This window comes from Microplitis mediator, chromosome 10 (genome assembly GCF_029852145.1).
Source record: "Microplitis mediator isolate UGA2020A chromosome 10, iyMicMedi2.1, whole genome shotgun sequence".
Classification (NCBI taxonomy): Eukaryota; Metazoa; Arthropoda; class Insecta; order Hymenoptera; family Braconidae; genus Microplitis; species Microplitis mediator.
Genome location: NC_079978.1, coordinates 16,847,614 through 16,919,702, shown reverse-complemented (window position 1 = coordinate 16,919,702; position 72,089 = coordinate 16,847,614). Strand labels below are relative to the sequence as shown.

Genomic DNA, 72,089 nt, shown 5'->3' with positions numbered 1-72,089 from the left:
TTTTGTTACAATTTTTTTTTTGGTGGTCCATTTTACCCCACATATCACATATTGACCTAAAATATGATAAAAACATTATAAGGTCATAACTTGAAGAAAAATGAAAAAAAAAAAAATTTTTTTTGTTACAATGTTTTTTTGAGTGGTTCATTTTACCCCACATATCACATATTGGCCTAAAATATGATAAAAACATTATAAGGTCATAGCTTGAAGGACAATGAAAAAAAAAAAACAATTTTTTCGTTACAATGTTTTTTTGAGTGGTTCATTTTACCCCACATATCATATATTGACCTGAAATATAGTAAAAACATTATAGAGGTCATAACTTGACGGAAAATAAAAAAAAACTTTTTTTTATAATTTTTTAGGGAGGAGGCCTTCGTACCCCAGAAAAAAAAAATTTTTTTTTCGATTTCTTGCGGAATTTCGATTGATTCTTCCGAAATAGATGGAAAATGAACGAATTTGATGGTTAAAAGCCACAAAAAAAAAATCAGCTTAAGGGGGCCTTCGTGCCTCCGGCTCCCCCATATCTTGAATAATGGGGATTTAATTAAAACCAGACTCTACTGCGGCAATAAATATGGTTGATAATTAAAAGTATTATCTATTAATTTAAATATTCTTCGTAATAAATCACACCATTGTCGAATGCTTCCTTACTTGTGTGAGTTCTTACGTGCAAAGTTACGTAACAAAAAAAAAACGAAGACAATTCTTCAGTGGCATTGAAATACTGATAAGAACAAAATTGGTAAGTGTTAAAATATTTTTTTTTACTTACATTTACTATACTCATATTACAGTTGTAGCTTAATTTATTCCGCAAAAAATTCAAAATTTTAAAGCATGTAAATATTATGAATGTATATACAAATATATATAGATATTAGGGTGCTTCGTTTGAAACTATTTTTTTTTTCTGGTCCATCGGCGGAATAATGTTCTAAATGTATAAAAAAAAAAATCTGGGCAACGGTGGGCCCTGCGGGCCAGCCCCAAAACTTCCAGCTGTTTTCGAGCTCCTTAGACGGTCCTAAAAAATCTAGTGATTACACTGAGAAAAAATTTTTCTTCGGACAATTCAATTGGTTTTGTTAAATTCTGTTAAACTAAAATTTATTTGGGTCAACTAAATATTATTACGTCAATATAATCTATTTTGTCATTCTTAACGAATGAATTAATAGACTTTATTTGGTTCACATTAATATTTCTCTCTCTAAGATAATAAAATCATTTAGTAAAGTTAAAAAAATATCTATTTAATGGACAACTAAACTATTTTATAGTGCCAACAAATCCAAATATTCAAGCAAAATATTATTGTATTAACTCTAATAAATATTACTTAGACACAAAAAAATATATTCATTTAAAATAAATATATAAATTTGTTCGAGGTTAATAAATATATATTTAAATCTAATGATTATTGATTTAAAAGTTATGGTGTTAGGCAGAAGCAGCTGGAGTAGTTCGGTGCTCGCCACTAGATCGCGCCCACCATTTGTGGTGTCTCTGGTAAGATACTTATTTCGGAGTTATTATATTCCGAGCTTGAAGCATTTACAAGACGGTATATCCGCTGGAAATTTTTGACAGTAATATGTGGGTTCACTGTATTACACTATGACCTTCATGTTTAATATTAATATTTTTCCTGAACAATTTTTGTCAGTACGAAAAGAAGTACTTGTGAAGGAAATAAATTATTTTTCTAAATATACATTTATTGAACTGTTGAATAAATATTCTGTCATTTCAAAATAATATTTAATTATTATCAATAACTCATTTTCTATAATGATCACTTATACATTTCATTATGACTACTTTATAAACACTACAGGTAATCAATTTGATTTTATGCTTGCTACTAAACGCGTAATTATCTTCACTAAATATTTCATAGTTTCTAATCACTCATTTTGTTGGTGGATTATAAAATATTCAGTTAAAACAACCAAATATATGATTGGCAATGGGCAATCAAATCATTTTCTTGTCATAACTAAAATTTAGTTGTCAGGAGAAAATTTTTTTCTCAGTGCATAATATGTTACATCCATTTTATTATTAACTGTAGCAGACGCGATAGAATTAAAAACGAATTTCAAATTATATACGAATAAAAACTTTTTATGGGTTTCGGACCAAATTAGGGATCATTATTCCTTCCACCATTTCTGGATAGCGGGTAGATGAGACTCTATACTCCGACGAAGTGATAATTTTTTGATGACTCCTTATATATGAAGTCACGCGTTGTTTTAAGATATTTGAATTGTGCGAATGAGCCTGTTCTAGCAATTCAACGGCATTATCCGCGTTTAACAAACTATCTAAATATTTTTCGCAAAGTGCGATAAGACTAGAGATTTCACAACGATTTGCTAAATTGAACAATTGAAGGCAGGCATTAAAATTCATTGACGAATTTTTTAATTTTCTTTCATAACAAAAGTTTATACTGAGAAAAAATTTCTCTTTGGACAATTAAATTGGTTTTGTTGAATTCTATTAAGCTAAAAATTATTTGGGACAACTAAATTTTATTACGTCAATATAATCTATTTTATCATTTTTAACAAATGATTTAATAGACTCTATTTGGTTGACATTAATATTTCTCTTTCTAAGATAATAAAATCATATGGTAGAGTTAAGAAAATATTTATTTAAAGGACAACTAAACTATTTTGTAGTGCCAACAAATCCAAATATTAGAGCAAAATATTATTATATTAACTCTAATAAATATTAATTAGACACAAAAAAATATATTCATTTAGAATAAATATATATATTTGTTCGAGGTTAATAAATATATATTTGAACCTAATGATTATTGATTTAAAAAGTTATGGTGTTAGGCAGCAGCAGCGGGAGTAGTTCGGTGCTCGCCACTAGATCGCGCCCACCATTTGTGGCGTCCCTGGTAAGATTCTTATTTCAGAGTTTTTATATTCGCCAGCTCGAAGCATTCATGGGACGGGTTATCCTCTGAAAATTATTGATCATAGTGTTATCCTGTATTACACTATGATGTTAATGTTTAATATTAACGTTTTTACCGTACGACTATTGTCATGGTGCTAAAAAAAGTACGTGGCAAGGAAATAAATTATTCTTCTAAATATTCATTTATTCAACTGTTAAAGAAATATTCTGTCATTTTAAAATAATATTCATTTATTATTAATAGATCATTCTCTAAAGAACACTCATATATTTCATTATGACTACTTTATAGACTCTAAAGGTAATCAATTTGATTTTATGCTTTCTACTAAACGTGTAACTATCTTTACTAAATATTTTATAGTTTCTAATAACTAGATTCGTTGGTGTATTATGAAATATTTAGTTAAAACAACCAAATATATGATTGGCAATGGGCAATCAAATCATTTTCTTGTCATAACTAACATTTAGTTGTCAGGAGAAAATTTTTTTCTCAGTGTACCTAAATATATTTCGCAAAGTGCGATAAGACTAGCGATTTCACAATCATTTGCTAAATTAAACAATTGAAGGCAGGCATTAAAATTCATTGACGAATTTTTTAATTTTCTTTCATAACAAAAGTTTATACTGAGAAAAAATTTCTCTTTGGACAATTAAATTGGTTTTGTTGAATTCTATTAAGCTAAAAATTATTTGGGACAACTAAATTTTATTACGTCAATATAATCTATTTTATCATTTTTAACAAATGATTTAATAGACTCTATTTGGTTGACATTAATATTTCTCTCTCTAAGATAATAAAATCATATGGTAGAGTTAAGAAAATATTTATTTAAAGGACAACTAAACTATTTTGTTGTGCCAACAGATCCAAATATTAGAGCAAAATATTATTATATTAACTCTAATAAATATTAATTAGACACAAAAAAATATATTCATTTAGAATAAATATATATATTTGTTCGAGGTTAATAAATATATATTTGAACCTAATGATTATTCATTTAAAAGTTATGGTGTTAGGCAGCAGTAGCTGGAGTAGTTCGGTGCTCGCCACTAGATCGCGCCCACCATTTGTGGTGTTTCTAGTAAGATACTTATTTCGGAGTTTTTATATTCCGAGCTTGAAGCATTTACAAGACGATATATCCGCTGGAAATTTTTGACAGTAATATGTGGGTACACTGTATTACACTATGACACTAATGTTTAATATTAATATTTTTCCTGAACAATATTTGTCAGTACGAAAAGAAGTACTTGTGAAGGAAATAAATTATTTTTCTAAATATACATTTATTGAACTGTTGAATAAATATTCTGTCATTTCAAAATAATATTTAATTATTATCAATAACTCATTTTCTATAATGATCACTTATACATTTCATTATGACTACTTTATAAACACTACAGGTAATCAATTTGATTTTATGCTTGCTACTAAACGCGTAATTATCTTCACTAAATATTTCATAGTTTCTAATCACTCATTTTGTTGGTGGATTATAAAAAATTTAGTTAGAACAACCAAATATATGATTGGCAATGGGTAATCAAATCATTTTCTTGTCATAACTAAAATTTAGTTGGCAGGAGAAAATTTTTTTCTCAGTGTAGATTTTTGTATCGATTGATGAAGTCGTTCCTGAGAAATTAAAAAAAATCTCTAAAAATAAATACTTTTTTTTTCCAGAACCATATTTAAGACGTAAAGAAAAAAAGTATCCGTGCAAACATTGCGGGAAGCGATATGCGCTTCAAGTAAATTGTTATCATCATGAAATTAAGTGCACTAACATACGGTGCAGGCTATGTGAATACACTACAATATTGGAGAAGCAGCTTGCCAATCATAAAGACCAGTACTGGTCTTGCCATTACGATAGCACCCACAGTTCTTATCGGATCTTAATGAAATTTTTTACACTTATTCTATAGCAGATTATCTTGATCAAATTCGAAGATGAGCTAAATCAGTCAATTAGTTTTGAAGTAATAGTTGTTTGAAATTTTCACGATATTTCGAAAAAATCAGTTTTTATTCACTGTTGAAGTTCATATAACATTAAAACTAAAATTGATAGACAATTTCAGTAAAAAGTATCATAAAGCTTGTTTAGTAAGCTTTAATATCTGACCTTGAACTTTATGTTTTGACCATTTCTTCCAATAATTTGATGGCCTTGAAAATTCTAATGGAATCAACAACTGTTGCAAATATGGTGTTCCTTCTACATAACTTATGCATTTCCCATTATATTACAATTTGGTCAGTTGAATTTTATTGTGAACAAAATAACCTGTAAATTTCCGAATATTTTATATTTTAAAAGTATTTCTTTAATTATTTAAGATGTATCAAATGTACCTCTAATCCCTATGATTATCACTAGTCTTGCCATCGTAATAGCGATTACAATTATGATCTCATCCCGGGAAAAACGGATTAGATCTATTCATATCTGGTTAGATATGGGATTTGAGATATAATCAGATCTAGTTATATCTGATCAGATCTAAACAGATATAACTATATCTGAATTGAAAAATACATCAGACCTGATCAGATCTAGTCATATCTGATCAGATCTAAACAGATATAACTATATCTGGGTTGAAAAATTCATCAGACATGAACAGATCTAGTCATATCTGATCAGATCTAAACTGATATAACTATATCTGGATTGCAAAATACATCAGACATGATCAGATCTAGTCATATCTATACAGATCTAAACAGATACAACTATATCTGGATTGCAAAATACATTAGACATGAAAAGGTCTTATCATATCTGGCCAGATCTAAACAGATATAACTATATCTAGATTGCAAAATACATTAGACATGAAAAGGTCTTATCATATCTGGCCAGATATAACTATATCGAAGTTGTCAACAGCATCAGATTCGATCAGATCTGATTAAGTATTAGTTATGCATATATTATAGTAAATCATATAAAGGATGAATAACAATGGGTCTTTAATTCTTTTACCATTTTATTTATTGACAAGTATATTCCATTACATATTTGTTAAAGATTATAATTGATACATGTAGATATTTCCAACTAGCTTCTATTTAATAATTTTTTTTTTTAGTAATTGATCAAGACAGATACGCAAAAAGTAAAAAAAAATAGTATTGACTGAATATTGTTCCATAAAAATGTAATTTTTATTGATTTGATTATTTATCTATCATTTTTTATTCCTTAATAAATTTTGTGTAAGTTATTTGGAGCTTGACATAAATAATTTTCAACTTTTATAAGAGTATTCATCGATTTAATATCTTTGAATTTAATCAAACAGAATTCGTTTTGTAGCTGAACTGGTATTATATGATTTATTTTTTCTCTGCAATTGTAATTAAAAAATATTTTTACATGTATAACGCGATAATACTGTAAAGACAAATATAAGTTGTTGTCAATAACAAAAAAAAATCGTATAGAACCATATTTCACTTTATTAATACTATTTAAGTTTAGGAATTTTTAATATAAGTGTATGCTTAAAAATTTTATCTCAAGCGTAGAATGAGAATAAAAGACATATCTAATTAACAATAATTATCTTTCCTATTCCATAATAGCATCTGGATTTTATACATAAACATTTAAAATTTATCTAGGATAATAATAAAAAAAATAGCAACTGAAAGATCTAGGTAGAGATCTGTTTGAATACATCTGTTCAGATCTTTTTATATATGGCCAGATCTAATCCGTTTTTCCCGGGATATTAATTAAATTTTCTATACTTTGTTTACGTGAAGGTTAGTTTAATACATTACCTATATAATGTTTTGTCAAATCAACTATCTGAAGTTCTCTATCGAAAATAATCGTTGTCTTTTTTTACCCTCACTCTAAGAAAACGAGCCGAATATCATATCATGTCTATACACTAACATCCCGGGAAAAACGGATTAGATCTGGCCATATATAAAAAGATCTGGCCAGATCTGCCTTAGCAGATCTGGCCAGATCTTTACATTGTCTCTATCTGACGAGATCTGGCCAGATATAATCAGATCTGACCAGATATAACTAAAAAATAATCTTTTCAGATCTGACCAGATAAAATGAACGCATTTAAAGTAAGTGGTGTTAAAAAAAATAAATTTTTGAATGAGTTTGAGATACAAACTTTCCTGACTATGGGTCTTGATTATAAAACCGTATCAATTTACACAAAAGCGAACATAAATAAAACAGTTTTTACCTCTCAAATTTTTCAAAAAACTAAAAATGACAGTTCTAATGTTATTATTACTACCAGTAATAATAAAGTGAAATATGGTTCTATACGATTTTTTTTTGTTATTGACAACAACTTATATTTATCTTTACAGTATTATCGCGTTATGCATGTAAAAATATTTTTTAATCACAATTGTAGAGAAAAAATAAATCTTATAATACCAGTTGAGCTACAAAACGAATTCTGTTTGATTAAATTCAAAGATATTAAATCGATGAATACTCTTATAAAAGTTGAAAATTATTTATGTCAAGCTCCAAATAACTTACACAAAATTTATTAAGGAATAAAAAATAATAGATAAATAATCACATCAATAAAAATTACATTTTTATGGAACAATATTCAGTCAATACTATTTTTTTTTTACTTTTTGCGTATCTGTTACTATTATAATCTTTAACATATATTGTTTAAAGTTATGACTGATTTTTATAATATTGTAGTTCAACATTTTATAATTTTTTATTTTATTCCAAATATTTTTTAAGACAACTATCGGCGTTGAGAGCATAGCCAATTTTAATTCCATTGTTTGATAATATTTTAGTTTTATGATTCAAGACCTTTTTTTTTATATATTGTAAAACTTCAAAATATGAGTTTCTCTGAATTTGAGTTTAGATAATTTACAACTTAATCCTAAAAGCCTTTTAAAATTTATTCCTTAAGTAAAATTTAAACTTATTTTCCCAGACGACGTCGTCCAGCTGAACTAAATTACTTTATTGCCTTTTTCCTTTAAATGTCTTCTGTCCGAAGCCTATGTCGATCATATGGTCTCCAGTTTTCTCTAAATAATTTCTAGCCTTTCTAATGTCTCGCTCTTTTCTCTTGTCTATCCTTTCTCGCAATACCTCCTCCTACTCCAAGGATTGTTACTCCTACAATTGCTGATTCCCAATCACAATGTCACTTTTCCCACCTTTTCTAAACACTTAGATTTTTGCATACAGTTCAAGGGTCCTGAGGTTAAAGGGTCTCTCAGATACAAGACAAAAATAATAAGACAGTTACCACCAAGAACCCAAACCGTTTAGTTGAGACTTGCCTAGTTCTCATCCTTACCAAAATTCAAAGCAAATTCCATTTTGAAGTTATTACCAAATTTGTTCATTTATTTATATTCACCATTTTTGTTCAATTAATTTATAGAAGCATTTTGTTCATTATTAAATTACATCAGTTACTATATTGAAATTCAAAATAAAGAAACATTAATAAGATATTAATTTAACTTATTAAATTATTACAATTGCATGAACATTAACATCCCATCCGCGATTGTGATAAAAAACATATATGTAATGGAATATATTTGTCAATAAATAAAATGGTAAAAGAATTAAAGACCCATTGTTATTCATCCTTTATATGATTTACTATAATATATGCATAACTACTTAATCAGATCTGATCGAATCTGATGCTGTTGACAACTTCGATATAGTTATATCTGGCCAGATATGATAAGACCTTTTCATGTCTAATGTAATTTGCAATCCAGATATAGTTATATCTGTTTAGATCTGGCCAGATATGATTAGATCCCAGTAAACACATTGACGTAAATTTGACGTCAGAGTGACGTTACGCTATGTCATCATTTACGTAAGATATAAGTCACGAATGAGTCAGGTGTGACTCATTATTTCCCACTTTTTTACGTAAGATTATGATGTAAAACTAATGACGTATGCATGATGTAAATGTGATGTCTGTGTGACCTTCTATGACGTCAATATGACATATGGGTGATGTCAAAATTATCAATTCGGAAAAAATATTTTGAAAAAGAAAAAAGTAAAATGAAATACCGAATTTTTGATTTGATTATTACCGCGCGAACGCATTGTGAATTCTGAAACAAGATTAGATAACGTTAAATGATGAAAAAATCCTGGGCGTCTGCTGGGTTCGAACACGGCTCCTCTTGGCTGGTAGTCCTGAACGTTGCTCACTGGTCCACATCACGAGAGTTCAAATCTCGTGCTTAATTGATGTATTTAGAGTGAAATGCCGGAAAAGACAGAGTTAATAAGTTTTCGTGATGGATTTTTACAAAATTTAAAAAACTCCATGAATTGATATGAAATTTTATAGAAGCAATATTTGTCGACCTCGATGATAATTGTATAAAATTTCATTAAGTTTCATCAAATTTTTTAATTTTTTGTTGTGATGTGAAATTTAAAAAATCTTAAATAAAATTTTGCGAAACATTAAATAATTTCACAAAATCGTATGAAATTCAATCGATTGAAAAATTGTGATACTAAACTTTAAAATCATAATAGCAAAAGAGTTCAAACTGTCGTTACATTTTCTTTGTCATCCTAAATGATATTTTCGATATATCATTTAAAAAAATAAAGTTAATTTTTTTATGCTCACGCTAATGTTTTAATCTAAAACGTCTGAATGATCTATTATCGAGTTTATCGATTACTTTGACCCCAAAAATGTTCGACGTTTAGTTGTTATTTTTACACATTTACACATGTTTGAAAACTCATTCTATGATTGTTTTATTTCAATGAATAGATGATAAAAAACTATGACTCGGACATTACATCAGCATTGCGTAAAATACTGACTTGTCACTGATGTAAAGATATTATTTAAGAGTGACATCCACATTACGTATAACCGTGACTTTGCTACTGACATAAATGTATGATTTTAAAATTACGTCATTATGATATACGGATAATGACTTTATTATTACATAACAATGTGATGTAGATTCTATGTCAAACGTACGTAATACATAAGTCATAACTGTGACATAGTACAAGAGTCATGCTTACATCAATATGATGTTACAAGCTTTACATCATATTAAAGTCATGTAGAACGTCAGATTGACATCAAATTTACATCAGATGTCGTGACATTGCTATGACCTACGTATGACGTCAAAATAAGGTCATGTGTTCACTGGGATCTGATCATGTCTGATGTATTTTTCAACTCAGATATAGTTATATCTGTTTAGATCTGATCAGATATAACTAGATCTGATTATATCTCAAATCCCATATCTAACCAGATATAAATAGATCTGATCAGATATAATTAGATCTGACCAGATATAATTATATCTGGTCAGATCTAATCCGTTTTTCCCGGGATGTATCATAAGATATGTATGTATGTTTTTTTTTATATAGATTAATTGGAAAATCTACTTTCCATTTCGGCTGCCGAATGGCCTTTTTTTTTACTTAAATTTTGATTTTAATTATCAACAATCACAATTATTATAAATATTGGTATCGTTATATCCGCCGCTTAATTGTAAATTATTTATCCGGGATTTCTCCCTTTGGTAGTGTTGCGTATAGTTATCAAATGTTCGCGCCAGAACATTTGGTAACTCCGCGCTCTACTCTATCAGAGTAGATAATTGTGACTTCATAATATTGTTTTATAATTATAAATAATTATTATTGTGAATAATTAATTGTCAATGATTTATACTCAAATTCTACGCTCTATATATATTAATTCATGTGTACAGTGATGCCGTGTAATTTATAATAAAACTTTACTCGACAAAACTTAACTGCAATTAAATTATGTTGTAAAATGTGCTCTATAAATCAGACTCGTGCTCAACTCATGTACTCAATGCTATTATCTGTGATTATTGCAATTTCCGGTTCCGAATGAAGATTAAAGACGATTCATTTTAAATTTTTAATCCTCATTAATCGTGTTTAATCGTAAAATAATTAATCATCATTTGAGGATTAGAGACGATTAAATGTGAAAAATCCATGAGGATTATGACGATTAAAAACGATTAATGATGATTAAATTTTTAATAGTTTTTAATCCCCATGAATCGTATTTTCTAATCAGAGGTATAACACGGAAAATGTGTTAAATATACCGTAGACATTTGTTAATCTTTTAAACATAAATTTTCAACATTATTTACCTCACTTCAATAGATTTAACGTTAATGATCATGAACTCTACGAGAATAATAATAATAAAAATTTTTTAAAAATTAAATTGATTTACTTGGCCGATTGCTGGCTGCAATTAATCGGCCGATAGTCAAGCACCATTAAAGGGCTGACGTTATCATTTGTACATTCAGCCGTTCAAGGGCCATTAAAAGTTGCTATTGACTGGCCGTAAATCATCATAATTCGCCCGGCGATTGGCCATCCAAGGGCCGGTTTCCAAACTTTGTATGGGATATGGCATTATTTAACTCAAATGATCAAATCGATACATCTTACAGTATAAATAATGCATAAAATAATGAATTTGGTTTTGTACATAAATTAAAATAGAATTCACTAGATATACATAATCTATAAACGTGCATGTATCCATATATGAATCGACATCGGATTACTTCATTTATAATAATACATAAAAAAACGATTTATTTAATTCAACTATCGATTGTGTTATTAATACAAAATTTAAAGTTAATTAAATTCATTTATCTATAATGACTCATATTTTTGAATTACAGCCAAAACCTTTGAACTATATCTTGAGTAATGGGGATTTAATTAAACCCAGACTCTACTGCGGCAATAATTATAGTTGATAATTAAAAGTATTATATATTAAATTAAATATTCTTGGTAATAAATTACACCATTGTCGAATGCTTCCTTACTTGTGTGAGTTCTCACGTTCAAAGTTATGTAACAAAAAAAAACGAAGACAATTTTTCAGTGGCATTGAAATACTGATAAGAACAAAATTGGTCAGTATTTAAATATTTTTTTTTACTTATATTTACTATACTCATGTTACAGTTGAAGCTTCATTTATTCCGCAAAAAATTCAAAATTTTAAAGCATGTAAATATTATGAATGTATATACAAATATATATACTAAGGTGATTCAAAAAACAAACAAATTTTTTTTTTTCTTACAAACAGGTTCAAAAGTTTCGTTTAGATAAAAAAAGACGCCTGTGAAAATTAGAGCTCTTAATATTCATATTAACATTGTCCGCATTGCACTTTTCTATTTCCCATAAGAATAACATGGAAAATTTTTTTTTTACGTCTTCTGATTTTTATAAGTAGCTAACAATGCGTCATAGGAATAATTGGCAGGCATATTTTTGTAGGAAATTGAATGCTCTATAAAAAAAGATTCCTATCATTTTTTGAGGAATCTATTTGTTCAAAAGTTATTTGAGGTTGAAGTTGAATTCATATTAAATTTTGAGATTTTCTTACTTTTCCGGTGAAACTATCAGACCTATTACAAAATATCATTGGACTTTTTTTGTAGACAATTTTATTCCCTACAAGTTATTTTCAATGAAGTTTTTTCGAATTCCGCATTGTTTTCTAGTTATTTTAATTTTAATGTCAAGCTCTTAAAATCGATCAGAAGACTATTTTTTTTATGAGCATAACATTAAAATAAAAATAACTAGAAAACAATGCGGAATTCGAAAAAACTTTATAAGAAAAACTTCTAGGGAATAAAATTGTCTACAAAAAAGGTCCAATGATATTTTGGAATAGGTCTGATAGTTTCGCCGGAAAAGTAAGAAAATCTCAAAATTTAATATGAATTCAACTTCAACCTCAAATAACTTTTGAACAAATAGATTCCTCAAAAAATGATAGGAATCTTTTTTTGTAGAGCATTCAATTCCCTACAAAAATATGCCTGTTAATTATTCCTATGACGCATTGTTAGCTACTTATAAAAATCAGAAGACGTAAAAAAAAAATTTTCCATGTTATTCTTATGGGAAATAGAAAAGTGCAATGCGGACAATGTTAATATTAATATTAAGAGCTCTAATTTTCACAGGAGTCTTTTTTTATCTAAACGAAACTTTTGAACCTGTTTGGAAGAAAAAAAAAATTAGATGTAATATATATTATGTAATATATATTATGTAATATATATTATGTAATATATATTAGATATTTAAATATTGCTTTTAAATATTTAAATAATTTTTTGTTATTTCTTATAAATTTTATTATATTTTTAAAGCAATATCCCGAGACGAAATATTGAACTTACATTTAACTTACGTTAACTTATAGAACTGACATTGAACTTGCATAAGCTTAATTTGAACTTACATCTAACTTAAATAACTTATTGGGCTTGATTATAACTTGAATTGACTTAAATAAAAATATTGACTTAATTATAACTTACCTGGAATAAAATAAACCCAAAGTGAACTTGAATCTACTCCCAAGTCGAAATTTTGAATCGCAAGTTGAAAGTATTGGACGTTAAAATCGGCATCTAGATATTCAATGTTAAAAAAGATGGACAAAATCAATTCCCTTCGGCTTTCCTGTGGGGGATTTTAGTGGGTTGAACAATAAAAATACTCCCGTTTTTGTATTATCCGGCTTACAGACTTGAACTTTGGCACAAATATTCCCAAAAATCCTACGAATCCCCCACCATCGGTATTTTTTCCGAAAACTAACTCCGAGGGGGGTTTCACCGGGGTGAAAGATTAAAATACTCCCGTTCTGACATTAGTTGATTTACAGGCGTAAACTTTGGCACAAATATTCCCAACAATCTCACAAATCGACCACTATCGAAGTTTTCAAAAAAAATACCGATCACTTTGGGTTAATTCCATTTCAGGTAAACCTGATAAGTTATAATTAAGTCAGTATTTTGATTTAAGTCGATTAAGTTATAATCAAGCCCAATAAGTTATTTAAGTAAGATGTAAGTTCATTAAGCTTATGTAAGTTCAATGTAAGTTCTATAAGTTAAATGTAAGTTCAATATTTCGACTCGGGAATAAACTTTTTTTCCATTATAAATAGTGTCAATAAAAATAATAAATTATTATAATTTATATTTTTACAGCCCAAGATTTACTTTACCACAAAATGTTTAACATCAAGTTGTTCTTATTGTTAATTTTGGCCGTGGCTCTGTTTGCTGCCAAAGCGTACGCTTGCATTGCAGACGGCGATCCTGTATGTACTAAATATTATTACACTGTAAAAAATTGCTGAGTGAAAGCGAATTCAATCTGGAGTGTATGCGGAGCGGATGACTGTTTTTCTTTATTTAATTCCCTCTGAGTATAATTTACTCCGATGGTAGTATATATTTCATATTATAACTCCGCATCGGAGTAAATGCGGATTTAAATGAAATCCAGAACACTCCGGAATCAATTAGCTGAAAAAAAATTTCTCTATTTACTCCGTAATTGGAGTGATTTTTTTTAAGCTCTGGAGTTGTAAGTGATGGAGCGAATTCAGATTTAAATGAAATCCGTAAACACTCCAATTTTACTCCCAATTTTTTACGGTTCATATAGTATCGGAGAACCTGAAGTAAAATGAGACATTTTCGAAACCAGAAAATTATCTTTTTTTCAATTCTTAGTTACAGTTTCCAAAAAATTTCGAGGCAAGTTGATCAGCCGAAGGGAGAGCAGATATAAAATTTCTATTTAAAATAAACTTTTTCTCCCAAAAAAAGTGTCTCATTTTGCCTCACGTTGCTCAATTACTTATGATTGTTTGAAATATAAATAATTTATTACTAAATTTAATATTTTTTATCAAAGTGCGAAGAAGACAAGTTATGTTGCAGCGAAGCTTGTTACAATGATGCTACTATGACAGTGCCGCATTTTTGTGGTAAAACTTTCAAATAGATTCCGATAATTATTTATTCTCCGATCATCATTTTAACACACATGGATAACGATAGTAAAAAAATGTTTCGAGTTCAGAAAAATTATTGTTATAAAATATTTGTCGTTGAATAAATAATCAAAATTCACTTTCAAATTACATTATTATTATTATTTCTTATTATTATTATTATTATTATTATTATTATTATTATTATTATTATTATTATTATTATTATTATTATTATTATTATTATTATTATTATTATTATTATTATTATTATTATTATTATTATTATTATTATTATTATTATTATTATTATTATTATTATTATTATTATTATTATTATTATTATTATTATTATTATTATTATTATTATTATTATTATTATTATTATTATTATTATTATTATTATTATTATTATTATTATTATTATTATTATTATTATTATTATTATTATTATTATTATTATTATTATTATTATTATTATTATTATTATTATTATTATTATTATTATTATTATTATTATTATTATTATTTCTTTTGTTGTTAAATGCTCAGGGGGTTATCCCTGGTAGTCCGACTCTACCGAGGGCCTCACCTGAGCGCCAAATCGTTACTGCTGCGATGCTCTATCAACAAGATAGTCAGCATGCGCAGCAGGCCAAGTTTCGTTGTCTAAATAAACGGAGGGACCCGAGGATAACAGCCTTTTGCATCCGCGATGCCAGAAACTCAACTTGTGCTGAACAAGTTGGTATTCTAGCTAATGCAGACACAAACGACTGTTTTATCCCTCCTAGGACGCCAACAATGAGGACGACAAGCTTGACACGGTAGCCTGGGTGAAGTTTGCCAATTTCAAACAGGAGATCCTGATATATCTCGTGTTTGTGCTCTTCTTTAACCGTGATGTTATACTCAGCAGGTGCTGAGAACTCGATGACATAAATATCTCGAGTGGTTTTATCGAAGAGCACAACATCAGGTTTGTTGTGATCTATTTTCCGAGTTGTTGTGAATGGCACGTTTCAATAAATACGGCAACGGTCATTCTCAACAACTTGCGGAATATCTCCTGGCAGATAAGGCAGGACTGGTGTTTTGTCGATACCGAGCTTATGTCTAAGGTGGTAATAAAGTACTCGCAGAGCAGCATTATGACGCTGGGTGTATGCACTTCTTGCCAGCACAGGACATGCTGACAAGAGATGCATAAGCGTCTCAGGATGTTGTTTACACACCCTACACAGTGTGTCTGGTAGCTGCATCTGGAGTACTTTCGCACGGTATTCGAGGGTATTGATTACACCATCTTGACAGGCAAAAATATACCCTTCGGTCTCGGACATCAGGCCAGCTGACTTAAGGAAGGAAAACGTCAGCTGGGTGGACAAGCCATGGTCACGCACGTGTTTAAAGAACACGCTGTGCATGGACTTGTCCATGTGTGTACTGAGCAGTTTTTGCTGCTCAGCATTCCTGACGACACTCTTAAATTCCTCCTTAGGGAGTTCAATAAGACGGTTTACTCTTCCGAGACCGAGGGATTTCGCCGCGTACCTTGCTGCCTTATATAAGAATGGTATAATCTGGTGACTGCGGACTTAGGGTGCATGCTCCGATTGATGTTCATGACTTTGCGTGTCTTGATATCGAGATCTCTAAGCTCTTTTCGGGTCCATTTAAAGACACCGAAAGAGTAGAGTAGTACTGGGACAGCAAGCATGTTTGTTGCAGAGACTTTGTTTTTTCCGGAAAGTTCTGATGACCAGATTTTCCGGAGTCTCCGCCCATACTCGCTGCAGAGAGTCGTTTTGATTTCCGAGACGTCCTGAATAGGACTCCCGACAATCCCTAGATATTTGTACAACTCTCCGGCGTCAAGATGGTCAATGACGCTCCCATTTACTAACTCGATATCTTCGCGCAAATCAGAGCACTTACCCTTCACCAGATTAACGACCGCGCACTTGTCCAACCCAAAAGCCATGCCGACATCCCGTGTATACTCCCCTACGATATTCAAGGCTGTCTGAAGGTGTTCCTCATCAGGAGCATGTACCTTCAGATCATCCATGTAGAGTAAGTGGGTGATCGAATATTTCCGATCAGTTGGTGGGCCCACTGAGTATCCACAGGTACGGCTCAGCGCAACAGATATCAGCAGCAGTGAGATGCAAAACAGCAGAGGGCTCAGGAAATCTCCCTGGAAGACACCTCGTTTGTACTGTACAACAGTTATTATTATTATTATTATTATTATTATTATTATTATTATTAACATTATGGTAAGCGTCACCATACATTAACAGAAGGATTTCTTAACATTAAAAAAAATTTCTTAGCATGTAAGAAATCATTTCTTAAACATAATTTTTTGTATTTAACAAATTGTTTGTAAACAATTTTTTTTTCCCTACAAAATTATCTCTGATGAAAATTTTCGAATTCCGCAATGTTTTCTATATATTTTCATTTCATTGTCGAGTTCGTGAGATTGATCAGAACACTACTTTTTTAAGAGCTTGACATTAATATGAAAATAAGTAGAAAACGATGCGGAATTTGAAAAAACTTTACGAGAAATAATTTGTAGGGAACAAAATTTTCTACAAAAAAGTTCCTATATAATTTTGTGATAGGTCTGATAGCTTCGCTGGAAAATTAAAAAGATTTCCAAATGTACTATAGCTTGATTTTAAGCTCCAATAACTTTTGAACAGATGGATTTATCAAATAATGATAAAAGCATTTTTGTAAAGCGTTTAATTTCCTACGAAAATATATCCTGAACTTATCTGTACAATGTGCCATTACCGACCCGACTAGAATTTCTTCCTGATTTGCCTGAAGTACCATAAGGACCTTATCAGGTTAATATAAGGTTTGCCTTATTAGGGCAAACCTGACAAGTTCCTTGTCAGGACCTCGTCAGGATATCCCTATTCAAAAAAAGTTTTTTGCTATCGGGTCAACCTGACGAGTTCCTGATCAGGACCTCGTCAGGATATCCCTATTCAAAAAAAGTTTTTTGCTATCGGGTCAACCTGACGAGTTCCTGATCAGGACCTCGTCAGGATATCTCAATTAAAAAAAGTTATTTGTCATCGGGTTAACCTGACGAGTCCCTGATCAGGACCTCGTCAGGATATCTCTATTAAAAAAAAAGTTATTTGCCATCAGGTCAACCTGACGAGTTCCTGATCAGGGCCACGTCAGGATATTCTTATTAAAAAAAAAAGTTATTTGCCATCGGGTTAACCTGACGAGTTCCTGATCAGGACCTCGTCAGGATATCTCTATTAAAAAAAAAGTTATTTGCCATCAGGTCAACCTGACGAGTTCCTGATCAGGACCTCGTCAGGAAATCTCTATTAAAAAAAAAGTTATTTGCCATCAGGTCAACCTGACGAGTTCCTGATCAGGGCCACGTCAGGATATTCTTATTAAAAAAAAAAGTTATTTGCCATCGGATTAACCTGACGAGTTCCTGATCAGGACGTCGTCAGGATATCTCTATTAAAAAAAAAGTTATTTGCCATCAGGTCAACCTGACGAGTTCCTGATCAGGACCTTATCTGGATATCCTTACTCAAAAAATAGTTATCCCATCCCTTTAAATATTTAATTTACAGGCTAGAAATTTAAAAAAGTACAAAAGAATATTATATAAAAATCACGTCAAACATTGTAGCACAGATTTTTTACTTCTTCATCAGTTATTCTTTGACATCATAATAAATATTATATTTACACTTTCAAGATCACTTGTGTATGTCAGCCCAGTGGATAGCATCGAGGACTTTGAATCGAAAGGACCCAGGTTCAAGCCCAGCAGTTATCGGGATTTTTTCATCAATAATAAATATGTTTACTCCCTCTAATTAATGCTCTCAATACAATAGATAACGTTCTCGATCGAATTAAAATTCTCTTATTTTTTTTTGCAATTAAATACTTTTTTTAAAATAATTACTAATAAGGTAATCCTGATAAGGATTTGATGAGGATATCCTGGTAAGGACCTGATAAGGCAATCCTGATAAGGACGTGATGAGGATATCCTGGTAAGGTCCTGATAAGGCAATCCCGATAAGGACCTCATGGGTCTTAAGCGTTACATCCATATCAGGATCCTCGTCAGGATACCCCGATCGGGACCTTATTTGAAATAAGGTTAACCCGATAAGGACCTCGTCAGGCCCTTATGAAAAATTCTAGTCGGGCGAGGTCTAAAATTCCAAAATTAAAATTTTTTATTTTTCCCATGTTATTTAGATGGGAAAGTAAAAATCACGAAGAGGCATCTCCCAATATTTATGTTAAGAGCTCAAATTTTACCAGAATTTTTTTTCATCATCTTTAACCATATTTTTACCGTAGCTAAAGAAAAAAAGATTAGCTTTTTTTTGGCCCACCCTAATATATATATAATAAAAAAATATTGTGAATGATAATTATAGATTAGATACTTGTGGAATATTGGATAATGTCATGATATTCAGAATATATATATAGAATAAGGTGATTCGTAAATGAAAAATATATATTACATATCACGTAACATATTTTATTCAAAAATAAATATACAAAGTTTGAAAAATTGTTGCCAATTTATTTTTAAACATTTTTTTACTTAAAAATTCATATATTTATTTTAATTATTACATGCGCAATTGCAATTTATGATATTAATTATAAAATATTTATGCATTTATGATAAGAAATTAAATACTTTAGATAACAATTCTCAAGAAGTGATATACAATTTTTTGTATGAAGGTCGTAAAAATATTTTGCAATTAATTTTATATAGTATAATTTATCTGCAGTATTACGCTGTCTATTTGTTTTATATGTTTTTTAAAAGTAAATTAGTAATGATAATAAAATATAAAGGGGAGTGGTGGATTTGGGTGATGGTAGTAGTATTGAATATGTAGTAATGCTTACTATCGAGACTAATCCGCTTACTTTATTCAGTACGATACCGGACACCATGAAGAAAACAACTCGCAGTATGGACATCGTTATTGTTGGTGGTGGTTTGGTATGAATTCATTTTTTTTTTTTTTGCTTAAATTTTGATTTTAATTATCAACAATTACAATTATTATAAATATTGATATCTTTGACGATTTTTTTTAGGTCGGAGGATTAGCTGCTTGTGCTCTTGCTAAACGTGGTCATCGTATTCGTGTTTACGAGTATCGATCAGGTCAGTTTTTTTATTAAAGTTCTTAAATAAATTTAAAAAAATAATAATAATAATAAACAAAAATAAAGAAAAATTAATTTTTTAAATTACTAAAAAAATATATTATCAGCTTGTTTAACTTTTTTTTTTTATGCCGGTACTAATAGAGTAGATAAGTGTCAATAGTATACAGAACAAGAACCAAATCTATGAGTTAATAATATTTAACAGAGAGCAAGATTTGTCCACGAATTTACACGTAAAAAAAGACATGAAACATAAATTTAAAGAAAAATTCCAGAAAATTGATTTATTTTATTTATTTATTTATTTGTTATTTACCAGGATATACAATATTCACATACAAACATAATGCATATAAATACATGATATATAAGTATGTACCTATAGAGGCGCGTACATCTGTACATAGGCCTGGCAACTAATTTATACATAAAATTAAGCTTAATCCAAGTCATTCAATTTAAACATTTCAGAAAAGAAAAACAAAGATAGGTAAAGAGTGAGAAATTAAGAAATATAATCTAAGTAGGTAGTAGTTGTCAACCAATTTTTTAGCTTTTGCCTAATTGTTTTGTTATTATTATTCTGTATTGTTTTTAGCGCAACTGGTAGTTCATTAAAGTGTTTTATTGCAACATTATAAGAGTTTTTGAAAGTTATAGATTTGTTAACTTTGGGTAATGAAATACTTCTGTTTCTAGTTTTTCCTTTGTTATTCTCATACAAAAGTTTACGATTGCTATAATGATAACTCAAGGACTCAAGAATAAAAGTATCTTCTATTCCTAGAACACGGTTCCCTAGTTAAGAACTCCGATTGAAACCGATTAATTCTGATTGAAAGTCTATCGGATTTCAATCGGAACCAATCGGATTCAATCGGATTCAATCGGAATTCAGCGGTTTCAATCGGAGTTTTTAATCAGGGTTGTCCTCAGAGAAGATATTAATGAGTTTATTTTGGATTCTTGCTAGGGTAACAGTGGTGGTTTTACAGCCACCCCCCCCCCCCCCCCCCCCGGGCAATAATCCCATAGTTTACTATACTCTCGAAAAGATTGATTAGCTTTCATTAATTTCTTTACAGTAGTACTGTCGTTTTCAGAACAACTGTCCAGAATTTAATTAAATTCGGCATATTAGTAGATTATGCAAAAAAAAGATTGATCCAATTGAATTTTTGAAAAACTTTCTTCAAATAACTTTTGAACCAATAGTGATAGCTTGTTTCCTCTGAATAAATCTTAAAGCTCATACGGTTAGCTTCAATTTTCTTTATTTAACTTACTATCTCCATAACTTTTTCAAATAGATTGATGGATATTAAAATTCCAAAAATATAGAAAAAAAGTTTTTCGCGGCTTTTACTTTTAGTATCTTCTAAATGCTACGTTACGACTAAATTCTACTAATGACATGTCGTAGCTACTAAAATAATCTTTAAATAACACTGCTGTGATTTCATTTACAAACGTATCCTCCGTTCATTATGACATAATAATGAAATATTGAGCCTTGTAGCCACAATCGCGCCCACAATTCTAAAGGAATCTAGGTAAATTAGTAAGTCAATTAGTTTAGAAGTTATATATGTTTGAAATTTCCTAAATTTAAGAAAGAAATCATCTGCTGTTTTGTCTATAAATAATTTTGAAACCAAAACTCAGTGCATTGACATTCGCGATACACGGAAAAAAGAGCAGTTGAAAAATTACAGTTTCTACAGTGAAAAAGGCCTTCGGGGCAAAAATCTTTAAACATTAATGCTTTAATTAAAGCTTAAACTGTAATTTTAGAAATTTGTTATTGTAATAAAATTAATACAGTTTTAAGCAGAAAAGTTTACAGTTTAAAATGTAATTTTAGTTAAATAAATCTTCAAAGCATTATTTACTTTTTATTTTGAATTCTTGCTTTATTTAAAAATTAATAGTTGATAGGTGAAACTGTAAAAATTAAGATATATTGGTGATATTTTTTTTGTTTTCTAAAATAATACCTCTTATCTATTCATAACATAAAAATTACACTGTGAGTTATCAATTTCCGAGAATGATAAATGATCTGAGAAAAATCACAGCTCACACTCTAATTTCTAAATTTTGTATCTTAAGAAGAACACTCCTATGCAGAATAGTAATATTTAAGATCGAAAATGTAATTTTAACTAATTTTAGAATAAAATTTAAAATTATAAAATCTGTTTACTATAGAGAGCTGGACAATATCGAGTTTGAAACTGTAATATTTGCCATGCTTGGATAACAAATGTAATTTTTACAGTTTCAGAGTCGCAGCGCTTTACTACTATACGAAACTGTAATAAATACTCAGATATGAGCAATTTTTCAATTGCTCTTTTTTCCGTGTATTTAAAAGTTTTTTTCATTAACTTCAATTTCTGTTACTCAACTTTCCATTAAGACGATTTCTTTATATATTTACATGGCATTGAAAACCACAAAGAATGATAGAAAAATTTGATTTTTAATTAATTTTTATCGGAAAACTTGAAAATTAATAAATAAATGATGAAAATTCTACTTCCATTTCGGTTGACGAATTACTTTTTTTAATTATAAAAAAGTATTTATTAGAAACTTTATCTACACTGTTAAAAATTTTTGGTGTGAAAATGGTCTCCGAGGACTTTACGTGGTGTCCTCGGTGTGAAATTATTCCAGTGGGAAATATCATGCGGTGTATTTTTAACATGATAGTGTTTTCTTTCACACCGTTCGGTATTATTACCTCAAATATTGTCTGACAATATAATCTGTCGCTAAAAATTATCAAATAATATATAATTGCAATACAAATATATCATTATTGTTATTGGTGTAGATTGTTTTGAAGTAAAAGTCGAATATACTTGCACAGTAAAAAATTTTTCATATTTGTGTAAAAAGAAAGTGTGTTAAAAATTTTATGTTAAATATTTAACATTTTTGTGTGTTAATTTAACATACTGCTTTTGTGTTGTTTGATTGGGTCATTTTTAACACAAAGAGATGTTAATTGAAACAAAAATAACATTTACTCGGTGTTACTGTCCAAACAAGTGTTAATACTTTTAAAATGTAACTTTAATACAGAGCGCGTGTTAATTCATTAAAGTAACACTGAGAATGTGTTAAATTTACCGCAGTCACTTGTTAAGCTTATATACATAAATTTTTATAAGTTTTAAAATAACACAAATAAAAACATTAAATTAACACTTTACGTGTGTTGCAGATGACATTTGAATGTGTAAAACGTTTTAGAACCGGTAACAGAGAGTATTAACATGTTTTTGTGTTATTTTTTTTACACAAATGAATCATGTTAAAACAACATCAAAATTTGTGTAAAATGTTTTTCTAACACACAGTCATGTGTTAATTTTTACGAAAATTTTTTTACTGTGTAGCGTCGAAGTAATCGAGGGTTTTAAATAAAAGAACTTATACATTTACACCATTGGTGGTGTGAACGTTCTCATTCACAAGGTCAAAAATTTAACACCGTTCGTCATGTAACTTTCACACCGGCAGTGGTGAAAATTTTAACACCAATTTATTCACACCACACCGTGGACTCAAAATTTTTTTACCCTGTATCATATAAATCTGATTCCAAAGTTTCCAAAAAACCCTATAGCGAGTACAAAATCAACACATATTCTTTGAATTATTGATTTGTTTTACAAAAAAATACAGTTTCATTAACTAAAATTGAATTGCAAATGTTTTATTTTTTACATATATATATATTTTAAAGATATCAGAATTGAAGAAGCTCGAGGCCAAAGCATTGATCTTTCTCTGTCATATCGTGGTCGACAAGGACTTAAACTGATTGATCTTGAAGACAAAATTGTTAATCATCACGGTATTTGTATGCGGGGTAGAATGCTCCATGGTACAGATGGAAGTCTTAAGGAGATGATTTATGACAGCGTGAAAAAAAATGTAAGCTTAATTAATTTATTTTAATAAATTCATTTTATTAATTTTTAATAATTTAAATAATTATTTTAAGACGCTCTATTCTGTTAGTCGGATGTACATGAATCAAGTTCTTCTTGACGGTAAATTATATTTTATTATTATTATTAAGTTTTAATAATTTATGTGCTTATACATCTGAATTACAAATAAGAACAAAGGATATAAAATAACTAACGAGAAAAGACGGAGTCATCTTACATCAAGCTTAAGGAAACCTTATAAGACGCGATATCATATTTCTTCATCCCTTCATCCACTCGGAACGACAAGATATTTTAATATGAAATAAAAAATTTTTTTATTTTAGTAAACGAAAAAATAGCAACAATTAAAAAATTTAGTTTATATATATTTTATTTATTTTATTATGTATCTTTCTTCAAGATGAAAAAATATGAGTATCGATAGATTATATTACTTATCAAAACCACGAGTATTTTAAAAAAGAATCGAATTTCAATGTATCAAATATAATTATTTCTCTTTCTTTTTTATTCCTGTCAACTGGTTGGCATTCAAACCACAGCTGCTGATAAATATCCAACAGTAACTTTGTTCTTCAATCATAAGCTTCTAGAAGCTGATCTAGATCTTGGAAAATTGAAGTTTTCGAAGTAATTATAAATTTTTTTTTTTCAATTGTTATTAAATATTTTATTTATGTTTATTAAATTAATAAACTATTTGTGGTAGTACAAAAAAACATGAAATAATTGAAGTAGAAGCAGATTTAATAATTGGAGCAGACGGTGCTCATTCTACAGTACGTAAAATGATGTTGAAACGACCTGGTTTTGATTTTTCACAAACTTATATTGAACATGGTTATGTTGAGATTAATATTCCGCCGCGAATGATTGATGAAAATCGTCCTGAACGTGGACAAGAGGTAAGATAATATATTTTTAATTCATTATATCGCGTTACTAACTCCAAAAATGCTTATATATTCATATGACCTTTTGGCTTTAAGAAACTATCTAAAAGGCGTATGGTTTTTTTTTATTGCCAATCTTTTTGTAGAATTATTTTAACAGCCAAAAAACAGATTTCATCTGTAACAAAGTGCACCAAGTATACATCTATCGCAGTGAAAATTATTGAAATCAAAATAATCACCGAGTACCTGAGCGGCACATAATAAATAGTTAAATTTTTTTTCCGCCGATTGGGTATAATTTTTATATAATATAAAAAAAAAAGTTAAATTTCAAAATTATACGGCTAAACTTGGCGCGTCAGTATCAATTTAAACAAGTCATAAATGAATATAGTAATCGGAAAAAATAGACCTGCAAAAAATAGGCTCGGGAAATCAATTTTACAACTGATTACCGATCTCATGTGGAACTTCATATTCTGCCTTACTAGTCGATCGTATCATGTCTTACATTGTCTTTCCATTCTTCGTTTAGTTTTTCCGTGGAAAAAAGGTATTCCAAGGAGGTCCAGGGACGAAACCCCGGTGGAGGTTGGGGGGCGAAGCCCCCAGATGAAATTAAAACTTTTCATTATTTTGCGAACGTCACAGTATGACCTACTCTATATTTTCCGGGGCTATTTTTTCCGATTACCTGATCGACCATTATCTAATTCTTACTATGTTAAAAAATATTTATTATTATTATTATTATTATAATTTAAAAATTATCCTGGGTATATGTTTATACATTACTGTTTTGGAGGATGGATTTTTAATTGAAAAAAAAAAAAAAAAAAAAAATCACGGATCTATTATTATTATTGAAATTCTTAGTGAAATTTTTACGTCCACGATTTTTGAACGTATTTGTATTTGGATGTCTTTTTTACTTTTATTCTTTTCGGGGCTATTTTTTCCCGATCTATTTTTTCCCGATCTATTTTTTCCGGATCTATTTTTTTTAAGTCTATTTTTTCCGGGTCTATTTTTTCCGGGATCCAATGAATATAGTACTGAATATAGTTATGGAGCAATTTGCCATAATGCTTAATTTTCAGCCTTAGAATAAGTCTACAATATGATTATTGGCAATAAAAAAAAAAAAAATTAGACGCTTTTTTGGCTTTAAACTTAGTGACTGAACCCAAAAAGGCGCTCTCTAAACATGAATAAGTGAAATAAGTGAATATTCACTAATTCTGAGTGCCAACCGAACCACTTTTTGAAATTAGTAGTTCGGTTTGCACTTGGAATTAGTGAATATCCACTTATTTTCACTAATTCATGTTTAGAGAGCGTATGAAAATATAAGTCCTTTTGGAATTAGTGACGCGATGTTATTGATTTAATCAAAGTATAAAATTAATTAAATTGTTTTTTTTTTTTAGTTTTGTATGAGTTCAAATCATTTACATATTTGGCCACGAGGGACATTTATGATGATAGCTATGCCAAATGATGATTATACATTTACTGGAAATATTTTTGCTCCACTTGAAATTCTTAATGGTCTTGATACACCAAAAAAAGTTATCGATTTTTTTAATAAACAATTTCCTGATATAGTTCCACTTATTGGCGGTAATCAAAAACTTATTGATAATTTTTTTATGGTCAAACCAAAATCTCTTATTTCAATAAAATGTAATCCTTATCATATGGGAAAAAGTATAATTTTGGGTGATGCTGCACATGCAATGGTACCTTTTTATGCCCAAGGAATGAATGCAGTAAGTATTATAAATTGATAAATATCTATAAGGTAAACACGGTACTTAAAATAGTAAATTCTACTTTTTTTTGTTCACTCGAAAATTAAATGAGATGAGTAGGTCACCAGTGTTCTAGTTGCATTGTAAAAAATTTTTGGTGTGAAAATGGTCCCTAATTTTAAATGAATTAATGTCAGAGGATATAGGAACAAAAAATGGTGTAAATTAACGAATTATTATTTGCAACGTTTCGTTAATTTACACCATTTTTTGTTCCTATATCCTCTGACATTAATTCATTTAAAATTAACTAAGGATCTGATTCAAATTTAATAATGGTCCCTAATGACTATATGGTCTGCTCGGTGTAAATTGACGATATGAAATTTTCTGGGTGTGAAATATAAAGCCGTGTACTTTTAACACGGTATGAGTGTTTTCTTTCGCACCGTTTGATGTTATTACCTCAAATATTGTTTGATAAAATATGATAATATAATCTGGAATTAAAAATTATCAAATAATATATATATTAGATTGCAGTATTAGTATATTATTATGTACATTCATTTACACCATTGGTGGTGTGAATTTACCAGGGTCAAAAATAAAACTTGATTTGGGCTCGGTTTACTAAGTCGAAATTTGGAGCCGTTTTTCACGAGACAAACTCGACTTTTTTTACGAAGATATGAAATACATTGAGTTTTCGCCTTTGTTTAGACTTAACTGGCTTACTTAGTCACGATTTAAGACGAAAAAGTTGAAATCAAGTCGAAATTGACTTGGTTTAGACTTATTTGACTCAAATTTTAAGACAAAAAACTCTAAACTAAGCCGAAATTGATTTGATTTAGACTTATTTGACTTAAATTATAAGGCGAAAAAGTCAAAAACTAAGGTGAAATAATTTTTATATAAGTAAGGTGAATAAATAACTTTTTTTCGACTTGGTTCAGCAAGTCAAAAGTAAGGTGAATGACTATCGTGCTCGAAGTAAAGATGAATAAGTTCAATCTAAGATAAAAAAATACGAATAAGTTGAAATAAGTTGAAACTAAGATGAAAAAAGTTCAAAAAGTTGAAAAAAATTAAATTTAAGTCGAAAAAGTCGAGATCTTATCGAAAAATCGTCGGCAAATCGATAACTTCAAAAGAAAATAAGGTGAAGTAAGTCTGAATCAAGTTTTATTTTTGACCCGGGTAACATCATGTGTTGTGTAACTTTCACACCGGCAGTGTTGAAAATTTTAACACCAGATCATTCACACCAAACCGTGGACTCTAAATTTCTTACAGAGTCTATACCTTCGCGGATCCTGATTATTGTAAATTTACAGTGGGATTACCGTGTATTCACGGTAAAAATATGGTATTTTATTTTAAATTTTAATTACAGTATCTCTATGGTAAATTTACCGTACCCAAGTATGTCATATATTACCATTTGCGGTAAATTTTTTGTAATGGTATCCCGAGTCGAAATATTAGACGTAAATTGAACGTTCTTAACGTTTTAAACGAAAATTGAACGTTTTCATCGTTTTTAACGTTTTGAACTTAAATTGAACGTTTTGGACATTAAAAACTCAATTTGACAGCTTTTAACTTATTCAAAACGTAGATTGGAGTATCATAAATCGAAAACGTAACTAAAACCTATTTAGGCTTACAATAAGAAAACATAAGCATACCAAAAAATTTTTTTCATCGATTTTGTACTCCTGGATTATAATCACGTCAATTCCCTAAAATTTTGTCGTCCGCCTTTCTGGTTCTTAAATAAAAAATTCGTATTTTGAAAAAAAAATTTTTTCAGTTTCATACTTCTATCTAAGACTATGATATCTTTTCATATATTATGATATCAAGTTTATGAAAATTGTGATTACAAATATTGAAATAAATTAATTAATGTTATCATTAAACTAAAATCATAACTCATGAAATTACCAATTTTTTACGAACCAAAATACAAAAAAATCGTTCAATTTAGTTTCAAAATGTTAAAACCATTCAATTCACGTTTAAAACGTTAATAATGTTCAATTTACGTTTAAAACGTTAAGAACGTTCAATTTACGTCTAATATTTTGACTCGGGTAAATCCGCTGTAATTACTTTATATTTCCGGTAAGATTATGGTTCTTTGCGATACAATTACCGTGTTTGATTCACACAATCGTACATTTTTAGCGTTTTTTAGAGTGAATGTACCGTGGAAATGTCAAAATTTTTTAAATAACTGTGAATTATGCCACAGATAGTAGTGAAATGTTTGAAATTGCAAGTCTTGTACAGAAATTATGAAAAAAACTTTGTGTTATGTTGTATCTAGAGAATTGTGAAATTTAACATACGGCTTGTTGACTGAATTATTTACGCACTTTTTGAACAAGACTTGCATCAGAAATTTCTTAAAGATACTCACGCGTAATATAAATAGATAGCATATCATATTTATGTATAGCATTAAAAATAACAACATTTTTATATATACAGGCTTTCGAAGATATTCTTATACTCAATGAACTAATGGATCTTTATAATGAAGATATGTCACAAGTATTACCAGCTTTTTCTAAAAAACGATCTGCTGATGCTCATGTCATTTGTGATCTTGCAATGTATAATTATATTGAAGTAAGTATTTAAATATTAGTATTAATTAACACCTAAAAAAATGATTTCAACTCGGCATTTTTGAACGGTCATTATTAAAATCATCAATATTATTATAAATATAATTTTTATAGATGCGAGAGCTTGTATTAAAAAAAACGTTTCTTTTACGACGTACACTTGATACATTTCTTCACAAAATGTTGCCAAATAATTGGTTACCTCTCTACCATACTGTTCATTTTACTCGAATGGGATTTCGTGATTGTGTTGAAAATCGTGCTTGGCAAGATAAAGTAAGATGATTTTATTATTTATAATTTTTTTAACATAAGTAGTCACGATTTATTTCATTTATTTATTTTAATTATTTTCGAAATCTCTATTGTCAAGAGAATAAAAAAAAATTTGTGATACCTATAGGATAGAGGTACCGTATTCGGCCACTTTAGGGCCAATTTTGGACACTTGATAAATTTTGATAATATAATTTGTTAAATATGCAATGACATAATTCATTTTGTAAGTTTCATCAGAGATACTTTAATCAAACTATTGCCGTGCAAATGATTTTTTTCATTCTTTTTCATTAATTAAAAAAAGTAGTATGTCCGAAAATAGAGCAGTGGCCACGAATAGTACTTCTGCCCTATATCTTATCCATAAAAAAATGATCTAAATTGCTCATAAATTTGAGATCTTTTCAGAAAAGTATTGATTTTTATTTGTGCCTTGTCATGCTTTTTGAAATTTCAATATGATTATAAGTTTAAAATTAGAATAATTTTAAGTACACTATAAAAAATCGGGAGTGAATCCGGATTTGATTTCAATACGAATTCACTCCGCATTCACTCCGCCACTCGGAGTTCCGGAGATTTAAAAAAAATCACTCCGCATGCGGAGTGAATTGGAAGTTTTTATTTAGCGGCGTGATCTCTGAGCAACGCGGATTTTATTTTACTCCCAATTCACTCCGATCCGGAGTTTTAACATTTGAATGAATTTATATTAACTTATATTATACTGTGAAACAGTGTGTGTGTGTGTGTGCGAGTGCGTGTGCGTGCGTGAGTGCGCGTGCGAAAGTGTGGGTGGGCGAGATCGGGTGTATGGGAATGTGTGCGGGTGCGTGTGTGTATTCAGGTATGTGTGGGTGTGTGTATTCGTGAGTACGCGTGTGTGTGCGGGTGTGTCCAAATTTCTGAAGTGAATTTCACTCCGGAGGGATTAAATTATTAAAAAATTATCTACTCCCCGAAAACTCCCCTGCGGAGTGAATCTCACTCTGAGGGGAGTGAATTATTAAAAATTCATTCACTCCGGATTTAATCCGCACATTTTTTACAGTGCATATTTGAATTTTGCGCTAAAAGATGTTTGTTAACTCTTATGTTTTTTTTTTTTTTGTTTTTTTTCGAATCATATTCCAAAGTTACTATTATCAAAATTTTTGTTAAAAAAGTATCTTGAAAATAAATATTGATTTTTTTTTTGAAAACTAAAATCAAAATTCTTTCCGAACAACTTTGAAAACTTTATTAGTTTTTGAGTATCTTCCATCATATTGAGGTTTTTTAGAAAAAAACAAAATTGCGAGAGACACACGATAGTATTAAACAAGTTAAAGCATAATAACTATATGATTATAAAAGTCAACAAGTTTGTCAATGGATAAGAATATGTGTCGTATTTAGCTTTAATACGTTAATAAAAAGTAAAAATTATTATAGAGTAAATAATTTGATAAAAAACTAAATTTGAAACAAAACATATCAAATACATAAAGTATAGTGATCATACAGACTGCAAATTGTTAATTAATAATAGTTATTTAAGTATTAACACTCATTACAATTACATTTTCATTTTTCAGGTTCTTCAAAGATGTATGTGGTTTTTGTTTGCGGCTATAACAATTGGTATTCTCTTTACTTCATTAAATACAGCCTACTGGCATAGAGCATAATTTCTTTTATTAAGTTTTTATCACTCCCAGGTGAATCCGAATTACGGTAAATTGCCGCAATTAACCGTAAAATACGTAATTTTAGCGGTGAATTTGCTGTATTTACGGTAATTTCATGAGATGTGCGGTAAATTAAGGTATTTGATGGCAAATTACGGTAAAATACGACAATTTACTGTAGTGTGCGGCATTTTTACCACAAGCACCGTATGCTTTATTATTTTCACAGTTATATAAAGCAATACTTCACTCTACGGTAAAATAACACACCATTGCCGCATCTTTTCGTTGAATTTCCATTCTCTTACTGCAAATTTTCGGTAATTTATCGCGCTCTTGTCGCAAGTTCACGGTAAAAATACCGCGATTTTGCCGTAACAGGGCGGTAATTTACTTAAAATACTGTACTCTCTAAATCTGAAACAGTGTATATACACTACTTTTCAGTGGTTTTCACTGTTTCAGATTTAGAGAGTATTTTATCGTAAAATGCCGTAATTTACTTAAAATGGTTCTGTAACAATTAAAACGAAGACAGTTCAACTACGATAGTTCAACCGACGACACTTCAACCGAACGACATTTCAACTGAAAATAACCTGGACCCTCTTATTTAGGTGCCCTCTTATCAGGGATTTTTTGTCGGTTGAACTGTCTTCGGTTTAATAGTCGCGGCACCACTTAAAATACCCTAATTTACTGTTATTATTTCTAATGCCGTAAATTGCGGTAAATGACAGTAATTACCGCAATTTTCCGTAATTCAGATCCACTAGGGCTGTCCGCTCTATAATCATACTCATCGTCCTTCATTAATAGTTCCACTAAAAAACATTCCGTACACTGAAAAATATAATCGGTAGTGGCAACCGATTAATTTTCGGTAACAGCTACCTATTTTTCCGGTTGCAGTTATCGATTTTTTTTCGGTAGCTGTTACCGAAATAATCGGTAGCGTCCACCGAAAAATAATCGATAGCGGCAACTGATCGCCAATCAGTAGCTGCTACCGATTATTTTTTTCTGTGTACTACTAATTAAAAATAAAAAATCGTACAATATTACTGTAGTCTAGAAATAATAATTATTTTTTCCTTAATTAATTAATTAAATTTAGTTGTCATTAAATTATAAATTATAAAGTATAAAATTAAATTATATATTAAATTTGAATTAGTATTTTAATATGAACTATACCCGAGTCAAAAAACAAATTCGGATTTGAGTCTCAAAGTTCTCAATGAGGTTTTTGAGGATCAATTTAGAATTTTAAGATTGACAACAGTACAGAAAGTTATCCTAGTTTAGTCCTCAGAGTAGTAGTTATATATAACCAATTTTAACACTTTGAGGACTAAACTGGAATAGCATAATCTAGATTAGAGTCTCAAAATACTCAAAACATACAAGAATAATTTTATTCGCATTTGAACCTCAAAAGTCTCATTCGACGTATTCTCTGCCCTCCCTTTTCTATCTAAAATTTTCCAAAGTCCGAACTATAACTTTTCATTCGTTAAGGATTTTGAGATCTTAGTTACAATTTAAAATCGATAAATTATTCGCATTTGGATCTCATAGTTCTCATTAAGGAATTCGAGTACTAAAGTGGAGTTACTTTCTGGGCGGCAAATAAAACATCAAAGGAATTGAGGCTTTTGAGGACTAAACTAGAATTTGCTTTTTGACTCGGGCAGGTTCATCTAGGTCACTTAATGTCAACTAAGCACTTTTGTACTCATTTTTTTATGCATATAAAATAAAAATGCCTTGATAATTAACATATTAAGTGTGTATAAATTTCTTCTTATCCAATACTCAATGACTATATAATAAAATCTTATTTAAATGCATTACAAATATAAAAAAAAACGTTTATTCTATAATCAAACTCGTATTTTTAGCATTCTTCAAATACTTGTATTTTTGTGTTTCAAAAAAATCCAGCAAATGTTCTTTAAATAGGCCATAATATTTATCTATTTCTTGGCGAGTTGGCTCAGTAATTTTTGGAACCTCTAGAAGTGCTCCTACTAAAATAATTGTTAACATTTTCTTTTGCAATATTTGAATGTTATTTTATAACTATTTTATGTTTTTTTTTATAGTATAAAATAATTATATTACCAACAACTGAGATCGTCCTTCTATTGGGTACAATTCCAAATGTATATTGAAATAATCCACGACCTTTAATATATACAGGAACTAGTCCAGTATATTTTCTTACCATCTCTTGAAATTTATGTAGCAATGAATTTTTTTAACTTCCCGATAAGAAAATTGAAAATTTTCAAAAATTCGGGAAGTTATTGGTTTCGGTCCGATTTGCAAAAACCGAATTGCTATCAGATTTTGATGTTTTGAGGTTCTAGGAAGCTATCCTGACTGATTTCACGATGATGTCCGAGTGTACACTGTAAAAAATCACCGGGGTAAGTCCAAGCGGTGTAGGTGTTAAAATTATCGGTGTTAAATTTACCCCCGAAAGCGGTGTGAAAATAACGCCGCCACCGGTGTAAATATTCTGTACGGTGTTAAAATAACGCCGCCACCGGTGTAAATATTCTGTACGGTGTTAAAATAACGCCGCCACCGGTGTAAATATTCTTTACCGGTGTTAAAATATTTTACTTTGTGAATATTTTTACTTACTCGATCACTATACTTGTTAATAAATAATATTTTTTATTAATTTTCATAAAGAACTGCTATTTTTTGTGTTTTATAATCTTTAAAGTTAATACTCCAAGCGGACGCAATTCACCCCGCTTTTACTCCGGCATTACTCCACTTTAACACCTGTTACCCTGCTTTTACACCGGTATTACTCCGCTTTTACACCGGTTACCCCAATTTAACACCGGCATTTTTAACACCGGTGTATTACTCCTCCTACACCGGTATAATTTCATTTTTACACCGGTATTACTCCGCTTTTACACCGGTTACCCCAATTTAACACCGGTATTTTTAACACCGGTGTATTACTCCTCCTACACCGGTATAATTTCATTTTTACACCGGGCGGAGTTAAAACGAGTCCATTTTTAACACCGCTCTTTTTACAGTGTATGTGTGTAAATATTCATAACTCTTGAACGGATAAACCGATTTTGATCTTTGAGGTGTCATTCGACGCGGCTTGTTAATATCTTGAAGCTGTAATTTAATAAATTTGAGCTTAATCGGTAGGGTGCGTTCGGAGATATTGCAAAAATAAAATTTTTCCAATAGTATATTACACTACAAGGGCAGAAAGTTTGAGATTCCTGCACTGCGCGCCATGATGCCCGAGGCGAAGCCGAGCATCATCAGTTCAGGGTTCTCAAACTTCTGCCCGTGTAGTGTATACTATTTTTCTTTATCTGCGGTCGAAAGTACGTTAATTAATATCGGTTTTCTTGCTTACAAATGTGTCTTGGTATGTCTTGATGCCTGTCCGACATTTGCAGCACGAGCGAAGCGAGTGCGGCTGGTCGAGGGCAGGCATCAAGTGCATCTAATAGACAAAAATAATAATAACTTTTTAAAATTAAATAAAAGTAATTGAATAGTTTTAATTAATTATAACATATTTTATTTTTCATCACGTTCATCAGAATTATTAGGCATACATGAACAATAAAAATTATTAATAATGTTGCCATTGAAAGTGCAGTTATTAAAAGTGTTGCAAGTATCTGCGTACGAAGCTAAATTTAATTTCTTTTCTTTCGAAAGAGTTCTTAGGGAGTTAAATTTAAATCTCTTTGCTGGTGGTTCATTTTTCTGCTCTTTGGAGAAAATGTTGATGGGTGATTTCGTAGTAAAGTGTGTAGGCTGAGTTACTAATGGTGATCTTCGAGCATGTGTTGTAAACGCGGTTGTTGGTGTTCATGCTGTCGTTATTGTTGTTGATGGCGGTGGTGATATAGTTTTTTCGGGTATATTTAAATTATCAATATTAACTAAGTCTTCAGCATCAAATATAAAATCATCTCCAAAATCTTTGGTCAGCAGTGTCAGCATATTGTAAATTTCCATGATTTGTCATTGTCGAGTTGCTTGAGCTAGTTGATGGTTTTGAATTATTATTAACTTCAGGACCAACTGTACCAGTAATTCTATTAAAAATTCTTTCCCTAGTTTTTAATGAATTCTCAACATAGCCTGTAAATTAGTAAAGGAATAAATTAGTAAAATAGAAAAATAGAATAATTAAAATATAATAATAACCTTGGGCTATAGCTGTTGATTTCCAGCCACCTAGTTGTTTAAGCATAGTTGTATTGGCACCTGAGTCAGACAATAATGTGGCAGTAGTCCTTCGGAAACAATGGCCAGTATAACGTTTTGGATCGGGTAAATTTAGAAATAACGCAATATTTTGAGGTGTTGTCCCAATGGTGTTTCTTCCAATATTATGGTGAACACATTTTCCTCTGCGATACTGTACGAAGAAATTATCAGAAAATGGTTCCTTCGGTCTCAATGATATGTATTTTTTGACTCTTTCGTAAAAAAATTCGCCAATTATAAACTGCCGAGGCACATCATTTTTGGTATTGTTAACAGAAACAAGATACCGGTTTCCAAGATCTTCTACGTCTTGTCTTTTAAGGTTATAGATTTCTTGACATCGGAGAGCCCCAGAAATACCAAATATCAAGATAACCTAAAATCATAATAAAAATAAGAATATTAATATCCATATTATAAAAATATTAATATAGATTTATGTAAGTAAATATTCACATTAACCTTTTGATCCAAATGTGTTACGTCTGATGCATCATCGATAAATTTTATAACATCATTCCATTTCAACACTAAAGATTTTTTAGGCCTAAAACCTTTAGAATTATTTTTAACCAGACTTTTTAAATTTTTAAATTTTCCAATATCGATATTATCATTAGTATTTAATGTCTTTTTTAACATGGACCATGTAGACCATATAGTCGACGGTCGTAACCTCTTACTTAATTCTTTAAAGTATACACCCTATCCAAAAATTCCCATAGAATCCACTCAATTGCGACAAAAACCGCATAGAAACCAATACAGTCTATAGGATTCTATGCGGTTTTTGTCGCAGTTGAGTGGATTCTAAGGGAATTTTTGGATAGGGCAATTAGGTTACTTTCATCAGAATCAGATAAAGAATCTCTGTGTTCTTGTAGCCATTATTTATAGGCCTCATGATTTGTTAGGTATTTCTCTGCAGACTTCTTCGGCAACGTATCAGTTAATATTATCAGATTAGCTTCCGCATCAAAATTTCTCAGAATTTCCTCATCGTTCGAAGAATCATCTGATGATGATAACACGTTCATTTTTATTTTTTTTTATTTTTTATTATTTCCACTCAATACAATATTTTATAGTTGATAATTGATTAGAAATATGCGGTCAAATTTTTTCAATTTTACGATTTGTTTGTATTAATACTTTTCGTGGTTTTTAAGAACAGGACAAAAGAAATTAAATTATATCAGCATACACAACGCTGCCTCGTACTTCAGTTCAGTGAAGTACTAGTTTCTTTCTGCTCACTAGAGCAGTGCGCATGCGCGCCCCTACCAAAGCATCAATTGCATAAAAGCATCACAAGCATAAAAATTGTGGACACTATCTATATCTAATATATCGAGGACAGGAGGGCAAAACGGGCGGGAGAGGGGGATGTGTAAAATAGGATACCCCTAAAAATGTATAAAAAAATTGTGTTTTTTTTTTTTTTAAATGTTTTTTAAACATTCCAAAATCACTTTTGTAAATATAATTGAGCATTATTTTGAATCTTTTTTTTTCACCACCTTCGCAAAAATTTGTTGTAAAAAAAATAGTACAAAATTAGTTTGATTTTTTTTTCTTATCAATTTACAATAAAAGAACTCCTAGTATCAAATTACTTTAGATGCACTTCAATAATCAACTTGAAAATATCTACAATTGCACGCCTCGAACGCGAAGCGAAGAGGTTGTGCTTTATAACGGACTCGTCAAGGTCACAAGATTTTTTCGAATTAAACTGTATATTTTATTTTTATATCACACTTACACGTTATAGAAACCACATTAATCTAAAGAGGAAATACTAATTAATAAGACTGATACTTTCAGTAAGTTGTCAACCGTAATTTTATAATTTTACTTATAAAAATTAATTTAATTAAGAAATAACTTATAAATTGTTACAATAAATGTTATTTTTAATAATGGTGTTAGAGCAAGATAATTAAGATGGGTTCTTGATAAATAATCAATTAAATTTAATAAATTTTATTTTAAAAAATTATGTGATTATAATATAAATAATGGGAAATTATTATTTATTTTTTTTCTTAATCGAAAATATTAATTAAATTGCTCTTTACATTTCATATAACCGAGTGGTTGTAGTGAAATGAATAAGTAGATCATATAAAAATTTCAGTTTAACATGAGTAGGTTCGTCCAGTAGCTACCGTTCAAACCCAGCAACCAGAAGGACGTCAGATCGCGCCCAAAGCCCAGCAGAATTTTCACCGAGTTTTTTTCACGTCATTTACCTCACTCAAATAATTTAGACATTAATCATCACAAACTCTAGTAGGTTAATAATAATAAAATTTTTTTTAATTAATTTTATTTGTTTTTTCGATGCATGGGCCAGGTTTGGCAAGCAAGCATGGGTCAGGGCTGGCAACCAGGCTTGGCACGATGTTATCATTCCAGACTTCTACCAAGGCTGGAACAAGGCTGGCTTACAAGTTTGGCCCAGAGTTCTACATAGTTGAACCAAGCCTGGACCAAGCCTGGGCCCGTTGTACTTTCCTGTCTGCGGTGGCACGGATAGTTCGTGAATGGCTTGACTAAATGACTTCATTTTTTTTTTCACTGTCTTCAGAATTATACAAAGAAGGTCCTTTTCGAAAATCACTACTGTAGTCCTTCTCGTTATTTTTATAATAAATCATTTCTATTAAAACCGGCACTATTCCGAGTAAATGAACACACACTGCAGTCATTTTTTATTTTATTTTATCGGGAATGTTTTTTTTTATCTAAACTATTTAATAAATTCGATGTATAAAATTGTGATGCGAGACAAATTGGATAAAATGTATTATTATAAATAGCTAACAGCTAATGTATTGGTGTACAAATGAATAAATTATTATTATTATTATTATCATTATTATTAATTCACCGCGACTAACATTTTGCAGCAATAGTTTAACAACTTCTATGTGGCCTTTCGAAGCAGCCAAATGCAGTGGCGTGTTGCTTTTGTTACTCAGGGTAACTTGGGCGCCATTTTCTAACAAGGCGTTTGCAATATCTACGTTGCCGTCGTAAGCAGCCCAGTGCAATGCTGTCCTTCCATCGTCGTCTTTGAAATCGGATACCATTTGACTGCAATTCTCTACCGTGAGATTATCATCTTTGATGGCCTTGTATGGAGCAGCCTGCAATCTCTGATTGACTGATTTTAAGAATTTTTTAATAAGACGTCGATGTCACGTTCAACCAATTGTACAAAGAATCTCATGTCTTTCGCCAAGTCACTGTGCAATAAGTTGTAGTACTTGGTGCCTTGTCCTTTTGATATAAAGCATATGGCCGTTCCACCGTAAGCTTCGTCTGTGTATCCTTGTGATTTGTGTTTCGGATTATATTCTAGTGATGTCAACAACTTATCCACTGGTTCCAAGTTTTTGTCTAGTGAACCCAGAATAATTTTATGTTGTTGAACTAACTTATAAGCGTTTCCTAGATAGTAAGATCCTTCTTTGAGAGCCTTCCAAGAATTAGGATTTTTTTCTGAGCCATGAGGATCTGACAAGCTCCGTAATATAGGAAGATATATATCAGAAAACAATAAATGTATTTCTGCATAATATTTAAGTTCTTTAAGTCGGTCTAACTCAGAAAGCTGTTGATCTAGTTTTTGAGACATAGTTAACAATCGCGATAAAACTGTAAAATTTTTTAAATAAATATAATTGAAAAAAGTTGAATTTTTTTGAAGTTATTTTTTTTAAACAATAAGGTAAATGTCCCAATACCGGAACAAGACCCAATACCGGAGCGATTTGATAATCATTATATTATATTTTTACTCGTACGAGATGAAATTAAATAAAACTTTCTTTATTTAAAACCTTAATCGTTTAGTTACAAAATATGATATAAAATAGATTTTAGAATATATCCGAAATATATAGCAAAAATTTTAATTATAGCAATAGTCTCGGATTCATGACTTTTTCATGTCTCTTAATGGTTTTGCTACGAAATCAGTCAATGGTCTTAAGCTTATAGAAAATGTATAGAATTACTTTTCAATAATTTTTTTTTGTATATTCATCTTGAATGACATAAAATTCAAGAAAACATACTAACAATATAGAAAAAATAGTATTCTTATATTAATTTTACTGTTCGTCTATTGGTACACCAAACTGAATCCGTGCCCAGTACCGGAACAGCCAGTCATATTAATGTTATTGATAGATATTAACGGTGAGTTTTATTGTTTGGCTAAATAAAGTGCAATATTAATTATTACTGGAGCCCTTATATTTAATGCAGTATGTACCCTGCTTAAAAAATCTGATAGATTCTTATAGCTGTATGTATAATAATATTCGTTCTGAGTGAAGCCATTGTAGAGGAAATTAAATCGACTAAAGCGTTCGCAGTGGTTACGGCGTTACGGGAGGCTATTATTACTTATATTAATCAAATAAATATTCATATATTACATTGAGATAACTATTTAATTATTTATTTATCATTGTGATTTTTTCCTTAGTATCATTTTTTGACTTGGATATGAATTTCATATAACTTAACCTAAATGTTTACTGCATTCTTTTTCATTTTTTATCATTATATTTACTTGTTGTTGATTCGTTGAATTAAAAAACCAAACTGCAATTACCATAAACCTGTCACATATTTCTTATAACTTTTTTTTTTACTATTATTTGTAATATTTATTTATTTTTATGTTTCTTGCTATTGACATATTCCCGTAGTTCATATTTTGTCTGGCGCTGTAGTCACACGCATAGCGAATAGCACTTCTCATAGTACTCAATGAGTACTACTCATTCATTCTCATAAAATCTCTATGGGAATTTATAAGAATCTATTGGATTCTATGAGATTTTCTAAACAGAGTATGATTGTTATAAAAAATGCATTAAATATAGATAAACTCTAATTTAAATCATAAAATAGTATATTGTACAACTAGTGCGGTAAGTTGTCGATTGCCCACGAGAGCAAAGTTGAGCGCACGAACGAAGTGAGTGCGCTCATTTGCTCGAGTGGGTAATCGGCAACACCGCACGAATTGAACATACATTTTTTTATTATTAATGCGATATGAGTACTATTTTAGTGCTCGCTGTTTTGTTCCCCAAGAAGCTGTTTGCTCATTCAACTGTTACCGCGACATTTTTGTGGGTTATACGATAATCTGCATATGGCAAGTAAATTTGAGTGCGACAAGTTTACTTGTCGCACTCAAATTTACTTGTCGCACGCAGATAATCGTATAACGCACAAAAATGTCGTGGAAACAGTTGAATGGGCAAACAGCTATTTGGCGAACAAAAGAGCGTGCGCCAAGATAGCACTTATATCGCATGAATGATAAAAAATAAACTTTTGTGTTTAGTTTTTTTTTTTATTATTTTTATAGTATAACCTCAAATGATTTATTTTGTTTCTATTCTTCAGTTCAAAATATTTATTTTCATTGGATATTTAATCATTTCAAAATTTTAAATACATTTTACATTATGAGTGTGATATAGCAGACATTTTTTAACAGAGATGATTTAATAAATATTTATTAACAGTTAACAAACATTTATTAATAGTCAATAAATATTTATTAACTATTAATAAATAGTTGTTAATTATTAATAAATATTTATTAACTGTTAATAAATCATTTATTAAGGGAGTTAAATAAAAAGTGAGCATAAAAGCTCTACTTTGACAGTTTTTGTAACCTTATAACTTCAATAAATAATAGAATTTAATTAGATGAGATCGATTTATAGTTTTCTGATAAAAAAAATAGAGAAAATAAAATGAATCATAAAAAAATAGTTGTAATAAATTACAGAATTTTTTTTTTGCGGTGAAAATTATTAGGGTAACATAAATTAAAATAATTTACAATGTAAATTAAAAATATTTATAGGTAATATTCGTTTCAATACATACAGGAGAACTACCAGCATACCTAGAGAGAGCATATGAAGAAAACTACGTTATAATAGCAAAAGCAAGGTGTGGGACATTAGAAGAAGCTAACAAGATGTGGAAAAGTGATAAAGAAAGGACATGCTGGCTTTGTGGCAAGGGACAAGACCGATTAGAACACTGGTGGAAAGAATGTGGCGAAGTAAAGAGAACAACGCTATCAATTGAAGAAATATTGAGTAATGAAGGGCTGAAAGAGGCAGCTATCTGGTTAAAAGAAATAGAAAAAAAGAAACGTGATATACAGAGGAAGGACAAAGAAACGGGAAAGAAATCACCCTGATTAAATAACTGAATTCGACCGAATTAAAAATTTTCATTCTGTTATATTCTGTCGAATTCTGCAAAACAGAATTCAACTGAATTGAAAATTTGAATTTGAATTAAACAGAATAAAACCGATTTAAAAATTTCAAATTCGTTTTAATTCAGTTTAATTCGGATTCTGAACCAGAAATTGGAGAATTATTTTCGAATTAATCAGAATTAAACCGAATAGAATTATTTAAATTCGTTTTAATTTGGACAAATTCTGGTTTTCCTACCGAATAAGACAGAATTCATTTCTAAGTTAGGTACCGAATTAACAGAATTTATCTGAATTTAATAGAATTAAAAATTTAATTCTGTTTAATTCGATCGAATTCAGTTGTGTAATCAGGGCAGAAGAGTGATGAAAGGAATAAGCAGCAATGCATTGTCCTTCATTGTTTTGATATTTATGTGTGTGATAAATTAAAAATAGACAGTGTAGATACCAAAAATTAAAAGTTAGAATTTAGAAAAAGATCTTAAAAAGAATTTAAAAGACTGATAAAAGACTATTGATATATATTACAAAGTGAAAATGCTTATAAAAAAAATATATAGTATATTAATATATTATTAATAATAATATATAATAATTTAGAGAAAAAGTACGCATCGTATAAAGTAAAATTAATTTAAGATAATAGAATGTAAAAGAAACAAATTTATGTAAGACTATATGTACCCAGACCTATTTCTAGGCTCTAAAAGCTGAAATAAATAATTATAATAAAAAAAATAAATAATATTCGTTTCATTGAAATTTTTTTATACTTTTTCAACAACAAATATACAAAAAATATAACATGTATGATAGTAAATTAATATTTACAGAAATATATCTTAAATTAATTTACGACGATAAACAACATGCTTGATATAACATGAATTTCATTTCATCACTACTATTTTCTATGATTCTTTCAGAGTATCTAAATCAGTTATATCATGCTCTACAGAAAAATGAGAAAAACTATATAACTAAAATCATAATTATTTTTATATTAATAAGTTTAAAGGTTTCCGATATGTATGAAGACTTTAATCTTATTCGATGAATTGTACTGACTCATCAACATTGGATATAGATCACCTAGGCCCTATAAATTTAGCAACACATCCATTTCAATCAATTTTTGAAAAACTTTATGCGCCACTTTAAACTTTTTTATTTAAAACTCAACACAAAAATATTTTATTATGTTCAGTACTCAGTATCGTATCTTCATTAAGGAAGGTTATAGCGTTATTTGTTTATGAACGATCTTCACGGCGCACCGTAAAAAAAAGACACATTCACTCTAACAATAATTTATTAACTGTTAATAAATATTTGTTAACTATTAATGAATATTTATTAAATGTTAACAAATATTTATTGATATTTAATAAATGAAATTATAGCATCTAAACAAATAAATTTATTAATATTCAATAAATTCTTCTATCAGTGTATAAAAATCTGTCATTTTGGAGTAAGTAACGCGATATCAATAATATATCTATGTATTCAGTGACATTCAGTCATATTTAGTGACAGAATAATTAAAGTATTAATTTATTTACAGAAAATAAATACGGTCGTCTTTTTTCTCGCGTAATTTAAATGTAATACAAATAATATAGATAAATCTATTTATCTCAATACTTGGCAATTAAAAAGAGTTTAAAGTATGAAAAGGCACAAATTCAAGTCAAGATCTTTCTAACGGTACCAAATTTAATAACATTAACGAATTCTATCATATAGATATGCCGGGAACGAAATTTTCCTTATTCTTTTAATAATGTAGATAATTAATTGAAAATAAGAAATTAAAAAAATCAAATTGATAATTTCTAAGTTAAATAAAAATTCATAATAGAAAAAAATTAATTAATTTTATAAAATAAAAGTAATGATTAAATATAAAATGAGCGATTGAGGTGTACAGTTTTGAAGTTTCCAACATTTTTCAAAATTATAAATTATTTAATCTCAATAATTTGTTTTTCTCAACTTTTCTATGACGTCACTGTTGTGCAACACATTTTTACTTGAACTAGATAAACTCTATAATGCTCAATGTCACTCGTTATTTAAGATAACTATTTTTTAACAAATCCCGTTTTACCCATCCCAGCTTTATGTATTTCTTCACATTCGACTTTTGATCTCAAACTCGATATTTCCTGATTACTTTTCATCTTGTAAAATTAAAAATCTAGTAATGCGTAACTTGATTTTACAAAGTATTACATTTTACTAGTTTGTAAGATAAATTTTACGTCTACAAAAATTTATCAGAAAACAACATTTATTGCTAGAAATGTCAAAGATCACTATCGTCAATATCTAAAAGTCATGCAGTAATCCGCGGATCAGTCATATAAAAGCTGGCAGAACATCAGAAAAGAACAATTGGTGATAAATAATAATTGCATATATATTTTTAATTATACCTCTGTACTATTGTAATTACTGTAATATTTAAATTGAATAATTGTTGTATTTTTCCGCTTCAGGATATAAAATAAAAAAATGTCGAAAATAATTTTATTATTATCACTTTTCGTATTGATTGGTCTCCATGTTAATGCAGCTGCAGGCTGTAAAGGCAAGTGGGTAAGTAATTATCATAACACAGTGAAAGAAAAAAAAATTGTCAACGAGGAAGAACCGTCAGTAAAGCACCCCTAGCGCTTTCGCGCTTGAGGTGTGCAAAAAATTACACGCAAAGAATTTTGAGTAAAAATTGCCCATAAAGTTTGGTACTGTAAGGACATCTAGTCAGTAAATGAACTTTTATTATGTTGTTAGTAGAAATTGCACTTTATTTACATGCTATCGAATAGCATATTTTATAATGTGCATGGGGAAAATTTCGATATTTTCCACATGTCCTCAGAGTATTATATTTTTTAGGTAAATTTTACTGAAAATTTCTCTGCGTGTAAAAGTAGACATAAACAATTTTGAAAAAATTTAAACTTTAATCAATAAGTTTAAACTGATGAAATTCTGGGCTTTGACAATTTATCCCTTAAATTCAATATTTAATAAATTCCAATCGATATTAAATCGCGCACACACTGATAGAAGGATTTCTGAGCATTTGAAAAGATTTCTTAGTACAATTTAAAAAATCATTTCTTAAACATGATTTCTTTGTATTTAACAAATATTTCTTACTATTTGAGAAATGAGTTCTACTGAAAAATGAAAATTCGATAAAATATAAATTTTTTTAGTGCCATCCATCACAAGGATACAACTGTTGTGCAGGACATTCATGCAGTTCGTATGCTTGGCAAGGTACATGCCAACATGAGGATCAACGTGAAATAGATAGTATGAAGATGGCACCGGGGAAATAATCATAACATACAGTGAAGATTAATAAATGCATTGTATCATGATACAATGCATTTATTAATCTTCACTGTATGTTATGATTATTTCCCCGGTGCCATCTTCATACTATCTATTTCACGTTGATCCTCATGTTGGCATGTACCTTGCCAAGCATACGAACTGCATGAATGTCCTGCACAACAGTTGTATCCTTGTGATGGATGGCACTAAAAAAATTTATATTTTATCGAATTTTCATTTTTCAGTAGAACTCATTTCTCAAATAGTAAGAAATATTTGTTAAATACAAAGAAATCATGTTTAAGAAATGATTTTTTAAATTGTACTAAGAAATCTTTTCAAATGCTCAGAAATCCTTCTATCAGTGTGTGCGCGATTTAATATCGATTGGAATTTATTAAATATTGAATTTAAGGGATAAATTGTCAAAGCCCAGAATTTCATCAGTTTAAACTTATTGATTAAAGTTTAAATTTTTTCAAAATTGTTTATGTCTACTTTTACACGCAGAGAAATTTTCAGTAAAATTTACCTAAAAAATATAATACTCTGAGGACATGTGGAAAATATCGAAATTTTCCCCATGCACATTATAAAATATGCTATTCGATAGCATGTAAATAAAGTGCAATTTCTACTAACAACATAATAAAAGTTCATTTACTGACTAGATGTCCTTACAGTACCAAACTTTATGGGCAATTTTTACTCAAAATTCTTTGCGTGTAATTTTTTGCACACCTCAAGCGCGAAAGCGCTAGGGGTGCTTTACTGACGGTTCTTCCTCGTTGACAATTTTTTTTTCTTTCACTGTGTTATGATAATTACTTACCCACTTGCCTTTACAGCCTGCAGCTGCATTAACATGGAGACCAATCAATACGAAAAGTGATAATAATAAAATTATTTTCGACATTTTTTTATTTTATATCCTGAAGCGGAAAAATACAACAATTATTCAATTTAAATATTACAGTAATTACAATAGTACAGAGGTATAATTAAAAATATATATGCAATTATTATTTATCACCAATTGTTCTTTTCTGATGTTCTGCCAGCTTTTATATGACTGATCCGCGGATTACTGCATGACTTTTAGATATTGACGATAGTGATCTTTGACATTTCTAGCAATAAATGTTGTTTTCTGATAAATTTTTGTAGACGTAAAATTTATCTTACAAACTAGTAAAATGTAATACTTTGTAAAATCAAGTTACGCATTACTAGATTTTTAATTTTACAAGATGAAAAGTAATCAGGAAATATCGAGTTTGAGATCAAAAGTCGAATGTGAAGAAATACATAAAGCTGGGATGGGTAAAACGGGATTTGTTAAAAAATAGTTATCTTAAATAACGAGTGACATTGAGCATTATAGAGTTTATCTAGTTCAAGTAAAAATGTGTTGCACAACAGTGACGTCATAGAAAAGTTGAGAAAAACAAATTATTGAGATTAAATAATTTATAATTTTGAAAAATGTTGGAAACTTCAAAACTGTACACCTCAATCGCTCATTTTATATTTAATCATTACTTTTATTTTATAAAATTAATTAATTTTTTTCTATTATGAATTTTTATTTAACTTAGAAATTATCAATTTGATTTTTTTAATTTCTTATTTTCAATTAATTATCTACATTATTAAAAGAATAAGGAAAATTTCGTTCCCGGCATATCTATATGATAGAATTCGTTAATGTTATTAAATTTGGTACCGTTAGAAAGATCTTGACTTGAATTTGTGCCTTTTCATACTTTAAACTCTTTTTAATTGCCAAGTATTGAGATAAATAGATTTATCTATATTATTTGTATTCTCGGGAAAAAATGTTTTTATAAAATTTTGTAAAATTTTATAAAATTTTATAAAATTTTAGTACTAACATTTTATAAAATTTTATAAAATTTTATACTGAAAATGGCCTGGTAAAATTTTATCAAATTTTATAAAATTTTATGAAGTTTTATAAAATTTTATAAAATTTTATAAAACTTTGTAAAATTTCATAAAATTTTACCAGGCCATTTTCAGTATAAAGTTTTATAAAATTTTGTAAAATTTCCTCGGCCAGGGCCAGGCCCGATAGTTTAATTTTTGTTAAATCGAGGCTTGGCCGCTGACCATTGGCCCAAGTCTAGGCCGAGGCTTGGTCCAATGGTTTCATTAAATTAAGCCGAGCCTTGGGTAGTGACCATTGGCTCGAGCCTCGGCCAGGGCCAGGCCCGATAGTTAATTTTTTGTTAAATCGAGCCTTGGCTGCTGACTATTGGCCCGAGTATCGGCCGAGGCTGGGTCCGATAGTTTAATTTTTGTCAAGCCGAGCCTTGGCAGCTGACCATTGGCCAATGTCTCAGCCTGGGTTAAATTTTTATTTAATATTAAAATTATCAACTTTACATGTATCTATGTATATATGTATACAGAAAAGACCAGGGCATAACGGTCTACCGAGTATACGATTAATATCAAGAGTTGAAATTTTTTAAAAAGTAAAATTATTTGATATACAATAATTTTCATTTAATTAGTTATTGCTATGAACAAAACTTTAGTTAACATGAAATTTTTATTTTTGGCGGGCAAAATGGGGTATCCTTTAAAAAAGTTGAAAAAAAAAATTTCTGAAAGATGATCAAATTTCATTAAATTCAAATTTTTTATATGTAATATACATAAAGAAAAATTACATTTCACATCATTGGTGGATACGAAGGCAAAAAAAAATTTTTTTTTGTGGGGCAGAGAGCCCCCCTCCAAAAAATGATAATTTTTTTTTTTTATTAAATTGTTTTCAACATTAAGAATATATTTCTTTCTCTTGACAATTATTTTTGGTTTTATAATACTCAAAAAAAATTTTTTTAGGTGTAATAAATCGTTTCCCCTCGATTAGCTTAATTACTAATTGTTATTTAATAAAAAATAACAATTCGATATTTTTTATTTGTCATTATTGTGAACCCAAAAAACGTGTTTTTTGATTTTTTAGATTACAGATTATTGTGCATTTTTTCAAAAATTTTTTCAATTAAAAAATAAAAATATTATTTTCGGATATTTTTAGTGGCCGAATTTGCCCCAGCTATAGAGAATCAGCCGAAAAATGGATTAATATATTAAATTTTTTTTAATTCGACGATAAAAATATAAAAGAATCATTTATTCAGAATTTTCGGATGTTCCATTTTGCCCCAGATGTCGGGCGTAGTGCTAAAAATGCGCAAATATATCGGATTTATAGCAATTAGACGAAAAAAATTTTTTTTTTTTTTTTTTTTAATATTTTGGGGGTACTCCGTTTTGCCTACCCTACCCCCTTTCCCTAGTAGTGCTACTTGATCTTACTCTTAAATTATTCATTTATATCAAATCATAAAATTACAAATTAATAAAAATATGTCATTACTCATCAGACAATTTTGTTCATTAAATAAAACTACATTTCACCTCATGTTTACGATTGAATATTTTTAAATTAAATTGTAATTAAATAATTAACAAGCAAAAAAATCATGATTATTTGGACATCAGATTTAGCACAGTGGATAGCGTCCCGGCCTAGTAATCAGAAGGATCTCAGTTCGAACCCCAGTAGCCCCCAAATAATTTTATTCGTTATTTCCCATTAATTCAGTAATTAGTTAATTACAATTTAATGTAATATTGATAAAAGTGTGATCAAACTTCTTTTTAATTATATTTATTAATTTAAATAATAACATTTTAGATCGAGCATTGGGTGAGCCTTAGATTTTTTGCTTCCCGAGGTTTGGCCGAGGCTTGATTTTTTGTTTCCCAAGCCTTGGCCAAGGCTCAATTTTTCGTTTCCCAAGACTCGGCCGAGGCTTGATATTTTGTTCCCCAAGGCTTAGGACATGGACATCATCCAAGGCTTGGACCAATGCTCACCCAATGGTTCAGCCAAGGCTTGACCAAGGCTTGCGCCAAGGCTCGGGACTCTGGCAAGACGACTGGCCAATGCCTGGTCCGAGCCTTGGCCAATGGTCCCTTCCTACCAGGGTAATAAGTCAAGCTATTGAGCAGAACTGTAAATCTGACCTAACTTTGGGAGTTTTGTCCGCTTTTATCAAATGTAGGGTAAATTTACAGTCGACAGGAATGTAAAAATACCCTCCAAAACCTACTTTTTAAATGTGGAATAGATCCTTATCGGGTCTTCGTTGGTAGATAAGGGGAACGAAGGGGATATCAACTATAAGATTAAAATGGCTGCCATAGTCGCGAATTTTTAAATAAAGAACGTTACAAATATTTGTAAATTAATTTATAGTATCAAGATAAAACAAGTATAAACAATCACGCAGCAAAAGACAAAAAAAATTGATGTCAGAATCGATTCTAACATCAATTTGTATTTCAATGAAAATTGGTGATCGTATGTTTATAGCTGTGCCAATTAATACTGAAGAGCTTGAATAAATTAATTGTATTAGAATATAATTAACAATTAATAATAAATATTTTACTAATTTATTTTAATTTATCAAAATTTATTAAATTAAAAAAAATAAATTTGATGAGTCAATTACTTTACTTTATTTGATGAGTTAATTACTTTTTCAAAAAAGTCAACGTCCATTCATAATTTTTATCTGAACACAATTTTTTTCGGTTTATAAGAGTGTGGTCAATAGTTTATTTAGACCGTAGTAGATATTTTTTTTTTCTTTTATTCTAAGTTTGGAAAAATACTTAAACTCTTGATTAAAAATAGTTATTATTAAGAAAATATTTGACTATCGATTGGATTAAATAAATATTCATTAAAATGCAATTTCAAAACCGTCAGGATAAAATAAACATAAACAAGAAAAAATTTGGGAAATTGAAAAATTCAATGGATTTAAAAGAGTTGAAAAATTTTCTAAGTCCAGAATAATTTCGGAGTTTTATTTTGGACTTAGAAAAAATTTCATCGACTGACAAAAGTTGAAAAATTTACAAATCCAACAAAATGCTGTCTTAAATTAAATTTTAGGCAATGGAGGATAGAATCACAGTTCTAAAATCACTTCGAAAGTATGATCTTACCCTCCCAGTGCTACTTTGAGGGCATAGAGATCAAAATTACAGTCCCACTGTAAGCGGCAGGCCTGTTAACAAAAGAATTGAGGGTATCTAGGCTAAAACCACATTTCAGATTTCGACTCGGGTATATATTTTTACTGTAGAAACTGTAATTTTTTAACTGCTCTTTTTTCCGTGTACTGATTGGATAAAAGTTTACTAATTAATCTACATCTCATACACAAGAACAAAAAAAAATGTTTTCAAATAATAATTTTAGGATCTTTTCTGATTATAAAATTCAAAGTACATTTGAAACTGTAGAATTTACTACGGAGAGTAAAATCATGATTTAGAAATGTATTTTTCTTTTAATTTCTAAAATGGAACCCCGGTCATGCAATCATGAAACTGATTGTTTTTTCTGCGTGTAAATATTTTGTAAAATTTGATATAAGAAGTAATAATTGATGTTAAATAAAAATATTTTGTTTACTATGAAAAAAATATTTTAAACGTTAAACCGCAAGGTCTACTAGTTTTCGACGATATTTTTATCAAGTCTAACAATTATCCTTGTCCACGTGATAAGTTGATAAATAATCCTAGGAATATTATTGGTTAGTTTTAACTTTGTAATACATTTATGCAAAAATTATTTCAATTATACACAGAAAAAAAGGAAATCTTGAAACAAGAAATAAAATGTCTTCGAAATTTTTTTCTTGAACCAAGCAAAATTTCTTACTTTATTGAAGTAAAAAAATTATTTGGATCAAGAAATTATTTCCTTCGCGGAAGACATAATTTTCTTAGTCTAAAACATAAATTCTTTAAACCAAGAAAAAAATTTCTTGGTCCCAAAAAATTTTTTTTTGGTTCGAGAAGATTTTTTTTTCAATTCAACAAATTTTTTTTTTGCCTGAAAATTTTTACGTTTTTAAGTCAAGAAAAAATATCTTGAGCTGAAACGAAAAAGTTTTTGAACCATGAAAAATAATGTTTTAAACCAAGAACAAACTTTCTTGGCCCAAGAAAGTTTGTTCTTGGTTTAAAGCATTATTTTCTCGGGCCAAGAAAGTTTGTTTTTAACTCGAGAAACTTGTTTCTTATCTAAAGACTGTTACCTTATCGAGTCAAGAAACAATGTCTTGAGCTAAAAAAAAAAGTTTTTGTACTAAGAAAAAAAATTTTTTAAACCAAGAAGAAACTTTCTTGGGCCAAGAATTTTTTTATTTGTCGCAAACAAAAAAAAAATTTTCAGCCAAGAAATTAATTTCTTTAATTAAGCAAATAAATCTATCGAGCTAAAAAAATTTATTTTTTTTGTTTCATTTTTTTAATGAACAATTTTTTTTTTGTTTAAATATTAGAAACAATGCTGTGAAGCAAATAAATACTGTATCAGAAGCATTTATAAGGGATGGGCAAGTTTCGCAATTAGTTAATATTTAAACAAATTGAGAAAAAACAATTATCGCTTGAACGAGGAATCGAACCCAGATCGATTTGGCGTCACGCGAGAGCTTTACCAACTAAGCCATCCCAGCCTTTGCTAGGCTACGTTTACTTTGCCCACATATACTGAACCACACTGGCTTATGGTCAGTCACATTTTTAAATCCTAAACCCAGAATTAATATTACAAATGTTATCGCCAATAATTTAGAAAAATGTTAGTTTTGACATTTTACCAAAATATTGAACGGATTGTATGAATCGTTCATAAATGAATTTCGACATAAATATAAAAAAGTTAAAAAAAAAAAGAAAAAATTTAATTACAAAAAAAATTGAGAAATTATTTAATATTATATAATTACATTAATCAATTAATTTATTATAATAATATAATTTGGTTATTTAATTTTTAATTTATTTAAAATAAAAAGGTGAACTCAAAATCCATTCGCTGTGCTAGTGTGAGAAAGAGAGAGAGTGGGGAGTATTCATTCCTTCGGGTGCGAAGGAGGGAGCATCTATGAGTGAGAATCCAAGAGAAAACTTTCTTGGCTTGAGACTCTAGTAATCTTGGTTTGAGATTTTTCGTGTGATTGGTCAGAGAAAGTACACTATGCTCAAACCAAGAGTTTAAATTTCTTGAATCAACTCCCTTTATTTTTAGTTCGAGTTCGTACCGTTTATTGTTTCAAAACATCATAGTTCTTTAATTAAGTGTATAACTTTCTCGAACTAAATATTTATATTTCTTGGTTTAAGTAAGTAACATACTCAGATTAAGAAAAATTATTATTAAACTAAAAACTGCAAGTTTTTAAAACAAGTAATTCTATTATTGGACCAAGTATGAAATATGTATTGGCTTAAGAATTTTTTTCTGAATTGAAGATTTAAAATTCAAGAAATTATTTCACTTCGTTCAAGAAATTTTCGGTTTTCATTCCACTCGCTGAAAAATTTCTTGGTTGAAGAAAAATTTTCTTGAGAGAAGATTTTTTTTTTTCTGTGTATATACACACACACACACACAATTTTAAATGACTATATAAAACCGTCAAGTTGGAGACTAAAATTATCATTTTTAAAACGAAACTTTCGCAGTATATTGGTAAGTTTTAACTATATTCATATAATAATTGATAAATTTTTTTCTTTTACTTGTAATTGTGAATATTTCTTTGTCTATTTAATTATAAATTTATATTTTTCAAAATTAACAAGTACCAAAAATATTTTTATAATTTTTTTCAGTATCATCAAATAATTCAGCAATCATGAAGATTTTCCACTACTTAGTACTTTTCGTCGTAATGCTGACTATTGGTTTCAATGCAGGTAATTTATATATATAATTGTAAGTACACATTTGAAACAAAAAGTTACATATGTGCCTGATAATAACTACACTAATTTCCGCCCATACTTGTTATACTAAATTAAAATAAAAAATTTACTGACAGATTTTTTCACGTACGTTTAACTAAAAAATACAATTAAAATATAATCGTAATATTTTTTTTTATAAAATGCGCGTTTGAGATCCGAACTTGTTATTTTCCAATTTATATTCACGTACATTAATTATATTATTTTATTTTATATACATGATAGGAGTAAATGCTGGTCCATCACAAATTAAAAAACGTTCTCCTCCAGAAGATGATTGTTTCGATCCAGAGTGTAAGTACTAATTTTTTTTTCCGTCAATAAAAAAAATAGTGATTCAAAATTTAATCTTAATTTATTTACAGGCAATAAGTGAATGAAAAATCAAAGTTATTACAATTACCATGTATTGAAAAATGTATTTGTGAAAAAAATAATCTGATGCAATAAATACATGAATTGTTAAACAACCGATCAAAATTCTTTAAGCTTTCCAACACAAACGAATAACTTTAGTATCTCTACTAGATAACTTAGTCAATGAAGTTCTTAAAATAAAAATCGCCTCTAAAGCCACAACAAAAAATTTTCTAGACAAAAATACGCTCCCAGATTCTAAAAATTTACCAAACTTTTAACCAAAAAAAAGTTCACCAATTACCAATTATTTATTTGTAGTTACAACAAATTGTTTATTAAAATAAATCAATATCCTATTGATATATTTTATTTATGAGTGTGAATGTAGCAGACATTAGATAAATTTAAAATTATAAATAAAGAAAGTAAATAATTTAAAAAATAATATTTATAAAAAATGCAATTATTTATTTGAAAATTTTTTAAATGCGCATTTTTTCAAATTTTATTTCATTATATATTTATAATTTTAAATTTGGCTGATGTCTGCTACATTACGAGTGTGAATGTATAGTAGACATCAGATAAATTTAAAATTATAAAACTTTGGAAAATCCAAAAGTGCACGCCTCGAACGCTCATATTACAATAAAATTAATTATTAATGTTTTTTCTTTATTACAAAATTTTTTAATAAACATGTAGACATTTCTTATTTTTTTTTTTTTAATTTAGTTAATTGGAAAACAGTTGGCAAGTCGATTTGTCACACGATATAATAAAAAAAAAATTATCTGATGGTAAAGTGGGGCCTTATAATATCAGCAAAGTTTCATGATAATCATGCCTACTTATATTTGTGGGGGAAAAATGGCGGATTAAGCATTGGTGAGCATAATCAGTTTTCAGTTTTTAATTGATAATAAATGAACGAGAAGAACTACAGTAGTAATATTTAAAAGGCTTCTATTTTACTAAAATCTGAAGCTATTGAAAAAAAAATTGGACTGATTAATTGAGTTGTTCGAGAGATATCGTGCTCACACACGGACATCCCAATTGACGTCCAACTAGTCTCATGTTAAATAATTTTTTTCTTATTATAGTGTAGCTAAATGAAATTTTTAATTAAATCCAAATTATTCTTTAGAATTTTCTCTAGACATTGGTGTACTTTTTTTTCCACAGAGGTGATTTATGAAATTAGCAGAAATGATTAAAGGTAGGAAAATCCCGTTTTCACGACAAGTCGATTATAGAGCACAACCTCTCCCACTATCACGTCCGAGGCGTGCAAAAAATATATGCATTTGTATTGACTATCATTATCAATTTCGCAATAATTTATAAATTCAATTCTTCAATTAATAAAGAAAAATTTGTAATTAAATCTATTTTAATTATTTTTTGGAAAAAAAGATTAATTTTAATTATTAATTGAATCAAAAATTATAAATTAAATTTATTTTAATCATCGATAAAAAAAAAAAAAAAAATCTGTCTATCGGTTGACCCTGCGGGCCAGCCCCAAAACTTCCCGCTGTTTTCGAGCTCCTCGAGCTTGAAAACATTGTTGTGGATACATTTTCGAGCTCTTCGAGCTCAAAAATACTTTTGTGAGCCATTGTTTTCGAAAAAAACCGATATTAGCATTTCTTTCTCCCACGATATCTCAGGAACAAATTGATCGATTTTGATGGTTGAGGCAATCGTCGTATTTTATTAAGTTCTAGAGCTGATAAAATTTTGGAATTGTTTGGTTCAGTTGTTTCGAAGATATTCGCAAAAAACCGTTTTTTACTATTTCTATTGCCCGCGATAACTCTCGAACCAATTATCCGATTGAGATGGCTAAGGCGGCAATCGACGCGTTTTATCAAGTTCTAGAGCTGATTAGATTTTGGAGTTGATCGTATAAGTCGTTTCTGAGAAATCAATAAAAAACTAAAAAAAAAAAAATTTTTTTTTTCGTAATTCGCCAATATTATCGAGTCTACTTGATCAAATGATCTGAAATTTTCAGAAAAGTTGATGGCCAACAAGCTCTTACGATTGCGGCCTCAACCATCCAAATCGGTTCATTAGTTAAAAAGTTATAGACCGGTCACACACATACATACACACACACACACACACACACACACACACACACACACACACACATACATACATACATACATACATACATACATACATACATACAGACACTCGGACATCATTCTGAAAATAGTCAGAATAGCTTCCTAGGACCTCAAAACGTCGACATCTTATGAAATTTCGATTTTCGCGAATCGAGGTGAAAACGTCGATTTTCTTAGCGGGAAGTTAAAAATAACTTTAACTTCTAACTTCAAAATAAAAATAAATGTTCAATTATTAAAATTTTTTCATCAAAAATATTTGATTATTCCTGATTAAAAATTCCGATTAAATCTGATTCAAGCTCGATCGGATTTCGATTGTATTTTTTCGCATGATCAGGCGCGACTTTGCAAGAATCATGCTGAATTGTGCATGACTCATATATGAACATGCTAATTCTTGTCTAAGCCTTAAGGCTTATAAAATAATAAAAACTAACAGTTTCACAGTACAGATAACTTTGGCTGATACCCGAGTCAAATTAAAACAGTAGTTTGAGCCTCCAAAGCCTCAGTTCTTTCGATGTTGCACTTGCCGCTGAATGTAATATGTTATCTAAGCCCCGATGTCCTAAAAGTAGCGTATAAAGGAGTAAATCAGCTTTTTAAAATGGTATTTTAAGTGAAATTTTTGCATGAATCAGGCATAGTCATGTATGCTTATGCAAAGTCATACTCAGTCATGCAATCTCATGCAGGATGATTAATTTCCCGTTATATAGTCATGCATGATTGGGCATGATTTTACATGGTGTCATGCATGAAGTTGAATAATTCGTGCAGTGTCATGAATGATCATTCATGACTGAGCTTGGTCATGCACACGGAAAAAAAATTCTACCGAAATTTACGATGTTAACATCGTAATCTCGGACTAGACTTTCATTACTATCAATTTTTAAATGTTTTATTTCAAAATTTATTATGTGGGTTATATTTTTTATTATTTAACATCGTAATTTTAACAAAGACTTTTAGGATTAAAAATTACTGCAAAAATTACAATTTAACATCGTAAAAAAAAATAAATAAAAATTACACTTTAAAAACTATATTTATTCGTACATTTAATATTTCTATTCACTTTTTAACAAAATAAATATTACAGTGCTGCCTCTGTTATAATACGATGGAAGCTATAAAAAGTACGATGTTACATCGTACTTTTTAAATAGTAACTGGGTCCTCCGCAAGTCGTTTATATGGATCTTAAAAACATCATATAGCGTAGGACCTTCAGTGGCCGAGTGGTCCAAGGCGTCGGACACTTCGCTCTCGAAAGGACTCGGGTTCGAATCCAACTGCCGAACGATTATTGTTTTAATCTTTTATTTAAAATTTCTCTTCAAATTTTACGATGTTACATCGTAATTTATATTAAAGAGCTTAAGACTTCGTATTGTTTGTCTGAAGTATTAGTTCTTAAATGAAATTTCCAATCCTACATCATAAAAATTACGATGTGAAAAGTCTAGTCCACCAATACAATAATTAATAGGACAAATTACGATGTTAGCATTGTAAATTTAACTAGAATTTTTTTTCCGTGCATGACGTTGAACGAATCATGTGTGACCACACGGAAAAAAAATTCTAATTAAATTTACGATAATAATATCGTAATTTGTCCTATTGATTATTGTAGTGGTGGACTAGACTTTTACAATCGTAATTTTTACGATGTAGCGTTGGAAATTTCATTTAAGAAATAATACTTCAGACAAATAATACGAAGTCTTAAGCTCTTCAATATAAATTACGATGTGAATATCGTAAAATTTGAAGAGAAATTTTAAATCAAAGAATAAAATAATAATCGTTAGGACGTTGGATTCGAACCCGAGTCCTTCTGAATGCGAAGTGTCCGACGCCTTGGACCACTCGGCCACCGAAGAGCATACACTTTATATGGTTTTTAAGGTTCATATAAACGATTTGAATAAACATTCATAAGTCATGAGAGCGCCTCTTGCGGCGGACACAGTTAATATTTAAAAATTACGATACAATATCGTAATTTTTATAGCTTACTTCGTATTATAACAGAGGCAGCACTGTAATATTTATTTTACTCAAAAGTACATAGAAAGATAAATATAGGAATAAATATAGTTTTTGAATTGTAATTTTTATTTCTTTTATTTTTACGATGTTAAATTGTAATTTTTGAAGTAATTTTTAATCCTAAAAGTCTTTGTTAAAATTACGATATTAAATAGTAAAAAATATAACCCACATAGTAAATTTTGAAATAAAATATTTTAAAATTAACGCTACTAAAAGTCTAGTCCACGATTACGATATTAACATCGTAAATTTTGTTAGAATTTTCTTTCCGTGTATCCTTTCCTCGTCTTGCATGATCATGCACAATTGAACATGGATTTGCATGGGCATACATGCCTTTGCATGAATCATGAAAATTCAGGCATGATCATTTACGATTAAGCTTGGTCTTGCATGATATTGCATGGATCATGCATGACTATTCTTGCCTTGTCATGCATGGACATGCATGATTGAACATGTCATTGCATGATGGTGCAAAGTCATGCCTGGATCATGCAGATCATACCTGAATCATGTATGAATCATACACGATTCATGCATGATCAGGCCTGATGATTTTTTACCGGGTATTCATATTCTAAAAAGATGATGTGAACCTTCTTACCCTCGTGTAGGATTTGGAGGCTCAAATCACCTTTTTAATTTTGACTCCGGTAATTTTTATTAAAAGATTATTGCAAAAGACAAAAAAAATCCTAGTCTATTAAAATTTTATGAGTTCTTTTAATGTGCTTTTTAGTATCGAATGAATGAATGATAATTATTTTTTCGGTATTTAAAATATTAAAAAAATAATTTTATATAATACATGCTCAAAATAAACGCCGTTAAATGCCTAACCTCGGCCTCATAAACTTTTTCATTAAACACTTATCACTTCTGATTGGTCAAATGCAGTGTTTAAACTTTCTTAAAGCATTTGTGCATCCCTTCTACCGCGAAATTCGACGAAAATAGGCGTGATATATCCCTACTCTATAATCCAAGTTGTCAAAATGTTCAAGATCGGTTATACCGGGGTGAGCTCACCTTTACCTAAAGCTGCATCACTAGCAAAGAAAATTCCCCAGATTACACATGCGCATTAAATTGATTGGCTAACGATTGTGGATCGTCATTAACTGATGAATTTGTGTCACCTTAAATTTATAACCTAAACTCTAATTTTATCGAAAAGCGATTGAAAGTAAAAATAAATACTACATTTTAATAAAATCAAATCAAAGGAGGATATTAATTAACCTAAAATTTTAAGACTTTTTGGATTTATATTAAAAAAAAAATTGTTCAAGTTTTTATTTTAAATAATACACATGTATTAGACTTTTTATTTGGTTAGTTTTCATGTTTATTGATTAATAAAACAATAATATAAAAAGATTATTTTAATTACTATTAAATAAATAAGTACGCAATTTTATTTTTAATAATTAAATAAATAAGCACTTGAGTAATTTTTTATAAATAAATGACTTGAACCAAAAAAAAAAAACATTTATTTCTATAAAGAAAAATCATTAAAATAATCGCGACCGCATGACGCCGACGTTATGCATTTAACGACGTTTTAATTTTGAGCATTCATTATATAAAATATCGTAGACAACTAGTGACATCGAGTATAATACTCGATGGCACTAGTTATCTAAGGTACTATTTTGTGTTCGAAAAAACCTGAGAAACGCGCGATGTGCCGCTGACGCGAGTAAACTCGGACGTTGAATTTGTTCGGATTTTCAGCGCAGTGTTGCCAGTTACCACCGGCGACTCATTTCCAGCTCATTTAATTCATCTCTTTCTTTATTGTTTTTATTTAATACAAAATTTTTATTTTATTAAAAAATTTAAAAAAAAATTTAGTCGTATAAGCTTGTGTGGTTTTAATTTTTTTAAATCTTAGTCATGATACTTGGCAACACCGTAATATTAAATCCATGGCGGAGGAACGCTGCGGTGAGACGAACGGTGGCGAGACCGCGCGACGGACAGAGGGTCAAATCATCTTGAACCAACAAATTTTCATAAAAGACTCGAAAGAAAATAGTCGATGTTTTTTGTGTACAAATAAATATGTGAAATAAATATTGATGAAATGATCATGATACTGTTGTATGTATAATTAAGATCCTTGATAAACATTGCTATTATTTATATAAATTTAAAATATATCGAAAAATAAACGAGTATTACCATATATTTATTGCGTACTGTTGTATTTCAAGCCGCTTATCGATCATAATCACGACAGTTAAATGAGTTAATGATAAAAGGGAACCCTTATTAAAAGAATCGATTTAAAACGATTAGAAAAAAAAAAATTTTGAATACTTTTTAATGCTTTTGAATACTTTTAAATCACTCTTCTTATAGGAATTCAACATTGCAAATCGTTTCTTTTAGTCAGGGAAGGAAAAATTAAAAGGGAAATATAAATAAATAATCTATTGAATTAATTAATACTAAATTTTTATTTACTTACAGAAATATACATTTAAATGATTTATATTTACAATATTTAGTTCTTTTCGCTCTTTTTGCTGGTTCCAGAAACTGGTCCATTTCAAAGGGATCTTCCTTCCTCCCCTTTTTCGAATTGGACTGGACCAATCCTTCCTGACTGAGTAGTTTTGCCTGGTTCTGTTTTCGGCTTGTAGATATCTGCACAAAAAAAAAGTAATCTTGAGTTAAGAAAATATTTTGGAAGACAATTTGTTTTGGTTAAAAAAAATTTTCTACAATCAAGAATATTTACCTTTAGTCGAGAATTTTCGTTTTTCTGTGTGCTATTAAATGGACGGATTTTTTCAATAACGTCTTAAATTACAGGGTTAGTTAAGACGTTATTGCAAAAATCCGTCCAAATTTGAATCCCTTCAGAGCTCATTTATTTTCTTGGCTCATCATTTATTTTCTTAGCGGGCGTTCCTTCAGCACTTTGTTCACTACTATCCCGCTCGCGTTTCCGTTGTAACCTGGTTCCCTTGTATGGACCAGAGAATGTTTCCACTGCAGGAGCTTTCGGCCTAGCATGTGCTTTTTGACAACGCTCTTCATGCGCTAACTGACGAAGACGGTCTTCCTCCATTTTTTTTTCTAACCGATCTAATGTTGCCTTTAACCGCGCTCGCATTTCTACAGCCTCCCGAAGTTTATCGGTGGCAATGTAAATAGCCACATTTGTAACATCTTGCAGATCTTGTGTGCAAGGTGGTGGTGATGGTGGTGGTGGTGATTGAGGTCCGTGAAGAATTTTTTGAACTGGCATAGCTGCAGTGATCTTTGACTGTGTAATCTTTGGCCCTCAACAAAACGAAATTTCAAAGCGTAACAAACAACTTTTTATACATATAAGTATAAAACAGAATTGATGATCAAAAACACCTCGACGTTTTTGTAATGATAATTGTGAATTAGAACTGCACCAGAATATTAAATTCACGTACTTTATACTTGGCCACAAACGTATTCACTGATCGCTCAACTTATAATGAAGCTACACTGAGACTTGGCCAGACTGTGAGTAGAAATTTTCCCCTCCTAGCATCCTGCTTCGTGATAGTTTACCACGGGAAGGGGAAACTTCCTAGTTCTTATGCTGAAAAGGAGAGCCCGTGTTGGCAGGAAGCCTAGTACATGGTGGGGACAACTGAATCGGTCACAGCGCTAGCTGTGGGCACAATTTTGTTGAATCATGCTCTCGCCACGGGAAGGGGAAACTTCCCTTCAGTTACCATACAATAGGGACGGGCGATAAAAATCAATTTATCAAACTATCAATAGTTTTACAAACAATAGACTACTATCTAAGCGATATTTTGTGCATTCAATCGATCGATTGTTGATATTTTGTTTTTTCCAAAATATCGAAATTTGATAGCGGAAAAATAGTTAGTGAATTTTATTCGACTATGAATTTAAATACACGAAGAAACAAATCTGATATTTGTTATTTATATATATATATATATATATATATATATATATATATATATTAGGGTGATTCAAAAAACAAACAAATTTTTTTTTTTCTTCCAAACAGGTTCAAAAGTTTCGTTTAGATAAAAAAAGACGCCTGTAAAAATTAGAGCTCTTAATATTAATATTAACATTGTCCGCATTGCACTTTTCTATTTCCCATAAAAATAACATGGGAAAAATTTTTTTTACGTCTTCTGATTTTTATAAGCAGCTAACGATGCATCATAGGAATAATTGGCAGACATATTTTTGTAGGGAATTGAATGCTCTACAAAAAAAGATTCTTATCATTTTTTGCGGAATCTATTTGTTCAAAAGTTATTTGAGGTTGAAGTCGAATTCATATTAAATTTTGAGTTTTTCTTACTTTTCCGGCGAAACTATCAGACCTATTACAAAATATCATGGGACCTTTTTTGTAGACAATCTTATTCCCTAGAAGTTATACTAAATAAAGTTTTTTCTAATTCCGCATTGTTTTCTAGTTATTTTTATTTTAATGTCAAGCTCTTAAAGTCGATCAGAAGACTAGTTTTTTTATGAGCATGACATTAAAATGAAAATAACTAGAAAACAATGCGGAATTCGAAAAAACTTTATTCGGTATAACTTCAAGGGAATAAAATTATCTACAAAAAAGGTCCCATAATATTTTGTAATAGGTCTGATAGTTTCGCCGGAAAAGTAAGAAAAACTCAAAATTTAATATGAATTCGACTTCAACCTCAAATAACTTTTGAAAAAATAGATTCCGCGAAAAATGATAAGAATCTTTTTTTGTAGAGCATTCAATTCCCTACAAAAATATGTCTGCTAATTATTCCTATGACGCATCGTCAGCTACTTATAAAAATCAGAAGACGTAAAAAAAATTTTTCCCATGTTATTCTTACGGGAAACAGAAAAGTGCAATGCGGACAATGTTAATATTAATATTAAGAGCTCTAATTTTCACAGGCGTCTTTTTTTATCTAAACGAAGCTTTTGAACCTGTTTGAAAGAAAAAAAAAATTGAAAGGTCCGTTATAAAGCACAACCTCGCCGCTTCGCTTTCGAGGAGTGCAAAAAAAGTTTGGACAATCCAAAAGTGCACACCTCGAACGCTCATGTTACAATGAAATATATAAATTATTAATTTTTATTTTTAATTACAAAATTTTTTAATAGATATCTAGAAAGAAATTCGTCGTTTTTTTTTTTTAATTTAGTTAATTCTATAACAGTCGATAATGAAAAAAAATTATTTGATGGTAAAGTAGAACCTTATGATATCAGCAAAATTGTGAAAAGAACCTTCTTTGCACAATTCTGAAAACAGTGAAAAAAAAATAAAGTCATTTTGTCAAGCCGTTCACGAAATATCCGTGCCACAGACTTTTTTTGGACTTCAGACTAACTGACGTCCACGATACATATTTTTTATTGAACTTTTTTTTATTATAATACGTATCGAACAACTTAATGAAAGTATCAGTCTTAGTAATTAGCGTTTCCTCTTTAGGTTAATGTGCTTTTTATAACTCGTGAGTGTGACATAAAAATAATATATACAGTTTAATGAGGAAAAGTCAAGTGACCTTGACAGGTCCGTTATAAAGCACAACCTCGCGGCTTCGCTTTCGAGGCGTGCAAAATTTGTTTGTTTTTTGAATCAACCTAATATATATATATATATATATATATATATTAGGGTGAGCCAAAAAAACCAACCTATCGAATTTACATCTTAAAAAGGACCTATATATCGAGAAAAAAATTCTCCCATTGGGCAAAATTTTTAGCTCAATTTTAAAAGGTGTCGGTAGCCATTTGAAATTTCCCATTTAAATGACATGCAAAAAATACTTTTTTGATTAAAAATATTATAACTTTTGAACCGTGTAAGATAAAAATTTGGCTCCAGAATATTCTTGTAGGGCATTAAATTTCTTTAAAAAAAGTCCTGGGAGTCGAATTTGTAAACTTGATATTTCATATACTAACAGGTCATCAAAGTCTAGAGTAAACAAAATCATACAAATGTAAGGTTTTCTTATTAAAAATATCAAGACTACGAGAAAATTTGTCCTACAAGTAGTGCAATGAAATTACCAACAATATCCAGCTTATAACAAATAATATTTTGTTATCGATCACAATAAAAGAAAAGTATTTGGAAAATCCAAATAAAGCCTTAAATTCGTATGTTTCGGTTTACTCTAGACTTTTATGGCCTGTTAGTATACGAAATATCAAGTTTACAAATTCGACTCCCAGGACTTTCTTTTAAGAAATCTAATGCCCTACAAGAATATTCTAGAGCCGAATTTTTGTCTCACATGGTTCAAAAGTTATAATATTGTTAATCAAAAACAATTTTTTTGCATGTTATTTCCCTCGCGGACTCGGGATTACTCCGAAATCATGGTGAAATTTCGGTGAAATCATAGTGGAAAGATAGTGAACCCATAGTGAAATGACAGTGAAATCACTGTAACTTTGTGCCATTTGCTTACTGTGTGATAATTATCATCCGATGGTAATTTTATGATGATTTCACCATCGATTCATAGTAGAATCACAATAGCATAACAGTCAATTTACAGTAGTATAGCTGTAAGTTGACAGTAGTCTCACTGTGTATTTACAGTGATTTCACTATCAGTTTATGCTGGATCTGCAGTGCTTCAGTCATGCTTTCTCAGTAATAATACCGTGATCATACAGTGATTTCACAGCAGTCTTACTATAGATTCTTCGTGAAATCACAATAATATCGCTGTGAATTGACAGTAATATTACTGTGATTTCTTAATCATTTAATCCTGGATCTGCTTAGTTTTCATCGAGATTTAGGGGCAATATTGAGATCCTATATTTATTGATTCAAAGATAATAATAATAAAATTAATAATAATATTATAATAGCAACAATAATCCTAATCTTGGTTTTTCAATAAATAATTTTTCTTGTTTAAAAAAATTATTTATTATCCCTTTGTATGACTTCATGTAATTTTCCTCTGGAGAATTAAATATGCTATTTTTTACCCTCGGTAAAGAAGGAATTTTATTTTTTTTTAACGTACGATGGGACTCGAACTGCCGACCCTTCGATTGAAGAGCAGCTTAAGTCATGTACTTTACCCACTCGGCCACCACACGCATTCCGAACTAAATATTTAATCTGTTACTTGATGCTATTCAATACTATATATACTCAAGACTAAGTTATAAGAAAAATTATTTTATTAAATACTATAAAATTAAAAGAATACGATATTCATAAAAAAAAAAAATGTTTGCCTTCATTTGTAAATCATCAAGTTTTCTGAACTGAAGAATATTTTATTCTAAATTATGATAAATAATAAATATTTACTATTGAAATATTAATCTAAATGATGTTCTCTTTATTTTTTGCAGTAGTTTAAATTCAATTTATACAGTTTTAAAAAAAAAGTTATTCAATTTTTTTATTTATTTATTTTTTTTTATAATTCTGAAGAATTTTACCGTCTTAAGCTTTTATAAAATTAACTAAATTAGATAATTACAGATAAAGTTTCGCTCGGAAATTCCTAAAATAGCTAAATTTATAATAAATAAAATACATATGTGCCAAAATATTTGCTAAACTTACAAACAATTATAGGAGCATTTATGAAATAATTGATATTATTTTTTTTTTCAATTCCATTTCTATCGATTAATGACATTAAAAATTCAAATTTTGATTTTGAAATTGGATTAATGATAGATGTACCGTATCAGATCACTATCAAAGTAGAGTGAAATCATGGAGAAAACGCGAATAATTTGCTGTGAAAATATCATAGAGTCACAGTGCTAATACTACTAGGTTGTCATGGGATCACGGTAAATTCATGGTTAAACTACTATGAACTGACTGTGAAACTATTGTAAAGTCACAGAGTTAACACTATCAGATTACTATGGAATCACAGTGAATTCGTAGTGAAATCACGATAAACTGACTGTGAACCCATGATAAAGCCTCAGTGTTACCATTGTTGGGTTACCATAAATCGATAGCTGATCGACAGTAAAATTATCATGAAAGTATGGTAATTTTATTCTAAACCTACAAAAGAATCACAAGTGAAATCACTATGGAACTACCATAAAATTACTGTAAAATTACTATATAACCAGAGTGACGAAATGGCACAAAACGACTGTGAATTCACTATGAAATTACCATCAATACACAGTAAACTTACGGTAAAATTGATTTCACTGTGATTTCACTGTGATTTCACAGTAACCCCGAATCCGCGAGGGTTAAATGGAAAATTTCAGATGGCTACCGACACCTTTTAAAATTGAGCTCAAAATTTTGCCCGAAGGAAGAATTTTTTTCTCGATATAAAGGTTCTTTTTAAGACGTAAATTCAATAGGTTGGTATTTTTGGCTCACCCTTATATATATATATATATATATAAATTTCTTAACGAATGGTGTTTTTGAACTCTACTCAACTAATTATGAAAGGTTATGACAAAATTCCTTGAAAAATCGACCATAAGGACAAATACAATACCCAGATTTAAAAAAAAATCTACCTAAAAATAGTTTTAATAATGAATAAGACCAAAAAAAATATTTTTCTAATTTTAAAAATCGGAAAAAACTAGTAGGGGAGAGGGGGCAGAGTGGGCCCCTTAGAGAAAATAATTATAAAATCATTAATTTTTTTTACGCGTTTACTTCTTTTCAGACCCTTGATACTTATTTTCACTTCATTATGCTGCGTTCATTAAAATTGAAAAATTGAAAATTAGGGGCAAAGTGGGCCCTCCGAAAAACTTTGGATTCGATATTTTTTATTCTTTACACGTGTGATATTTGCAAATAAATATAAAACAATTGTATTTTAATAATATAAAAATCATTTTAATAGTTTGCTGCGATATAAATTTAAAACTTAATTTTATTATCTTTAACTCTCTTAATAAATTATAATTAATAAACAGTTCTGGTAGTCTATTTTAGCCCTCATTAATTTAAGAAATTTTGATAAGCTTGTTATCTGTCCGAATTTCTTGGCGTATAGAAAATTTTGGCACCCAGTAGCTCCCAGGGGCCCACTTTGCCCCTTCCTCCCCTACGTAATCCGAATCCCACAATCGGCCAGGGCTGAAAATTTCCAGAATTGTTAGAAGTTTAACGTAAAAAAATTTCGAAAAAATTAAAGAACACAAACAGTTTTAAAATCACGTATAAAATGTTAGATTTTAAAAATCATACAAAAAAACACTTGGCATCATTTTTTTGTATTCTTTTTTGAAAAAAGCGTTTTATAGCTTGAAATCTCTAGTTTTGGTGCATTTTGATCAAAAACGTTCAAGAGCTAGGGTTAATGTGCAAACATGAGAAATATCGCGAGACAAAAATTTTCGAATTTTTTTTTTTTTTTCCAAAGAGTCCACGGGCGGTGGAAAAATTTTTCCAGCTAAACAAATTCATAAGTTTATTGGCAAATTTATTTAGCTAATAATTCGTTTTTTTTTACCTCGTTGAACAATTTGTCGCAGGTATTTCAGCCAACAAACGAAAAAGGAGCTTTTTAGCTTCGATAATCGATTTCTTAGCTACTAACGATTGATATTGACATAATAAACTTTACTTATTAGGCCCTAATATATATTACTAGGCTTCGAGTAATCTCATATCCAGTCATCTGAGTCAACTTCAAATTCAAATCCAAGTCAAACAAACATAAAAGAGAAAATATAAACTTTACAACAAATATCAAATAAAAACTATAAGCTCTATGACAAATATTAAAATATAAAATTTACTCATTAGAATGTATTTGTCTAATGATATTACTTGAACGGAAACTTCAAATAATAGGATTGAGTAAGATATTTGTAGATGAGAGATAAATAAAAATTGTAAAATTAAAATAAGTGCGAAATAAAAGAAAGATTAGAAGAACCGAAACCAGGTAGAAACTGCTCGGTCTTTCCTAATTACTTATGGTCTAGACCTTATGTAAATCCTATTGTTAAATTTTCGGACTTCGAAATGAGTGTCTGATAAAGTATTAGTCCTTCGGCTTAAGAGGAGAGCCCGTATAAATTTTGTTGGCACCAGCTAAACTCAACGGTTTCCTACGTATTGTGAGCCAAGGATCACGAAAATCGGGTCCATTTTGTTCAAAAGAACTGCAAACAATTGTTCATAACAATTTAATTGTTTAAATCGAAATAACTCCCGAACCACTGGTTTCTTGGGGCAGTTTATTGGAAACAAAATGTTTAAAATGAAAAAATACACAAAAAAAGGCAACATAGTGTTTTTATGTATCTTCAATATTTCGCAAGATATGATGAAAAAACAAGCCAGGCGCTCGGACCTCTCCCTCTCGCACTAGCAGCTGCCTATCGCGGGCGCTCTCTCTCTGTCTGTCCGCCAAATTGCGTTAGATGCTTGATAGGCCAGAATTTTTCGAAGTTTTTTACCTTAAAAATGAAATTAAAAAAAAAAAAAAAAAATCGACAAATTGTCATTAGCACCAATCGACAGCAATTTTTCTGAAACGAATTCCTATCGTATCGTCCAGAGAAGTTTTTTTTTTATTCTAAAATTAATGGATTTTAAAATGTTTCAGAAAAAATGCGGCCGATTGGTGCTAATGACGATTTGTCGATTTTTTTTTTTTTTTAATTTACTCCTTAAGAATCGATTTTCATATAAGGAGCCCGGTATGGAAAAAATTTGAGGAGTAAAATACGTTCAACGAATGACCTTGTTACGACTGTTCGCGTTACGACTTTCACTTTTCAGGCGTGAGTGTATAGGGTATGCAGACTATATACGTATAGTATAGGGTATGGAGTATAGGGTATGGAGACTATATACAGCGTGTCCCAAAAGTAAAGGTACAAAAAAAATAGGCATATACATCTCGTAAATCTGAGTAGGAAGTTCCTTTGCCATTTTTGCATCTGAAACAGCTGTAATTAGTTATTAATTAAAAACCATTAGCCAATCAGTGATCAGGATACAGAAGAATGTCGAGGAGTGGGAAAAAAGTAAACAGCAATATCCATGACCCTTCTTTAACTGAAGGTACCTGCTGCTTGTACTCAATAGACCCATAGAAAAAAAAATTATTTGTAGGTAAGAAAATAATTTTTGTCACAAACCTTGAGAGCAAGGCCCCGATAAAATTATTTTCCACAGTTATTAATAGATTAAATGGGTAAAAATTTCTCATTGAAGAATAAGTTTCTGAAGCTTATGAATTGCAGGAATTTTATCAAAACGATTTAGACAAAAAACAATTTTTGAAAAATCATTTTTTTAACTTCCCGCTAAGAAAATCGACGATTTTCGAAAAATTGGTAAGTTATTGTTTTCACCCCGATTTGCGAAAATCGGAATTTCATCAGATGTCGACGTTTTGAGGTCTTAGGAAGCTATTCTGACTATTTTCAGAATGATGTCCAAGTGTCTGTATGTATGTGTGTGTGTGTGTGTGTGTGTGTGTGTGTGTGTGTGTGTGTGTGTGTGTGTGTGTGTGTGTGTGTGTGTGTGTGTGTGTGTGTGTGTGTGTGTGTGTGTGTGTGTGTGTGTGTGTGTGTGTGTGTGTGTGATCGCTCTATAACTTTTTAACTAATAAACCGATTTGAATGGTTAAGGTGGCAATCGAAAGAGCTTGTTGGCCATCAACTTTTCTGAAAATTTCAGATCATTTGATCAAGTAGACTCGATAATATTGGCGAATTACGATAAAAATTTTTTTTTTTTTAGTTTTTTATTGATTTCTCAGAAACGACTAATACGATCAACTTCAAAATCTAATCAGCTCTAGAACTCAATGAAACGCGTCGATTTCCACCTTAGCCATCTCAATCGGATAATTCGTTCGAGAGTTATCGCGGGAGAAAGAAATGGTAAAAAACGGTTTTTTGCCAATATCTTTGAAACAACTGAACTAAAAAATTTCAAATTGGTTTCATCAAAAGTAATAAAACATTCGCTTATTACAAGCAAAGTTTTACCTCTCAAAAATTGAAATCAAATCATTTTCATTGACAAAACGAGCTTTAAGACTCCAATTCCATCGATTAGACAATATTCAATTCTCAAAACAATTCTACGTCACTAAAAAAAATTTTACGTCCCAACCTCTAATACTTTTAGCAGTAATAGTTTTTAAATGATTGTAAAAAAATCAAATGAATATATTTTAAAACTTTTTTCCTATCTATTCTAACAATAATAACAAAAAATAATTTTTTTTTAAGATCTATAATTAATATGATATGACATATCTTATAATTAAATACATAACTTATATTTATCCCAAGTTGTCTGTAGAATCATTTGTCTGGGATCAGTTGTCATGGAACCGTTTCCGAAATATTCCTCATAATATTTTCACTCTAATTATTATTTACAAAGTTATCTTGAGTTAAGCAAGTATCTTCAAGTTCGCAGTTTGTGACTTTTTTTGGATCAAAGTTTATTGTCTCGAAAAAATTTTTTTTTAATAAAAAACAACCTCGTCTTATGGCGGATAGTTGTAATTTATTAATACACTACTCCAAATTTCTGTACAGTTTTTGGTTGCAGAATAATTAATTATCAAAGTTGAAAATATCATTGTTGCATTGGATTTTTTTTTCTGATTTTTTTATAATTACTCAAAAACTATTAGTGCTAATAGTATTAAAAGTTGAGAGGTAAAACTTTGCTTGTAATGAACAAATGTTTTATTATTTTTGATGAAACCAATTTGAAACTTTTTTTTTCATCCCAATTGTATTAAAAAAAAAAATATTTTTCAAAAATTGCTGTTCGTCTATTTCGTTTTGATATTATTATTTTTTAATTATTTGATTTTAAATTTTATCGGAGTCGTGCTCCCAAAGTTCGTGACAAAAATTATTTTCTTACCTACAAATAATTTTTTTTTCTATGGGTCTATTGAGTACAAGCAGCAGGTACCTTCAGTTAAAGAAGGGTCATGGATCTTGCTGCTTACTTTTTTCCCACTCCTTAACATTCTACTGTATCCTGATCACTGATTGGCTAATGGTTTTTAATTAATAACTAATTACAGCTGCTTCGGATGCAAAAATGGCAAAGGAACTTCCTACTCAGATTTACGAGATGTATATGCCTATTTTTTTTGTACCTCTACTTCTGGGACACCCTTTATGTATATAGTCTCCATAGTATAGGGTATCCTACGAGGCAGCGTACGAATGTATTGTATGTATACAATATACCTATATATATATAATATATAAAGGTATATAGTATATACTCTACGGCGTCTTTAAATGATAAATATATATATATAGTATATCAGTCGTTCTCTAATGATACGTACAGTGAGCATTATTATTTTGTATACTCAAGTGTTTTTTTTAATTTTAAGCTATTACTGATTTCATATTCTTGTTAGGCATTATATGATTACTTTTCAAATTTTTCATGCCATTTTATAAACTTTATAATCTTTTTATAAACAAATGGATTAATTAAATATTTTTGGAAAATTTTTGTTCACCATATTGTTAGCGTAAGGAAATAATAATTTGAAAAAAAAAAAAAAAAAAAAATTTTCTTAAAAATGCATTTGGAGCATTCCACGCCAAATCGACCACTTTTGACCCCGACGCCTCTAGATTTACCTGAAAATTTTTTTTCCTTTTCTACCCTATTAAAATCTTTTTACAGGAAATTAACAAATTTTTTTACTCAACCCAAAAAAAGTTATGGGTTTTTCAAAAATAAGGCTTTTGTTTTTCTAAATAGCTATAACTTCTTCAAAAATTGACTAATTGGGACGTTTTTTTTTTCAAAATTTTTCTCTTCAAATGTATTTTTCAGAAAAAAATACAAAAAAATTAAAAAATATTAAACTCTATAAAATTTTCGGCTTTTTTGAGAAAAACCGTAATTTTTTTAAAGTTCGCCATTTTTTATTTTATTTTTTATTTCCTCGAAAAAAAATTTAATTTACTCTGCCATTTTTCCCGCCTATTCCAGAGGGGGCGGACTTTTTCTTCTATATCCCGAGTAAAAACAGAATTCCGCCGCAACACCGCTGCACTACAGCCGTGACAATTCCGATTATTTTATAAATGCCGCACCACCGCCGCACCACCGCCGTGACAACTAAAGAATTTATCCATTCGCTGCACTACCGCCGCACCACCGCCGTGACGACTAAAGATTTATCTATTCGCTGCACCACCGCCGTGACAACCCGAGTAAAAATGAAATTATTATTTTTACGAAAAAATTATAAATTTTTATCGACCCGAGTCGAAAAATCCACCCTCATTTCAACCGCCTAAACCTCACAACTAGTGAGGTTTAGGCGGTTGAAATGAAGTTTAAATCTGAACTCATCAAATGTAATTTTAA

The 72,089-nt window shown here is 29.7% G+C and overlaps 2 protein-coding genes and 4 long non-coding RNA genes across 6 annotated transcripts; 4 read left to right on the top strand and 2 right to left on the bottom strand.

Moving 5' to 3' along the window:
• The first annotated feature begins 11,887 nt into the window (after positions 1–11,887).
• Positions 11,888–14,959, top strand: LOC130676161 (uncharacterized). The gene is made up of 3 exons (XR_008991386.1): positions 11,888–11,998; positions 14,114–14,226; positions 14,829–14,959. It is a non-coding gene; the product is annotated as an uncharacterized LOC130676161 (long non-coding RNA).
• A 4,845-nt stretch (positions 14,960–19,804) lies between these two features.
• On the top strand, positions 19,805–33,118 carry LOC130676040 (kynurenine 3-monooxygenase). The gene is made up of 10 exons (XM_057482002.1): positions 19,805–19,951; positions 20,050–20,119; positions 23,885–24,075; positions 24,146–24,194; positions 24,641–24,728; positions 24,808–25,003; positions 26,425–26,766; positions 29,251–29,391; positions 29,505–29,666; positions 31,247–33,118. Exons 1-10 carry the CDS (start codon positions 19,847–19,849, stop codon positions 31,337–31,339), a joined length of 1,437 nt encoding a protein of 478 aa, XP_057337985.1. The 5' UTR covers positions 19,805–19,846; the 3' UTR covers positions 31,340–33,118.
• Positions 33,119–34,933: 1,815 nt separating this feature from the next.
• Positions 34,934–36,286, bottom strand: LOC130676039 (uncharacterized). The gene is made up of 3 exons (XM_057482000.1): positions 36,083–36,286; positions 35,558–35,996; positions 34,934–35,491 (listed from the first exon to the last, which is right to left on the bottom strand). The coding sequence occupies exons 1-3, from the start codon at positions 36,260–36,262 to the stop codon at positions 35,316–35,318; spliced, it is 795 nt and encodes a 264-aa protein (XP_057337983.1). The 5' UTR covers positions 36,263–36,286; the 3' UTR covers positions 34,934–35,315.
• Positions 36,287–44,252: 7,966 nt separating this feature from the next.
• On the top strand, positions 44,253–45,283 carry LOC130675551 (uncharacterized). Its single transcript, XR_008991308.1, has 3 exons — positions 44,253–44,306; positions 44,408–44,507; positions 45,134–45,283. It is a non-coding gene; the product is annotated as an uncharacterized LOC130675551 (long non-coding RNA).
• Positions 45,284–45,313: 30 nt separating this feature from the next.
• On the bottom strand, positions 45,314–46,344 carry LOC130675550 (uncharacterized). Its single transcript, XR_008991307.1, has 3 exons — positions 46,291–46,344; positions 46,090–46,189; positions 45,314–45,463 (listed from the first exon to the last, which is right to left on the bottom strand). It is a non-coding gene; the product is annotated as an uncharacterized LOC130675550 (long non-coding RNA).
• Positions 46,345–52,872: 6,528 nt separating this feature from the next.
• Positions 52,873–53,589, top strand: LOC130676112 (uncharacterized). Its single transcript, XR_008991380.1, has 3 exons — positions 52,873–53,093; positions 53,370–53,438; positions 53,510–53,589. It is a non-coding gene; the product is annotated as an uncharacterized LOC130676112 (long non-coding RNA).
• The last annotated feature ends 18,500 nt before the right edge of the window (positions 53,590–72,089 follow it).

Bases quoted from the DNA above. Each gene is read 5' to 3' on its own strand.
- LOC130676040 (XM_057482002.1), top strand. From the start codon at position 19,847: ATGCTTACTATCGAGACTAATCCGCTTACTTTATTCAGTACGATACCG. The intron at 20,120-23,884 runs GTCAGTTTTTTT...TATATTTTAAAG, and splicing joins TGTTTACGAGTATCGATCAG to ATATCAGAATTGAAGAAGCT. The intron at 29,667-31,246 runs GTAAGATGATTT...TTCATTTTTCAG, and splicing joins ATCGTGCTTGGCAAGATAAA to GTTCTTCAAAGATGTATGTG.
- LOC130676039 (XM_057482000.1), bottom strand. From the start codon at position 36,262: ATGTTAAAAAAGACATTAAATACTAATGATAATATCGATATTGGAAAA. The intron at 35,997-36,082 runs GTTAATGTGAAT...TTATGATTTTAG, and splicing joins TAACACATTTGGATCAAAAG to GTTATCTTGATATTTGGTAT. The intron at 35,492-35,557 runs GTTATTATTATA...ACTAATTTACAG, and splicing joins ATCAACAGCTATAGCCCAAG to GCTATGTTGAGAATTCATTA.